The 72089-nt window shown below is 42.4% G+C and overlaps 2 long non-coding RNA genes across 2 annotated transcripts; both read right to left on the bottom strand.

Annotated features, from left to right (window-relative positions):
* Positions 1–22497: 22497 nt before the first annotated feature.
* On the bottom strand, positions 22498–25307 carry LOC310684946. The gene is made up of 3 exons (XR_014514995.1): positions 25185–25307; positions 23329–23475; positions 22498–22594 (listed from the first exon to the last, which is right to left on the bottom strand). It is a non-coding gene; the product is annotated as an uncharacterized lncRNA (long non-coding RNA).
* A 22026-nt stretch (positions 25308–47333) lies between these two features.
* Positions 47334–54096, bottom strand: LOC310684885. The gene is made up of 5 exons (XR_014514928.1): positions 53912–54096; positions 52047–52172; positions 50420–50512; positions 49059–49208; positions 47334–47678 (listed from the first exon to the last, which is right to left on the bottom strand). It is a non-coding gene; the product is annotated as an uncharacterized lncRNA (long non-coding RNA).
* Positions 54097–72089: the final 17993 nt, after the last annotated feature.

Here is a 72089-nt window from a genome sequence, read left to right as displayed (position 1 = left end):
CTCAGTGGCTACTAAACATGATGGCTATGTACTATATCCAATATCAAATGTAGCATATTTCCTCTATCAGTTGCTGGAATCCACAGTCAGCCAGAGTGTTGCTGCTGTGCTGAGGTCCTGATTTCATGCTTCCCATAGTCATTGTGTTGGCCAGTATGAGGACAGGATCCAGGACTACGGATGAACCAATCTATCAATTTCATTTGCTCTTAATTTCCATTTTTTCTAATTTAATTATTTATCTGCAGCCACTTCCTCCAAGAAGCTTAAGGTTGTATACATGGTTTCCCCCTCTCCATTTCATCCTTACAAGAATCCTGTGAGGTAGGTTAAGCAGAGGGATAATGCCTGGTCCAGTGAGCTTCATGGCTGAGTGGGAATTTGAACCCTGGTCCCTGGATCCTTGTCTGACAGTCAAATCACAACAGTCAAATCTCTTAAATTCAGCAACCGAGATTTCCACAACCAACAAGTATTAGAAGGGAATATGGAACATCACCAGAGGGTTTATGTGATTTGTTCCATGGCGTAGAATTGAAGGGGTCTTCCTTTGTAAAATGTATTTAATTTCTTCGTGCTATGGCCATACTTTGACTTCTTCCCTTCCCTTTCCTTTCCAGAGGAACTTTTACCCTCCATTCCAAAGCAATTATTACTCTATCCTGTTTTCTAAGACATATTTTCTCCCCCTCCCCTCTAAAGAAAATATTGTTCACCTTCTTAGCACTTTCACTGCACTTTGAAATCATGCCCAACATTTTCATCTGGCAATCTCTTGCCTTTGGAATCCTCCCTCCCTCCCCATTTCCACATCTACCAGTCTCTGTGTGTTTGTGTGCATGTGCATATATTTTACACCCACCCATATATCTATGAATATCTATATCTATAATTAATTTACGTATATTTATGTATGCATATCTATGACATCACAATAAATAAACTCATGACTTGACTCTCCTCTATTTCCTCTTGGTAACCCAGCAGTCCTTGCTCTCTATGATGTTGATCTAAACTCCTAACTCCCCTTCCCTCCCAAGAAGCAAGTTCTCTTCAGTGTCCTCTAAAGATTATTGAATGTTCCCCATCTTACCTGGAGAAAGCAGAGACAAGAGGAGGCATGCATTCAGGAGTGCCTTCAGCATTCTAGAAAGATTAGGAGACTCAGAGCACAGCTGGATCAACAAGGGGGACTTCCGGGTTAGCGCCTCCAGGCAATGGCAGATTTCCTCTAATCTAGAGGAATCCGCTCTGCGAAAACTAGGGTCTGACCACCACAGCGAGGCGGAGACCCATTAAAAACCACGGGCGGGAGAAGCCTGTGGACTTGGGATTCGGCTGGCACCTTTTGCGCCTCCCCTACTCGTGGGGAAACCCAGTTTCGGGTATCCGGAGCAACGTGGGGTGAGCGGCGCGGTGCTTCGAATCGATCGCTTTTCTCGTGGAGCGAAGCCACATTGCTGTTGCTGGAGAGCGCTGACTTTTTCCTGTGGACAATTGGACTTTAAACAACTACTTGTAAGTAGAAGGAAAATTGGATTTTTAAACATTGTAATTCGGCACTGAAACGGGAAGGTTCTAAACAGGAAGTCCGCCTTCCGTTTTGTAAATAGATCAAAGCAAAGACGTCGCAAGCTAAAGTCTGGGAAAAGCTTCTTGTAAAGGATTAAATTTTCACCATTTAAAATATTAAACCCCCCTTGGAAGCAGGAGAAGAGGGGGAATTCTTTTTGGACTGTTTAAGCCTGCAGGAGAGAGAGTGAGGAGAGAGAAATTTCCACCGTTTTGAACCTGGGACTGGGCTGTCAGTAAGTCTGGGAAAACTCATTGACTGCGAATAGAACATATGCTGATAGATAGCTAAATAAGAGATATACATTGTTTCCACTGCTTTCCTCTGCATTTATAAAGGAGAAAAAAGTAACTGAAAATTGAAAATTAACTTTGTCTAAAAGGACAGATACAAATAGAAATTGTTTCCTCTAGAGGGAGCCTTTGAAACTGTTGCATAAGTGAAGGAATTTTCCATAGAAGCAAGGACTGTGAGAAATTAAAGTGACCTTGGATAAGAATGTCAAAATAAGAAGCCCTAGTGAACGCATTTTGCAAGATAAGCGCCCTATTGGAACAACTTCATGAGAAGACGGATATGATGGCTAATAAAATTGACAATTTGGGACAAAAAACAACTGATTTTGGACAAAAAGTGAACATTTATACAGAAAATATTCGGGTATTGACTCAGGAACCCATTTCGAAATGGCAAGCTGTGGAGAAGACGATGGAAAAAACTGCTTCTGAATCTCAAGTAATACAAGTGGAGGTCTTGTCTTCACAGAGACAATTTGATGGATATAAGCTGATGCCATGCATGATTGATTTTGAAAGCCAGATCTGGAGAGACGATGCCCTGCTTGGATCGGAGAAGGAAAGTTGGACAGACTCCCTTATGAAGGGATGTTCTGGACTTTGTGATTCGGATCTGGGCCAGGGGGAGATTGGAGTTGTGGAGGCCTTTAGCCTCGAAGGGACTTTGGAGCATGCCCTGAAACATCTTTGGGACTTTAGTTTTGACTATGGAGTATGGGCTGACTTGCCGACAAGGAATAAAGGAACTGTCAAGATGGAAGTAAAGTGTAAGCATAAATTTGAAGAAGACCTGCAGATGGGACATGGAGAAGAGTTAAGAGCCTCGGATAGAAGATCACCAGGCTGATGGGCTATGTAGAACTGGTAGAAAGGACTGACAGAATCCGAGACCAGGGAGAAGAGACGGTGGAAGAAGATTGGGGGGGGGAATTAAAAATCTATTTAGAGAAATATTGTAAAATTAATGAATGTTGGGAAATGTTGGAATGAAATTACATGACTTTAGTAGAAATATTATAAGGAGTTAAGTATAAATAAATTTTAAGGTTTTCATGATAAAAGAAGGTAAAAATAAATTAAGATAACGAAAAGATAGAAAGCAGTGAAAGACGGAAAGGATTTGCTGATATAATTAGCAACTGGAATACAAAAATGGGAGGTGTGAGGAGGTCGAGGAAATAAGAATGAAAGACAAGGATTTTGATGTATTGTGTTTTTTTTTTTTTTTTGATGTATTGGTTTTTGTGTGTGTCTGTTTTGATGTATTGTGTTTTTTTGCTTTTTTTCTATGTAATTTTTTATTCTTTTTTTTCTCTTCTCTTTTCTCTTTTTTTTCCTCTTTGTGTAACTTTTAAACTTCTAATAAATATTTTTATTTTTATTTTTAAAAAAGAGATTGATTAAAAAGGGAATTGATGCAGATTGAGGCTTCCCTGGAGGGATTGAAAGGCAATGGGCTTATATCGGAGGAAACACTTGGGAACAAATAGTTCAGGGAGGTCTGGGAATGGGAGTTGTTCGTTCACCAGAAAAATAAAGAGGGACATACTGAAATTCAAAGCTTGCTGTTGGAATTGTCTGTATTATTTCTCTAAGGTCTCATCAGTTGTTGATAGACACTTCTTAGATTTCTTCCTCATAATAATAATAATAATAATAATAATAATAATAATAATAATTTTTTTTTTTTTTTGCCCCACCCATCTGACTCGGTCACCCTGGCTACTCTGGGTAGGTTCAAGCATATACAGAAACATAATCAAATATCAAACATTAAAAACCTCCCTATGCACGGCTGCCTTCAGTTGTATTCTCTGAACCAGTCGAGTGGCAGGCACCAGGCCTTATGCAAAGGCTGCTTGAGGAAGAGACATTGTAGTTTCAGCTCCAAATTACTCCCCAAAGCTGTTAGTGCATCCACACAGAAAAAGAATGGGGGCATTGAATCAATCCCTTCAGGTGCAGGCAAGTAAGACTGAATGAAGGATATTCTGTTTGTCAGTGGCTTTTTAATTGTTGCTCCAGAGGAAAGAAGTAAGAACAAAGCTGATAAGAATGTGAGCTACAAAAAGTAGACAGAAATTGGCCCCACTGGCTTCAGCTGCATCTAGGCAGGTGACAAGGCTGGGGAGAAAAAGATTAGGCATTCTGTGGCATTCTTGGGTTAAGGGCACACTTCAGGCATTTGCCAATCCTTAATTCCTTGCAGGGGATGCTGACCTGCTATGAAAATGTTGGGTAAACATTGGGCAGTGGGAACTAGGGGTGCATGTTGGGTTGATACCCAAAGGGATGCAGGTGGTGCTGTGGCCTAAACCACTGAGCATCAATGGTGTGCTGATCACAAAGTCTGTGGTTCAAATCCACACTACGGGTGAGCTTCTGTTGCTCTGTCCCAGATCCTCCAAACCTAGAAGTTTGAAAACATACAAGTGTGAGTAGATAAATAGGCACCACTGCTGCGGGAAGGTAAACAGCATTTCCGTGCACTCAGGCACTCGTCACGGTCCTCTATGCACCAGAAGCAATTTAGTCATGATGGCCACGTGGCCCATAAAGCTGTCTGCAGGCAAACACCGACTCCCTGGACTTGAAAGTGGAGATTACCACACCCCAAAGTCAAATTCAGCTGGAGAGAACCATCCAGGGGTAATTTACCTTTACCATCACCTTCACCTTATACCCAAATCTCACCTAACAAGAAGTGAGTCCTTTTCTCGCGATCCTTTCTCAGGAAGCCCCATTTTGAGGTTATAGTATGCAACACACTGTCTTGGGGAGGGCTGCTTCCATACAAGAGTTAGACAAAATCGTCACCTGCCCACATTTTCTGAATTTGAATAAATTTGGTTTCCAGTTCCTCAGAGGATCAACTTAGCCTTCCTCCCTCCTTGCCCAGAAAATATTGGAGCCGATGATAAATTTTTTCAAGCTTGACTGGTGTCATGTACCACCTATAAATCATTTTCATTAGGTTTTCTTTTAGGGCATTACATGCCGTAAGTTTCATACCTGTGGTCCATAACTGTTCCCAGTCAGCCATCATTATGTTATGTCCAACATCTTGTGCCCATTTAATCATAGCTGATTTCACCATTTCATCCTGAGCGTTCCATTTCAACAGCAAATTATACAATCTTGACAAATTCTTAGTCTTTGGATCTAACAATTCTGTTTCCAATTTTGATTTTTCCACCTGGAAACCAACTTTTTTATCCAAATTGTATGCCTCCATTATTTGGTAATAATGGAGCCAATCTCGCACTTTGTTTTTCAATTTTTCAAAGCTCTGCAATTTTATTCTGTCTCCATCCTGTTCCAGAATTTCCCAATATTTCAGCCATTTGGCCTCCATATTGAGTTTTTCTGAGCCTTCGCTTCCATTGGTGACAACCATCTTGGGGTTTTCTTTTCTAGTAAATCATTATATCCTGTCCAAACATTAAACAATGCTTTTCTAACAATATGATTTTTAAACACTTTATGTGCTTTTACCTTATCATACCACAAATATGCATGCCAACCAAATACATTGTTAAAACCTTCTAAGTCCAACACTTCAGTGTTTTCAAGAAGCAGCCATTCTCTCAGGCAGCAAAAAGCAGCTGATTCATAGTAAAGTTTAAGGTCTGGCAGGGCAAATCCACCTCTTTCTTTAGCATCGGTTAATATCTTAAATTTTATTCGAGGCTTCTTGCCCTGCCAAACAAATCTGGAAATATCCTTCTGCCACTTCTTGAAAGTGGCTGCCATCTTATCCAAAATTTGCAATGTTTGAAATAAGAACTAAGAACTAAGAAATAAGAACATCCTTGGCAACACATTCATTTTTATCACAGCAATTCGGCCTAACAATGATAATTTCAAATTTGTCCATATTTCTAAATCCTTTTTCACTTCAATCCAACATTTTTCATAATTATCCTTAAATAAATTCACATTTCTAGCAGTCATGTTAACCCCTAAATATTTCACTTTCTTAACCAATGTTAGCCCTGTCTCCTCCTGAAACCTCTCCCTCTCATTCGGAGTTAAATTTCTCTCTAAAACCTTGGTTTTCATCTTATTCATCTTAAAACCTGTTACCTGTCCGAATTCTTGAATCAGATCCAATACCCTTTTGGTACTAGATTTTGGCTCCTGTAAAGTCAATACTAAATCATTAGCAAATGCTTTCAATTTCTACTGTTTAGCTCCCACTTGTATACCTTTAACTTCTTGGTCCTTTCTAACCATATTTAACAAAACTTCAAGGACCGATATGAAAAGCAGTGGAGAAATTGGGCAGCCTTGTCGTGTCCCTTTCTCAATCTTAAACTCTTCTGTCACTACATTGTTCACAATTAATTTTGCCTTTTGTTCTGAATAAATTGCACCTATACCATTTTCAAAACCTTGCCCTACCCCCATCCCCTGTAGGTGCTTCTTCATAAAACTCCAAGAAACGTTGTCAAAGGCTTTCTCTGCATCCACAAATATCAAAACTGCCTTAGTATTGATATTCACTTGTACTTTTTCTAGAATATTAATTGTATTCCTTGTATTGTCAGACAAATGTCTGCCCGGGAGAAAGCCCGCTTGGTCTTTATGAATTTCTTCTACTAACACCTTTTTTAATCTTTTGGCCAAAATATCTGCAAAAATTTTGTAATCCACATTAAGAAGCGAAATAGGGCGGTAGTTTTTAAGCTGTGTCTTTTCAATCTCTGTTTTCAGTATAAGTGTAATATAAGCTTCTTTCCACGACTCAGGTGCCTTTCTCCCTTCCAATATTTCATTGCAGACTTCCTTCAATGGTTGTATTAACCATTCTTTCAAAGATCTGTAATATCTTGAAGTCAGTCCATCTGGTCCTGGAGATTTGCCTAATTGCATGTTCTGAATGGCCCCTTCCACCTCCTGATCCGTTATTTTACCGTTCAAAATTAGCTGTTTTTCCTGAGAAATTTTATGTAATCCATTTATTTTCAAAAATCGATCACTATCCATTTCTTTCTGCTTCTCCTGTGTATAAAGTTTCTTGAAATACCTCTGAAAACACTTCCTTATCTCTACTGGGTTCTGTATATTCTTTCCTTCCACTTCCAAATTTGTAATAGTATTAAGTTTTTGTCTTTTTTTCATTTGCCAGCCAACAATTTTCCACACTTATTTGCCGATTCAAATGTCTTTTGCCTCATCTGTTTAATCTTCAATTCTATTTCCTGATTCATCAACTTCATATATTGTACTTGATATAACTTTATCTCTTTCAGAATCTCCTGTGACTTTGGATTTGTTCTCAGTTTCTTCTCTTCTTCCTTTATTTTCCCCAAGATTTTATCCTTCTTTTCATTCTGAGTTCTCTTCTTATTTGCATTTTGTTGTATTAGGAATCCTCTCATAACCGCTTTGCTTGCATCCCAAATTACTCTTTTTTCCACTGTAGTATGCATATTTATCTCAAAACAATCTCTTAGAGTTTTTTGGGCCTACTTAGTCACCTCTTCATTCCTAAACAAAGTGTCGTTCATCTAAAGGAACCAGTTGGCGTCAATTTCATTTCCATCTTCACAGCATTATGGTCAGAACAAGTTTTAGGGCAAATCTCTCTCTCTTTTTTTTTTTAAATAAATATTTTATTCGGTTTTACATAAAAAATGACAAAGCAAAACAAAAACAACAAACAATACACCAAAAACATACAAAATTACACAAACATCACATACTACAGACAACAGAAATAAAAAGAATCTTATCTTCATATTGATCTTGCCTTAACTTGTTTCTCTGACTTCCCCAAGTCTCCCTTCCCTGTATTCCAATTCATACATTTAAACAACAAATCCCTTCCCTCTGTCATAATTAACCTCCTTTCTTAATTTGAATGTTTTAATATAGCTTATTCAATACTTAAAACTTAAGATGTTGGATCTTCTAGTCTTTAAAGTTTTACTCCAGTACCCTTATACATTCAATCTGATGTTATTTTAACATTTATTAATCTTGTAGTGTTTCTGTAGATAGTCTTTAAATTTCTTCCAATCTACAATCTACAGTGGAAGTAGAACATAGGCATTGTGGGAAAACATGCCCTCTCTGAATTTATCTAATCCTCTTTTTAAGTCATCTGAGTTGGTGACCATCACTGCAGCCTATTAGAGTTGCCATATCTTGAAGAGCAAAACGAGCACAGCCAGAGCTGCTGTTAGCCTTCCAGACAGCCAAAGAGGCATAAGGGCCCAGGTTCATGGGGCCGCTACTGCCACCCACACAGTGGAAATGAAGAATGGGATTTGAAGCAGGTATAAACAACTAGCTGGGTTCTATTCAAGACAATGTGGCTAAGGACAGTCATCAGCAAACAGATGAGCTGAGTCAAAGTATTCCACCCCCCACCCCCCCAATGATCTGACACAATTAGAACAAGGAGGGGCAAAGTTCCATAATATGATTTAATTAGTTCTCAGTAATTATCTTGGAGTCATTCAGTGCATAGCAGTGTGTCCCTGCCACCTTTCAACAGTCCTGAGCTATGCCAGCTGAGAAGTCACCTGAGCTGTACCTTGAGGCTTTTATTGCACTTTGATCAGTATTTTGCTCCTTCCAACTCAGTAAGACCCCCACTTCAAGTAAGAGCAAAGACTGAGGAACAGGCTCAGAATATACTTTTATCCATCAAGGAGCCATCAACTTCTCATAGACCTTGGATGTGATAGTATTAGCAGTTTGTGCACATGGCTGTAGCAAATGAGGGCTACAATCAGGCACTGAAGAATATGGTTGGCGGTCACAGCCATTGCGGGAAGATATTTTAAAATATTATCACAAGCACTTAGTGTTTGCAGCAGAACAACCAAAGAAACAAATTACAGTATTTGTTCTGCTTTAATGATGGACATAGTTATATGGCCTCAACGGACTTTTCAGCCTCCTTACAACATGTTGCTCGCTTGGAGCTGTCCATTTTCCTGCAGTATCCCTACCAGGGGGAATTGACACCTTCCCTGCTGCCCTGCACCAATACATATGGCAGCGGCCTCTTTTGCTAAGAGACAATGGCCTGTATTCTCACTATCCACAACCTTTTAGGATTCTTTAAGGAGTTTCTGCTTTAAAATTGCTATATAGATACAGGTTTATAAAACTGAGTGGCATGCTGTTAAAATAATAATAATTTTAGGATCCAGATTACTAAAAAAATTTAAAAAATGAAGAGGTGTAGTTGCCTGACTGCATAAAACAACAATGTCTCAGAGGAGCAGATTGTAGGACAGAGAAATAATTGTGTATGGTACAAGTGGATTTTATAGAGTCCAGAGGTGCATGTGAGAGAGGTGGCTGCTCTCCCTGTGCAAAGGTCAGAGGGGGCAGGGTTTCTGCTGAGTCAAGTGATTAGCTGTGGGAGGAGATTATCAGAGCTTGCAGGCAGCAGCTGAAGAAGGAGTAAAAAGGGTTTTCTTGTGCGTGTGTTTCTTTGTGGCTGATTAGCTGCTCTCCCTGTGCAAAGGTCAGAGGGGGCAGGGTTTCTGTTGAGTCAGGTGATTAGCTGTGGGAGGAGCTTATCAGAGCTTGCAGGGCGGTGGCACGCGCAGTTTGATCCATCTTTTAGATTTAGGGGAGCTAGTCTCAAACATTTTTGGGGGGAGACTTAGGTTTCTTTGGGGAGTATTTGTCCTGTCTTCACGCTTTTTAAGATGGAGGACCACTGTAGCCACCCCCAACGACACGTTCTCAAGATGGAGGGTGAGGGAACAGCTGCAGTCGTCTGCGGTTCCTGCGCAATGTTTGCCATCTTGCCAAAAGGTTGCAGGCAGCTTTACCTGCAGCAATTGTATGTTGATTGCCCTCTTAGAAGACAAAGTCCAGCAACTGGAGGAACGTGTAGCTACGCTCCAAAGAATTAGAGAGCTGGAGCTCTTCATGGAAGCAACAGAGAACACCATCTCCACCAAGGAGGAGACAGGGGACACCCCTGAGAAGGAGGCTAGTTCACCAACACAGATGCCAGATATATGGAGAAACGTGACTCAAAGAAGTAGGAGGCCCAGGGTTCGCTCTGATTGTTTAGAAATACACAATCGCTTTGAAGTCCTCTCCCCTAGCATGGAAGACAAAAAACAGAATCCATTTGAAGGTCTCTCCCTCATTACAGTCGATCAGGTATATGAAGACGAGCAGCAAAGTCAGTCCTCAGGGAATGTGCAGGCGACCTTGGAATGGACAGCTCACGGAAGAACCCTGACGAAACCTAAGAGGAGGCGTGTAGTGGTGATAGGGTATTCCCTACTGAGGGGAACAGAAGCAGTGATCTGTGGGCCTGACAAGATGTCTCGGGAGATGTGCTGTCTCCCCGGGGCTAAGATCCAAGATGCAATTGAACGACTGCAAGGAATCATAAAACCCACTGACAAATACCCCTTCCTCTTGGTTCATGTGGGAACCAATGACACTGCAAACAATAGCCTCCAGAAGATCAAAAGAGACTATGAGGCTCTGGGCAGGAAATTGAAGCAATTAAATGCACAAATTGTCATCTCATCTGTCCTCCCAGTTGAACGACGTGGCCCAGGGAGAGAGGGAAAAATAGTGGAAGTGAACAGCTGGCTTCGCAAATGGTGTAAACAGGAACGGTTTGGATTCTTAGATCACGGACTGCAGTTTCTTGAAGATGGACTTCTGGCAAGCGATGGGCTGCACCTCACAACGGTTGGGAGGAATGTTTTTGCCAAAAATCTCAGAAACCTCATCAGGAGGGCTTTAAACTGACTAATGTGGGGGAGGGAGACAGTGCTCCTGAAGGTAGGAGTCTATCAATTGATGAAGATGATCATCCAAATGTCATAGACCAAATGGAGCAAACAGCACGCAGACCTAGTGGTGGGAGGAAAAAATCCTTAAATAAGAGACACGGGGGAATGATTAATGGACTTCAATGTCTGTACACTAATGTGCAAGGCATGGGAAATAAACCAGATGAGCTTGAGCTCTTGGTACAGCAAACTAAATATGACATAATAGGCATCACTGAAACCTGATGGGATAAGTCCCACGATTGGAATGTAATAATGGAGGGATACAATCTATTTCAGAGAAACAGACCAGACAAGAAAGGAGGAGGAGTGGCGTTATATGTCAGGGATGTGTATACCTGTGAAGACATCCAAGATTTAGAACCTCAAAGCCAAAGTGAGAGCATTTGGGTCAAAATTAAGGGAGAGAAGAATAACAGAGACCTCATTGTGGGAGTTTACTATAGATCCCCAAGCCAAACGGAGGACATAGATGATGCCTTCCTGGAACAGATGGCCAAGCATGCAAAAGGAAGGGAGATAGTAGTAATGGGGGACTTCAATTACCCGGATATTTGTTGGATGTCAAACTCAGCCAAGAGCATAAGGTCAAACAGATTCCTCACTGGCCTTGCAGACAACTTCATTGTCCAGAAAGTGGGAGAAGCAACAAGAGGAACAGCCATTTTAGATCTGGTCCTAACCAATGTTGATGACCTGGTTAGTGGGGTAGAAGTGGAAGGATCATTAGGCACAAGTGATCATGCTCTTCTGAAGTTTACTATACAGCGGAAAGAAGCAGCCAAGCATACTAGGACTCAATTTCTTGACTTTAAGAAAGCCGACTTCATAAAACTTAGGGAAGTGCTGGGTGAGAACCCATGGACAGTAATACTAAAAGGAAAGGGAGTTCATGATGGCTGGGAGTTTGTTAAGAGGGAGTTAGTAAAAGCACAACTTCAGGCAATACCAATGAGACGGAAACATGGAAGGTGCCTAAAGAAGCCAGGGTGGCTATCTAAAGAACTTTTAACTAAGTTAAGATTTAAAAAGGATGTGTACAAAAAATGGAAAAGGGGGGAAACCACCAAAGAGGAATTCAAACAAATAGCCAGCACGTGTAGACACAAAGTCAGAAAAGCTAAAGCACAGAATGAACTCAGGCTTGCTAGAGAGGTTAAAAGCAACAAAAAAGGCTTTTATGGGTATGTCCGTAGCAAAAGGAAGAACAAAGAAACAGTGGGGTCACTCAGAGGAGAAGATGGTGAAATGCAAACAGGGGACACAGAAAGGGCTGAACTCCTCAATGCCTTCTTTGCCTCAGTCTTCTCCGATAAAGAAAACAATGCCCGACCTGAAGAATTTGGAGAAAATGATTCAGCAGAGGAAACACAGCCCAGAATAACTAAGGAGATAGTACAAGAATACTTGGCTAGTTTAAATGTATTCAAGTCTCCAGGGCCAGATGAACTGCATCCAAGACTATTAAAAGAACTGGCAGATGTGTTCTCAGAACCACTGGCAGTCATCTTTGAGAATTCCTGGAGAACAGGCGAAGTCCCAGCAGACTGGAGGAGGGCAAATGTTGTCCCTATTTTCAAAAAGGGGAAAAGAGAGGACCCAAATAATTACCGCCCAGTCAGTCTGACATCAATACCAGGGAAGATTCTGGAGCAGATCATTAAGCAAACAATCTGTGAGCACCTAGAAAGGAATGCTGTGATCACCAATAGTCAGCATGGATTTCTGAAAAATAAGTCATGTCAGACGAACCTGATCTCGTTTTTTGACAGAATTACAAGCCTGGTAGATGAAGGGAAGGCAGTGGATGTAGCCTATCTTGATTTCAGCAAGGCATTTGACAAGGTGCCCCATGATATTCTTGTAAAGAGGCTGGTAAAATGCGGTCTTGACTATGCTACCACTCAGTGGATTTGTAACTGGCTGACTGACCGGACCCAAAGGGTGCTCATCAATGGTTCCTCTTCATCCTGGAGAAGAGTGACTAGTGGGGTGCCACAGGGATCTGTCTTGGGCCTGGTCTTATTCAACATCTTTATCAACGACTTGGATGATGGACTCAAGGGCATCCTGATCAAATTTGCAGATGACACCAAACTGGGAGGGGTGGCTAACACCCCAGAGGACAGGATCACACTTCAAAACGACCTTGACAGATTAGAGAACTGCGCCAAAACAAACAAGATGAATTTTAACAGGGAGAAATGTAAAGTATTGCACTTGGGCAAAAAAAATGAGAGGCACAAATACAAGATGGGTGACACCTGGCTTGAGAGCAGTACATGTGAAAAGGATCTAGGAGTCTTGGTTGACCACAAACTTGACATGAGCCAACAGTGTGACGCGGCAGCTAAAAAAGCCAATGCAATTCTGGGCTGCATCAATAGAAGTATAGCATCTAGATCAAGGGAAGTAATAGTACCACTGTATTCTGCTCTGGTCAGACCTCACCTGGAGTACTGTGTCCAGTTCTGGGCACCACAGGTCAAGAAGGACACTGACAAACTGGAACGTGTCCAGAAGAGGGCAACCAAAATGGTCAAAGGCCTGGAAACGATGCCTTATGAGGAACAGCTAAGGGAGCTGAGCATGTTTAGCCTGGAGAAGAGGAGGTTAAGGGGTGATATGATAGCCATGTTCAAATATATAAAAGGATGTCACATAGAGGAGGGAGAAAGGTTGTTTTCTTCTGCTGCAGAGAAGCGGACACGGAGCAATGGATCCAAACTACAAGAAAGAAGATTCCATCTAAACATTAGGAAGAACTTCCTGACAGTAAGAGCTGTTCGACAGTGGAATTTGCTGCCAAGGAGTGTGGTGGAGTCTCCTTCTTTGGAGGTCTTTAAGCAGAGGCTTGACAACCATATGTCAGGAGTGCTCTGATGGTGTTTCCTGCTTGGCAGGGGGTTGGACTCGATGGCCCTTGTGGTCTCTTCCAACTCTATGATTCTATGATTCTACATCCTAGGTCGATGGGAAGTTGCTTGGTCCTTGATGGATAAAGGTATATTCTGAGCCCGTTCCTCTGTCTTTCCTATTACTTGATGTGGGGTCTTACTAAATTGGAAGGAGTGATATACTTTTTTTGTTCTTTCAGGCCACTAATCAAAGTGCAATGAGAGCCTCAAGGTACTGCTCAGGTGACTTCTCAGCTGGCAAAGCTAGACATAACTCAAGATTCTTGAAAGGTGCCAGGGACACACTGGTATGCACTGAATACAATCTAATGACTCCAAGATCATCACTGAGAGCTAATTAGATCATTTTATGGAAATTTGTCCCTCCTTATTCTAATTGTGTCTGATTGCTGGGACAGGGAGTGATACTTTGACTCAGCTGATCTGTTTGGTGATGACTGTCCTTAGCCACATTGTCTTGAACTGAACCCAGCTCGTTGTTTATACCTGCTTCAAATCCCATCCTCCATTTTCAAAAGATAAGAAGAACCCTGAAATACTATAGCAGCCTTCTTGGAGCAGCTGATCAGATGTTCAAGGGTACAGGACTATCATGTGAGGAGGGCAGTAGCTCACTCCCATTGTGGCCTCATGCCTCTTTCCCCAGTTGACAGGTTAGAAGCGGCTCTGCCTGTTCTCTCTTTTTGCCTACCTTCTTCTTCTCTTTCCATTGCTTTGAATGCAGAGCAATACCCTCATTTCCTGCTCATACCACAACTCAAGACATTTTTTAGCCACACAGTACAAAAGTCACAGAGGACATTCATCACTAAGCTGTCTATCTTGGGGTGTCCTTCTCTTCTCTTCACTTCATTGTTTATATTAGGCCTACTGAGAATGCAACTCCTTCCTTGATCTCTCACCAATAAATATATTTGGCTGGAAGGATTGTCCTGGAGAAGATAGTCTAAATTATCTTATTTATTTTGCTTGAGTCTAATAAAGTTAAAGAAGACAGAAAAGTATTCTATTTAATTACTCCATAATTTCATAAATATTTTCCTGAGATAGTTGAAAGGAGGGGTAAAACCATGCTTAGTACAGTTCAGAAGCTGTATAATATTTTATGCAGTTCATAGTTCAATCATGGAACTCACTTCCATAGGAGGCAGTGATGGCCACCAGCTTAGATAACTTAAAAAGAAGATTAGACAGACTCTGGCAGGGCAAACCCACAATGTCTATGTTCTACCTGCACTTTCAAAGGACGTTTGGTTACTTCCTTGATAGCGAAAGATGCTTCTCATGTTTCTACCCCATCCCTCATCAATGAATAAATTTGGCTGGAAGGATTGGAGGCAGTGTACGGATTTCAGCACACTCCTAAGCACTGTTGGTGGACGTAGTAACCATTTATTTTTATACCTGTCTACCCAGATGTAAGTGCCACTGATTTCAATGGGTTCTATGCCCAGATCACTGTGTATAGTTTTGTCTTGTGACTTCTTCAAAGTATTGTTAGGAGTTTTGGTTTCTCTGGCGCTTCCCTCTATCTCCCCTGCCTCACACTCTTTAATCCTACAAATACAGCCACTGTTTAAGAATCTTCTCTCACTTACACAATCACACACAAAGTTTCCTGTGGAATAAAATTATATTTGCAATCTATTTTGTCCTCACTTGGATTTTAAACTCAACCCAAGAAACCAACCTTCACTGAGTTGGTGTGGCATTTCCTCTCCCAACAGTTTCATGTAAATGTTGACTAGCACTGAGGGCAGGACAGAATCCTGAGATTAATTGTCATAGTCCAATGGCTAAGGCTTTGTAAAGGAGTCCTCTCAGTTGCCGCCTTTCCAGGCTAAGTATACCCAACTCCCTCATCCATTCCGCATAAGGCTTGGTTTCCAGATCCTAAATCAAGTACTCACAGCACCATAAGGAAGGCCTATATGTGGCCTATCTAAATCTTAAGGCTGCTTTTGATTCAGACAATAGGGGGCTGTTATGGTCCAACTGGAGTCATTGGGCCTAAATCCTAGGTTACTTTACCTGATTAAAACGCTTTACTCAAATAATACCTGTCGTATAAGAATAACCCCAGGGGATGAGGTGCAGACCCTGTTGTTATAAATCAAGGTGTGAAACAGGGCTGTGTTCTTGCTCCATCTCTTTTTAAGCTCTTCTTAAATGACCTTGCCCCATTACTAAAATTGGTGGATGCTAACCGCCAAAAACTCAATGCATCAAAATTCCCCATTCTCCTATATGCAGATGATATGATTCTGCTCTCATGGACAAGAATTGGCTTAAATCATTTGCTAAATGCCTGTATCGACTATTTTTGGTTGGGAAAACATCCAGCAGATACTCAAATTCAACTATTTGGGGATCACTTTCCATCACAGGCTCCGGTGGTGTTCGCACTACGCAGGGGCGGTAAATGCCAGCAAGCTGTCTATGCAGGTCATAATACGCTTCTTTGCAACAAGAGGTAACCAACACATCCCTTCTGCCCTTAAAGTTTTTAATGCCAAAGTTAGAGCTCAACTGCTCTATGGAATTTCAATCTGAATGTCAGGGTTTACCCAGTCAGTGGAATGAGTGCAGGCAGCCTTTCTATTTAAGACTTTCGCTGTCCCACGCTGTGTACCTTACGCAGCCCTATGTCTAGAGGGAGGCCAACATAAGCTAAAGACAGTCGCCTGGACGAATTTTCTTTTATGCTGGCTAAACATTTGTTTTTCAGCAGACAAAGATACTTTACTCAGCGAAGTTCTGTCAGACTCCTTCCCTTCCACAGGGCTACAACTGTTTTGCACAAAGATATGGCAACTTGGGCTTTCAGAGGATCTCCTGGGTGCTGTGGCTTTTCCAATCGCCAAGGCCATGTTAAAAACTAGGCTGTGGGACATAGATTGCCAGGAATTAATTTCCGCTGCGAAAAAAAACATGTTTCCCTCTTTATTTTCGACCCTCTTGGGTGCAGGAATTTAACTTCAATTATCTACAATTTTTGTTTCACCTGCAAGAAAGAAGGGCTTTTTTGCTGGCTAGGTTCAATTCTAATCCTTCCAACCTCCTTTGGTGTAGGTTTGCAGGTATGGCATAAGGAGATAGGATCTGCCCATGTGATGCTCACCTGGTGGAAACACTAGCTCACATGGTCCTTAAATGTAAAATGTATGATGATATCCACCAACATTTCTTAGACCAACAATGTATCCCAATATGGAAACCAGAGACAGAGGTCATATGCTTCTTATTACAGGGAAGAGGCCAGGAGCGCACCAATACAGTAGGTAAGTTCCTCTATTTGATTTTTTGCCACCAAAGTACGCTACAGGACCCTGCCCTTGCTGGAGACCCACAGAGGTGTAATAGATTGCTCACCTCTTCTTCCCTTTGGCAAATGACTGTACTGTTGAAATGGCGATGAGATCGCACAGGCCTATTTATTCTGAATGTTTGTAAGTGATGCCAATAAAGGTTTGATGATGATGATGATGATGATGATGATGATGATGAGTGACTGGAAAACTGAACCTGAATCCTGATACTGAAGTTTCACCATGATTGCCGCAAGGGTCCTGTAACTTTCAGGCTTCCTGTCTGCTTTATATGCTTCCACATTCTGAAGTATGCATCTGAAGGAAGGCTTCGTAATGCAAAAAAACTAAAACTTAATGTTTTGATTTCTGCCAATAGGCTTAAAAACACAAGTGGCAACTTGAGGAGCACCTCACTGATCAGGTGAAATCCTTTAATTATCTAGGTTTATGCTTTTCAATTGGAATTAGCACTTTGTAAATACCATGCATTGTATTTACAGTGAACTCTCTGTCAAGGTTCTGTTGGAGTAAAGGGGATAGACAGATTTCCCCAGCCCTCAAAACTTATGAACTCAAACTCATCCCATAAATCTATTATGGTGCACAAATATGGGGATACCCTAAAAAACTGAATCTGTAAATACCATGGAATAAATATGTTTGCACTATATTTGAGCTGCTCAAAGCTTCTCCTTTTGGAAGTTGGCAGTAGTGCCCCCTTGAATAAAATATGGGGTGCTGAAGGTAAGCCCGGCCCTGCATAATCAATCATAGAATGCAGTGCATGCATACCATGTTAATGGCAATGCCCATCAACTTTGGGAGGGACCAGCTCCCTCAGACATTTTATGGGGGGGGGGTGAAGGACCCTTGCCCCCAGGAGTTACCTCCTATGTAAATTGGTGTTTGTTCAGTGAAGGCCAGAGTGCATATCCTTTCCCTTAGGTATTGGCTAAATTTTAAAGGGGGGTGGAAGTTTCAAGGAGATGCTGACTTTTAACAATAGAGAGCCTCCATCATGGGATAAAGAAATGCTATGCATTATTGATGATTAGGATATTTCTTGGGACATTCTGTGTGAGTTAGCTATTGAGGTGGCACCTTGTCATATGAAATCTCATATGTTAAAGCATGATTTGTGTGCCATGATGAGGCCTCCATGGGGCTGTCCCTGAATAAGTCTGGCCCAACCCATAGCCGCGGACATGCCTTGGACCTGGTGTTTACCTCTATGGATGTTGGTGATCTGACACTAAGTAAAAGTAAACGCGAAATGAAAGAAGTGCCATGGTCGGATCACTTCCTGGTGCAACTGGACTTCTCCGCGACCCACCCCCTCTGCAGGGAGGTGGGACCAATTCGGATGGTCCGCCCCCGCCACTTAATGGATCCAAATGGATTCCAGAGAGCGGTAGGGGATGCTTTATCCCATGTTGATGGCCTTTCAGCTGATTCCGTGGTGGCCCGCTGGAATGTGGAGTTAACCAGGGCTATTGACTGTTTGGTTCCGAAGCGCCCTCTCTGATTGCATGGAGCCCGGACAGCCCCGTGGTTTTCCACAGATCTGAGGGCAATGAAACAATCGTTGAGACAGCTAGAGCGCCGGTGGCGGATAACTCATTCCGAATCTGACCGGACACAGGTTAGAGCTCAATGTCGAGCCTACCAAGTGGCGATAGCGACGGCAAAGAAGAATTTCTTCACCGGCTCTATTGCATCTGCAGAAAACAGCAGCAGGAGACTTTTTCAGGTGGTTCACAATTTAGCGGAACCACCTGCAGCATCGGGGCCCAGTACGGGCCACATGTTCTCCTGGAATGATTTTGCAAAGTTTTTTGCAGATAAAATCGCTCAGATTCGGGAAGAAGTAGACTCCACCGTGGGAGCAGGGCCGGGGCGGGAGAGTGCTAGAGTTTTGTCTAGTCAAGCTGAGTGGGATCAATTGCAATCTGTTACCTCCGAGGATGTGGACAGGCTGCTTGGACGAGTGAAACCAACCACCTGTCTCCTGGATACTTGCCAATCCTGGCTTAGAAAAGCTAGCCGGGAAGGACTGGGCGATGGGCTTTGTGGGGTGGTGAATGCTTCCCTCTGTGACGGAGCCTTCCCAGACCCGCTGAAAGAGGCGGTTATTAAACTGCTTCTTAAAAAACCATCTTTAGATGCGGTCACAATGGCCAACTATCACCCAGTCTCAAATCTTCCATTCTTGGGCAAGGTGATTGAGCGAGCGGTTGCTGAACAACTCCAGGCACGCCTGGAAGAAGCGGACCATTTGGATCCCTTCCAGTCGGGATTCAGGCCTCATCATGGGACTGAAACAGCCTTGGTCGCACTGGTTGATGATCTCCGATGGGCTAGGGACAAAGGTGAGAGTTGTTTCCTAGTTCTGCTGGATCTCTCAGCGGCGTTTGATACCATCGACCATAACATCCTTCTGGACCGTCTTGAGGGGCTGGGAGCTGGGGGCACTGTCATACAGTGGTTCTGCTCCTTCCTCCTGGGCCGTGTTCAGAAAGTGGTGGGGGGGGGATGAGTGTTCAGACCCCTGGGCTCTCACTTGTGGGGTGCCTCAGGGTTCTGTCCTCTCCCCCATGCTTTTCAACATTTACATGCAGCCGCTGGGAGAGATCATCAGGAGGTTTGGGCTGGGTGTTCATCAGTATGCGGATGATACCCAGCTCTACCTCTCTTTTAAATCAGAACCAGTGAAGGCGGTGAAGGTCCTGCGTGAGTGTCTGGAGGCGTTTGGAGGATGGATGGTGGCTAACAGATTGAGGTTGAATCCTGACAAGACAGAAGTACTGTTTTTGGGGGACAGGAGGTGGGCAGGTGTGGAGGATTCCCTGGTCCTGAATGGGGTAACTGTGCCCCTGAAGGACCAGGTGTGCAGCCTAGGAGTCATTTTGGACTCACAGCTGTCCATGGAGGCACAGGTCAAATCTGTGTCCAGGGCAGCTGTTTACCAGATCCATCTGGTACGTAGGCTGAGACCCTATCTGCCTGCGGACTGTCTCGCCAGAGTGGTGCATGCTCTAGTTATCTCCCGCTTGGACTACTGCAATGCACTCTACGTGGAGCTACCTTTGAAGGTGACCCGGAAACTGCAACTAATCCAGAATGCGGCAGCTAGACTGGTGACTGGGGGCGGCCGCCGAGACCATATAACACCGGTCTTGTAAGACCTACATTGGCTCCCAGTACGTTTCCGAGCACAATTCAAAGTGTTGGTGCTGACCTTTAAAGCCCTAAACGGCCTTGGTCCAGTATACCTGAAGGAGCGTCTCCACCCCCATCGCTCTGCCCGGATGCTGAGGTCCAGCTCCGAGGGCCTTCTGGCGGTTCCCTCATTGCGAGAAGCAAAGCTACAGGGAACCAGGCAGAGGGCCTTCTTGGTAGAACGCCCTTCCAGCAGATGTCAAACCGATAAACAACTACCTGACATTCAGAAGACATCTCAAGGCAGCCCTGTTCAGGGAAGTTTTTAACGTGTGATATTTTACTGTATTTTTGGTTTCTATGGAAGCCGCCCAGAGTGGCTGGGGAGGCCCAGCCAGATGGGCGGGGTATAAATAATAAATTGTTGTTGTTGTTGTTGTTGTTGTTGTTGTTGTTGTTGTTATTATTATTATTATTATTATCATCATCATCATCATCATCATACTTCTGTCTGTCTGGTGAAATGTGCTCCTTGGCAAGGCTGCCTCCCCATTCCAGGGAATAAGCGGTGAGTGAAAATTGAAATCAGGAACAATGCGAGGAGTGAGGAATAAAGATCTCCACAGGAAACAGGGATGGAAGGAGACTAGCACCACCTCCTATTGCCTAAGAGGTCACTTAAGAGGTGACCTGATTAATGTGGGAGGGGCAAATCTGGTCTCTGAGGAATTCAGTGCAGCTGTCTGCCACTGTGGCAGCGGCAGTGGGCAAGGAATTCCTTGGAGGCCGGATCTTCTGCTCTCATGGATCCAGTGGCCTATGATGGTCACCACACATTTCCGCATGGATGGGACCATCCTGCACCTTGGTATGCCAAACGTCCCTTTCAGCCCCCTGACCCTCACTACTTAACCAACATCACAAATACCAAATGGGATTGAAGTTTTACAGCTCTGTGACTCCAGTGTATGAACTCTGTCATAGTTGAAGGATGCTATCACCGGATCCCCTACATAGAAAATGTTTCCTTATGTGGAGGTAAGATGCCTGCATATTTACCCAACTACTTACTGGTTTGTCCCATCTATGAGGACCTAAGAGAAGCTTTGTTCAAATATTTAAATCTCCCAATTGAGAGATGGATTGGTTTATGATTAACTTTTTATTAAGGGACAAGTCCCCTTATACCTCTGAAAAAGTGGTCTATTCTGCCCTTACAGTGACAATTATAAGGAGAAACATTTTTGGGGATCAGTGCTATTTTTCTAGATTTACCTGTGCCAGAGCTTCTCCATTGTTCACTTAGAATGGCAATGGAACCCACCTGAGAGATGATGGAGCTGAGCTCCAGTGAACTCTGGCTGAAAAAAATGCCCTAAGTTAAATTCTTCAGAGGAGAAACTTCGCATCTAACAAAGCATCTGATTTTAATAATGATTTTTACTGTTCAATGTGTTTTGTTTTGTTTTCATCCTGTTTGATGTATTTCATAATCACTTCTGCTAAACAAACAAATAATAATTGCATTTGTGTGTGAAAGAAACAGATCTGAGAACCAACATTTTATTTCCCATAACCATTTATTTTCTATTGTAATGAACATAATAGAATGCAACCATTTTAAAATGATACACTACCAGGTTCTTTGTAGTTAGAATCCACAATCCCCACATTCCTGTCATGGAAATTCTATTCAGTATTAATCCAGAGCAGATCCCAACGTATAGTTAGCAGAGTAAAAACTTAAGCACATTTCAGGATTACCAAAAAATAGACCACAGGCAGTTAACATTTTATCCAGCAGAGCTTTGCGGCTACTGAAGGCAAATGAGCATAATTGTCACAAATCCAATACATTCAGGATTGGCATGGTCCATAAGAAATCCATTTGCAGCAGACTTAACTTAAACTTACAAGAACTTATAATAAGTCTAAACCTTAACACTATATACGGAACACTATATAAGGAAGATAGATAGAAAGAGAAAGTGAAACCTAGACTCCTTCAGGCCTCATACTATAGTCAGTATGACCTTGAAGAAGAGATAACAAAACCAGTTTAACCCAGCTGTACTAAGCTTCTCTGAAGGAACCTTCTGCTTGTTTCTTTCACACAAAGAAGCTTCCAGAGCCCTCTTCAATTTATCAGAATAGGAAAGATGTCACCAGATCAATATTTTCTACATCAAGAAATGCAAACTGGCAATTTTAATCCCTTTTTCTGTGCCACTTGCCTTCCTTTTCCACCACCAAAATGAAAAAAGTAAGAACCAGAGATCCTGAGTCCTGGATTTCACCGCTAGGACTCCACTTCCCTCTCATTGCTATGGATTTTGTAATAAACAAGGAGAAGGTCTACACTGTCCTATTCACCCTTCATGTTCAAGCTGGTGTGAGATTCGTGAAGCATTATAACAGTTTATTTGCTTAACAAGAAGGATAAAGTTCCCAATTCTGATTATTCTTCTTTCATTTCTCTGGATGGCACAAAAATCTGTTGTTCCACAACCTTGGAAAGTGAAATCATGGTGCTGCAGAAAGAGAGCTGGGGGGAGGGGAAAAAATGTTGACATTAGTCCTTTATCCAGGAATTGGAGATTGTGCTTGTGATGGTAAATGAGAATTTTAATAAGTTAGTTTAAACTGTATATATTTAAGAAATCAGAAAAATTTCATAATTTCATCAGAATATGAATATACAAAATTTTCAACATCAGAAGTTCAGGTAAAAAAATATCTCGGATGTAAATCAACATTGCCATCATACCCAAAGGAGTCTCGAGACACAAAGATTATTAATAAACAGGTTATATTTATAAAATATAATGAAATTAGTGGATCAGAGAATAGGCCTAATTAACTAGATTAAGCAAATCAAATTCTTGAGGGGAAGTGAGTTGCAATAAAATGGGAGGAATTCTATCACTGCAATCTCCTGGACATGTTTAAAGCCACATGCTGTGGCCACACAGCAAGATTTGGAAACAACACTCAGTGTGATGCAGCCTCAAAAGAATGCTAGTGGTGTGGAAGACAAGGTGCAGTCAGAAGAGAGCAGAAATTCTGATGCACAACTATATATCCTTGCAGTTATGGTCTGAGTTATTCTAACAAAACACTGAGGAAGGATGCAGAGTGGGGCCATTGAGAGATATGATTCCTATCACTTTTCCAGCAACATGAAAGGGAAAGGAAGAGGATGTAAGGGAGAGCAGGAGGGAATCTGCATGACCTAGCCAATGAGTCGGCCTTTCTCCCCTGTCTGAGTAGCAACGTTACCGAAATTAAGAGTTCCTTGAAAATCAACACACTGGGTCTCATTCTCAAGACAGTTGATGGTCTTCTCACTTTCACACTTTTCCTCTCCTTTGGAGAAGCAGGATGGGCATTGCAGACCATTTTCAGCCAGCATGTTGCGATCAGGAACTGCCAAAATCCAAAGTATAGTGAGCATGTTAATCACTTTGTTTTTGTATCTGTATGTTATATTTTTGAAAAGAACCCTAGGGCCTTACAGTTTTGGTTGCGTAGCTGCAAGTACTCTTGAATAAAATATGATCAAGACACAATCTGCATTCAGGGCTGACCATAGGACAAAGTCACCACTGGTGTCTGAGATGAATGACCTTTACCAAATTTGAGGTGGGGCACTGTGAACTTTCTTTTCCTTCTCAATCTCCCTGAAGGTTTTCATGTCATCTATTATGGTGTAACCTCTCTGAAAATATAGGCTCTTAGTCCCCTTTTCTTGTACGGAGATTCTCACTCTCTCCTGCTCTTTAACAATGAGCTATCCATGAGTTTCTGTGAACCATCCTGAGACCCCCAGGTATAGGGTGGTATATAAAGACAATAAATAAAACAAATAAATTTAAGAGAACACTGTAAGATAGGGACTTATCTTATGCACACTCATAACTCCAAGCTTAAATAGTGCTTATTTTCCCAATTAAAAAATTGACCAGAACCAGCTCAAGGGTGATTTAGGAGGACACCTGAATAAAATAGGTGGATTGTAAGGTTCATTTTTGGAATATTCAATTGAAAGTTAACTTGAAGGGACCATAAATTAATTATGAGCTGTTAATGACCTTAGATATCCAATTATATTGGTTGAAATAGATTGTTCACAGGCTAATTGTGCATAGGAAGTGTTATAAAGGTGTCTTGAAATTTGTATTCTTCGACCAGATTTGTTGTTATTGTTGTTGCTTTTACTCATCCACTGGGTTAAATAATCTGGGCAAAATTCTTAAATTGTGTCTCTTTAGACACCTCTTAATCCTAGGAAATTAACATGACTTATCTCTGAACCAATCTACTTCTGAGGTGACCATTTGGGGAAAGTGGGTCATTAAAATAACAGATTAACACAGCAACACATCAAAGGAATGGAGGCTTCTCCATATGTAGTAATATGACCAGAATTAGATTAGCAAATCTAGAACAAGTGGAATGTGACCGTTCTCAAGAAAAGAAAGTTGCCAAGGTGAAGATGCTACTGTGCCTATGAGAGGGACAGGACATCTTCTGGTGGATGTCTTCATTTTAAGCCTCATGCTGTATATATTTATATATAACCCATAAATCATAAAGACATCACAGTGTCTGTTGTGCATTATGGTCCCACAGGAAACACATAACCTGGGTTAAAGCACACCAGGTACCTCTGGAATCTCAAATCACTTGGATATATGGACAGTGTGTAACAATATCTTAACATCCAGCAAAAACGTGACTGGGACAAGGGGCACTGGCACTGTGCAGGATCAGATCCTCCCACCTATCAGGAGGAGGATCTGATCCTACATGGTGCTGTTTTGAGGGCCAGGAAGAAGGAGAGGCCTAGTTGGAGAGGCAACCCATCCCTTCTCAGGCAGAGTGATCTAGCTGCCCAGTAGGTCCCTCTTTTCCACAGTTGTTCCTCATGCTTTCCTCTCCGTCTCCACCCCTTGAGAGGCCCTAATAGTCCTGCACTGCTCAACCCAACCTGTAGCCATCTGGGGCTGTCTCAACCCATTTGAGTAAGGCACAGTGCCTCTGAGTACTGCTAATTGACTAAGAATACTAGCCTTGTCCAAATCCAGTGCACAACCCTGACATGCTAAGGATTCTAAAATGATGCAGAAACTTACGGCTGAGAGTTGCATTGTTGCACAGGTCAGTGTTGCAGCAGTCCTTCTTTGTCTGAAAGAATTTACCATTCCCTGCAGTGAAGCTGTAATCACCTGAGAAGCAATAGCGGGATGACGAGCATCTATTTGAAAGTTGCACTTGGGATTTCCCTATGAAAAAGAATGTGAAAGAAATATCTAGATCTGGAAGAAATATGCAGATCCATTGCTCCTAAGGCTCATTAATTGTAATGGTTCCAATTTTCTTTGATGCCTGAATCAGGACCTTTTCCAACTAACAATATGGAAAGTATTATTCAGTTTGGCTTTCTAAAGTTAGGTGCTGTTTATATCATGGCTATATCATAAAAGGGAAAATATCAAAATATTTTCCAGTAATAATTCATAAAAGATAAAATAAAAACCGTATTAAATATAAATTATTGTATTATTATTATTATTATTATTATTATTATTATTATTATTATTATTATTTTCTATCCCACCCTTCTGGCTGGGTTTCCCCAGCCACTCTGTGTGGCTTCCAACAGAACATGAAAAACAGAATAAAACTTCAAAGATTAAAAACTTCCATGAATTGGACTGCCTTCAGATGTCTTCTAAAATAAATAAATACCAATTAACCGATGTGGAAAGATGTGTTCCTAATGATCTGCATAGCCCTGGTGGAACAGAAAAGTTTTCTGCAGGCATTTAAGAATTCTGCCCCTTTCCACAAGCAAAGGTCTCCTGCCTCCTTCATCCAAATGACCAGCCTCTGTTTTTATGGTTCTGCAGTGACAAAATATAAATTGACTGCAGGGGTAAATTAATACTTTTAAATATCAGCGCTGGAATTGGATTTTTCATTTTTTAAACTTTACAATTAATTTGTAAATTGCATTAAATTTGGAATGTATGCAGAACTGCATTTCAGGTCAAACTTGTAGCACAAAGGCTCATGCCTTCTCCTATACATCTGACAAGACATCTGACAAACACTGCACTCTCTCTGCTAATCGATCATAACAGTTTGCAGGTTGGGGAAAATGCTTCCTTGAACTCCTGTGTGCCCAACACAATACACTTGACAAGAAACTTGCACTGCACCAACCTCACTGCCCCCTTGCCCTTCTCCCTCCAAAAATGTAGCAGTGATGTTGGGACATATGGTCAAGTGAGCACCACCATCCCACCCAGGATTGCCTCAAGGCATTTTGGTGCTTGAGGCGAACTACAAAATGGGGCCCACTCTGAATCAAGCTGGGTAATGGAAATCCTTTTTAAGAGGTAACCTACAGGAATACTTCCTTTATATTGGTTCCTTCCTCATCATTTCATCACTGATAATTTTTTCAAAATTATTGGATTGGGAGCCATCAAAGTGTGAAGTACCTTCATCTCCCATCGTGACCTGATTGCTCAGCTTTTGATTATTTTAAAATAAATCTGTGAAAGGAATCTCAATTATAATGTCCTTTATCGCAAAGGGGATATTCAGGTTATATTCCAGTTTTATTGTTCTAGTTTGATAACCAAAACTAAACTGGAGTTCATTGATTTGGATCAGCAGGGATTACTGGTTAATGCAAATCAAGTTCTCCAAGCTTGGAGATCAGTACCCAAATTCAGCCACTGGTTGTGATCAGGGAATGTTAGATTCCCCATTTTCATATGTCAGCCAGGATTGGGAAGCTGTGATCCTCCAGATGTTGTTGGACTACATCTCCCATCATCCTTGATTGGTGGCCAGGCTAGCTGAGGCTGATGGGAGTTCTAATTCATCTACAGCTGAAGAACCACAGCTTCCTCACCTCAATCTCTTCAAAGGTGAGTTGCCCCACCATAAACTTCTATATACCAGTAGAGCCCTTAAAGTTCAACTATCTTAACCTGGATCTAATCCAACAGCAAAAGACAAAAAGTCAAGTAAATCATACCTATATTTGTTCGCAGAGCACTGGCAACACAGGAATCTTGAAAAGACTCACAAGTTGTTTCAGCATAGCCCTTATGTGTCAGTCCCGTCCTGTTCAATCTATATCTGCATTTCAGAGGTAATGCTGATGACAAGAGCAAAATATTACTTCATGGGTTATTATTATTATTAACATTATTATTATTTGGTCTTGCTTAAGGAGACACAGAGGAGGATGTGTGAGTGAATTAAAACTTTTAAATTATAAGGGGTTTGATATAATCAGCATTTTAATTGAATGAAATAAAATAAACAAAACACTAAGTAATTGAAACTCTTGAAGCTATTTCCAAGAGGTTGGGAGGTTAACCTCTCTTACTTATTTCCAAGAGGTTGGGTTGGCCAGTGTGAGGACAGGTTCCTAGACTAGAGATGAATAGATCTATCAATTTCTCTTGCTCTCAATTTCTAATTTTTCAAATTTATTTATTTATCTGCAGCCATTTTCTCCAAGAAGCTCAAGGCTGTGTACATGGTTCTCCCCTCCCAATTTTATCCCCAGAAGATTCCTGTGAGGTAGGTTATTTATTTTTTTTATTTAAAAAATTATTAAGTTTTCCACAATTATGCCACATAACAGAACAAATAGCACAAAAAGAAAGAAAGAAAGAAAGAAAAAAGAAATAGAAAATGCATCAAAAAAAGAAAACAATGCATCTTATCCACTACCATAAAAGAAATAGACAATAAGAGAATAGTTGATTACGCTCCTACCCCTTTTTGGAGCTGAAGGTAAAATTTCCTGGAATATCCGGCCACATTGAACCATGTACATTTATTTATTTATTGGAGTTAAGATTAGGACTGGGATAAATTGTGTTCACTGAGCCCGTATTTTATACAGTCTATATATGATGTTTGTATGTTAATGTGCGGTGTGCTATGCCTAATAAAGGATTTTGAATTGAATTAAACAATAAGAGCAAACTTAATCCTTTAAAGATCCATACTTATTTACATATTGGTTGACTTCCTCCATTCCCTCCCTTCTGAATTTCCATGTATCTATATGTAACAGCTTCCCAATATCATTCTTAAACCAAAATATTTCCAATTTTTAATCTAACTTATTCATTTTTCTTACTTTCTGAACCCCATTTATTTAATAAATCCTAATTTAATCCTAGGCCTATTTGGTACTTTCAAGTGATTTCTATTTTTTTATGTTACAATATTTATTCAAATAGTCTTTAAATTTATTCCAATCTTTTTGGTATTCCTCTTCTTTTTGGTCATGGATTCTTCCAGTAAGGTCAGCTAGCTCTAAGAAATCCATCATCTTCATCTGCCAATCTTCCACAGTTGGTAATTCTTGTATTTTCCAGTTCTTAGCTAGTAAAATTCGAGCAGCCCTCGTGGCATATAAAAATAATTTAACATCTTTCTTGGGCAATTCCAGACCTGTTATCCCAAGAAGAAAGGCCTCTGGTTTCTTAATAAATGTATATCTCAACGTTTTTCCCCAATTCATTATAAATCTTCTCCCAGAAGTCTTTCACCTTGGGGCAGGTCCACCACATATGGAAAAAGATACCTTCTTTTTCTTTACAGTTCCAGCAGAGATTATCACTGTTATGATAAATCTTTGCTATTTTTACTAGGGTTAAGTACCACCTATACATGATTTTAATAATATTTTCTTTTAACATCATACATGCAGTAAACTTAACCCCTTTCTTCCATAACCTCTCCCAATCCTCCAACATTATATTATGTCCTACATCTCTTGCCCAGTCAATCATTACTGATTTAACTTGTTCATCCTTTGGATGGATGATTGGTAAACCTTGGAATAAAAACAGCATCTTTGGCAATACATTCATCTTAACCACCGAAATTCAGCCCATCAATGAAAGTTACAAATTTGACCATATCTCAAGATCTCTCTTAATTTCATTCCATAATTTTTCATAATTATCTTTATATAAAATCAAAATTTTCACTGATAAATTCACACACAGATACTTAACTTTTTTCACAAAAGCAAGGCCTATCTTTTCTTTTCTTCTTTTTTTAATATTAAATTTTTATTGATTTTCAACCAGAATTCAATTATGTACATTTGTTGTACAAATAGATCTCATATACAACCTTTAATTCTGCTGAACTTCGGACTTCCTTTTCCCCCCCTTCAGTAAGTATCTTATAGTTTCATTACATCTCGTATTTTATTCGTTTATCTAATTAACCATATGCTGTTGAAGTTAATCAAACCCTGCCAGTGTCTTTAAAGATTTACAATTATCTCTTATATACACCAAATATTTACTCCAATTTTCAGAAAACTTCTGATCTTTCTGATCTCGTATTCTCCCTGATAATCTAGCCAGTTCCGCATAATTTATCAATTTAACCTGCCAGTCTGAAATAGTTGGTATTACATTTGTCTCCCAATTCTGGGCCAACATAATCCTTGCTGCCGTCGTGGCATACAAAAATAAATTCTTATCCTTCTTTTTAACCTCCTTTCCCGCTAATCCCAAAAGAAAGGCTTCAGGGTTTTTTTTAAAGGTATACTTAAAGATAATTTTTAAGCTCATTGTAAATTAAATCCCAAAAGCCCTTCACCTTTCCACATTTCCACCACATGTGGTAGAGATCTCCATCTACCTTTCCACATTTCTAACATTTCTTATTTTTCATTCTGTACATCTTTGCCAGTTTTACCGGCGTAAGATGCCACCTAAAAATCATTTCCCATAAATTCTCTTGTCGTGCCGTGCACGTCGTAAATTTTAAATTCTCACTCCATAATTCCTGCCACGCTTCCAATTCAATATTGTAACCAAAATCTATGGCCCATTTGATCATGGCTTCCTTTACCTCCTCATCCTTAGTGTACCAATTCAGTAATAGGTCTTTTTTTTTTTACAGCAATTTGTCTTTCCCATCTATAATATCTATATGGAATTTTGATTTATTGTCCTCAAATCCCAACCTCTTTTTGTCTTCCTTCAGTATCTCATTAAGTTGATGATATTGCAGCCACCCAGTCAGTAAATTCTCCACTTCTTCATACTTCTTTAATTTTAGACCCTGGTCCGTTTTTCTAAGAAACTCTTCATATGTGGCTCTCCTTCCTTCCATATTGGGTTTTTTATGATTAATACCTCTGTTGGAGATATCCACCAAGGGGTTTTCCTGTCTAGCAAACTCTTATTTCTCTCCCATACTTCATATAATGGTCCCCTGATTATATGATTCAAAAAACCCCTGTGGACTCTCTCTTTATCATACCACAGGTACGAGTGCCACCCGTACCTGTTGTCATATCCTTCTAAATCCAGGAGATCTGTGTTTTCCAATTTTATCCAGTCCCTTATCCATGTTAAGCATGATGCTTCAAAATATATCTTTATGTCTGGGAGAGCAAAGCCCCCTCTTTCTTTTTTATCAACCAGGAATCTTCATTTTTATTCTTGGCCTCTTGCCCTGCCAGACAAATCTTGCTAGTGTCTTCTGCCAATCCTTAAATTGTTTTAATCCTTTTATCACTGGGATTGATTGGAACAAGAATAACATTCTGGGTAGGACATTCATTTTAATTACTGATGAAGAATATCAGTAAGAAAGGCCTTTTCTAAGAGAATTTTTATTTCCTCATTATCTAATTTCCCCTCCAAAACTTTGGTTTTGCTCTTATTTAGTTTGAATCCTGCTACCTGCCCGAACTCCTGTATCAATTCCAGTGTTTTTATTGCACCGGTTTCTGGGTCCTGTAAAGTTAACACCAAGTCATCAGCAAAGGCTTTTAATTTATATTGCTTGGATCCTACCATTAGTTTCTGTTTGCTACTGAGCAGCTGATGGAGTCACAGGACTATGTTTACATTCCAGAGACAGTCCAGGCTATTGGAAGTCTCATGGGAGACAGGATGTGATGTTAGTGGTTTCCTGTTTCCTTTGTTTCTTTGTTCTATTGCTCTCTGCTCTCATAGATAGGATTTTTTTTGCTGTCTGCGTAGCTTAGAAATAAAGCATAGCATATAGCCATAAATCTCATCACTTCCCTGTGCTGGATTCTCTGCTGAATGGAAAGTGCCTGGAAGCCTCATCAAAGGCTCAGGTCATTAATTATTTGTTGGGAGGGCGATTCCGAAGGACTCAGAGGAAGATGAGCTTTATCAGCTTGGCTGAACGGAGATCCCGACACCTACTACAATGCCTTATATCTCCTCCTCTTTCCTTAACATATTTAGCAGAACCTCCAGAACTGAAATAAATAGCAGAGGGGAAAGTGGGCACCCTTGCCTGGTTTCTTTCTCAATTCTTATTTCTTCTGATACCACATTATTAACTATAATTTTTGCTTTTTGTTCAAAATAGATCGCATTAATACCGTTTAAAAATTCCTGTCCAACCTCTATTCTTTCCAGACTTTTTTTTCATAAATAACCAGGAAACATTGTCAAAGGCCTTTTCAGCATCTATATTAACATTACCATTAACATTGCTTTACAATTTCTTTTCACTTCCAACCTTTCTAATACATCAATTATATTCCTAATATTATCTTTCATATGTCTCCCTGGCAAGAAACCTGCCTTGTCCTTATGAATATAACCTGTTAGAACCTTTTTCAATCTGTTGGCCAATATATTTGCAAAAATTTTATTGTCCACATTAAGTAATGAGATCGGTCTGTAATTTTTTACATCGGATCTATCTTGATCTGGTTTTGGAATCAGGGTTATAAAAGCATCTTTCCAGGTTTTGGGTGCTTTGTCCCCTCTTAAAATTTTATTGCACACATCTGCTAATGGCTGAATTAACCAATCTTTCAAAATTTTATAATATTTTGCAGAAAGACCATCTGGTCCTGGGGCTTTACCTAGCTGTATCTCATTTATTGCTATCTCAACCTCCTGTCTTGTAATCATAGCATTAAATAGGAACCTTTTATGCTTGGGAATTTTTTGCATTTCATTTGCTTTAAGAAATTGCTCAATTTTATCTTTATCTTCCTTACTTTTTTATTAAGAAAACTCCATGGACAAAGACAACAGGCATATAAAAGATATAACGCTGGATGATGAGCCCCTCAGGTCGGAAGGCGTCCAACATGCTACTGGGGAAGAGTGGAGGACAAGTACAAGTAGATCCAGAGCTGATGAAGTGGCTGGGCCAAAGCCGAAAGGACGCTCAGTTGCGGATATGCATGGAAGTGAAAGGAAAGTCCAATGCTGTAAAGAAAAATATTGCATAGGAACCTGGAATGTAAGAACCCTGAACCTGGGTAAGTTGGATGTGGTCAAAAATGAGATGGCAAGAATAAATATTGACATCCTGGGCATCAGTGAACTAAAATGGACGGGAATGGGCGAATTCAGTTCGGATGACCATCATATCTACTACTGTGGGCAAGAAACCCGCAAAAGAAATGGAGTGGCCCTCATAGTCAACAAAAGAGTGGCGAAAGCTGTACTGGGATGCAGTCTCAAAAATGATGGAATGATCTCGATACGAATCCAAGGCAGACCTTTTAACATAACAATAATCCAAGTTTATGCACCAACTACTGGTGCTGAAGAAACTGAAATTGACCAATTCTATGAAGACTTACAACACCTTATAGAAGTGACACCAAAGAAGGATGTTCTTCTCATTATAGGGGATTGGAATGCTAAAGTAGGGAATCAATAGATAAAAGGAACAACTGGCAAATTTGGTCTTGGAATTCAAAACGAAGCAGGGCAAAGGCTAATAGAGTTATGTCAAGAGAACAAGCTGGTCATCACAAACACTCTTTTTCAACAACACAAGAGACGACTCTACACATGGACATCACCAGATGGGCAGCATCGAAATCAGATTGATTATATTCTCTGCAGCCAAAGATGGAGAAGCTCTATACAGTCAGCAAAAACAAGACCTGGAGCTGACTGTGGCTCAGATCATCAGCTTCTTATAGCAAAATTCAAGCTTAAACTGAAGAAAGTAGGAAAAACCACTGGGCCGGTAAGATACAATCTAAACCAAATCCCTTATGAATACACAGTGGAAGTGAGGAACAGGTTCAAGGATTTAGAATTGCTGGACAGAGTGCCTGAAGAACTATGGATGCAGGCTCGAAACATTATACAGGAGGCAGCAACGAAAACCATCCCAATGAAAAGGAAATGCAAGAAAGCAAAGTGGCTGTCCAATGAGGCCTTACAAATAGCGGGGGAGAGAAGGCAAGCAAAATGTGAGGGAGATAGAGAAAGATACAGGAAATTGAATGCAGAATTCCCAAAAATAGCAAGGAGAGACAAGAAGGCCTTCTTAAATGAGCAATGCAAAGAAATAGAGGAAAACAACAGAATGGGAAGAACCAGAGATCTGTTCAAGAAAATTGGAGATATGAGGACTTCCGGAGGCGGCGCGAAACCGTGATGGCGGACCTCTTCGAGCTCTGAAGAGGGGCACCGCAGAAAAGGGTTGTTTCGCTACGGCGCAGCGGCAACCCATCAAGAAAAACCACGGACAGAGAGAGTCCGTGGCCGTGGGACTCGGCGGGCACCTGGAGCGACCCCAAATTCGCGGAAGGGACCCCGTAAGGGGCTCCGGAGTGAAGGAGGGGGAGCGGTGCTGTGAGTTCATCGCTCTTTCTGCGGAGGCGAAGCCGCGCGGCTGTCACGGATGAGCGCTGACCTTTCTTCCAAAAAATACTACTCTGAAACAGCAAACCCGTGAGTAAGGACTTAAGATTTGTTACAATAACTTGAAGAAATTTGGCTGAAACCGGGAGACGAGAAAGAGGAAGTCCGTCTTCCGGCACTGCTTATAAGATCAAAGCAGACTGTTTAAAGAGCGGAAAGCGCTGTGAACAGGGAAGCTTTAAGGCTTTAAAGTGGGACTTTCGTGCACACTTGAAATTCTATTCTTAAAGGAAGAAAAAATACAGTTTAAATTGGACTTGGAGCGGTCCCCCATGGGGCGAGGGAAGACTCTAACCCCAAATCTTCGGGTGGCCGGGTGAAGTTGCTTGACTGCGGAACTGTTACAAACTTCCAGATACTTTTGTAACTGAAGTGCAACTTTTGGGCTTATTTAGTTTGAGTGGATACAATTGCAGGCACCTTGTTGGAACATTGTTAAACGTTTTAAAGTGCTCTGCAGGACTTTTTTCTTAGTGTTTTGGAACTAACTTGCTTTTAAAATTGTTTTTGAAAACGGAAACTTTAATGGCGGAAAAGTTACCTTCTTCTTACTAACTTTTGGTGGCACTCCCCCTAGAGGACATTGGATAACAAAGGCCTGGGAAAAGTTTTTTTGCTTACTTTCTTTCTCCAGACTGTTTATAAATTTGGACTTGTCTTTCCCATGGGATTACAACATCTGACCTTGAACATTGACTGATGAGTGGTACAGGAAAGACAAGAGCAGCCAAAGCTAAGGAAGCTAAGGAAAAAGAAAAAGCCAAAAAGCAGGCACAGCTTTTGCAAACAACTTTAACTCAGGGACGTAGACTATCAGTGCCTGCTGTGCTTGCAACACAAAAAGTAGAAAGTGAAAAGCCTGAAAAATCTGAAGAGGAAGATATGGCATCAGGAGGAGCAGAGGCAGCACTGAAACAAGTTTTGGAACAATTGTCAACATTAAATCAAAAAATTGATAACCAATCAACAAAAATTGACCAAGCTACATCCTCGATCCAGAAATTGACAGATCAGGTTTCCCAACACACCCAAGCAATTGAAAAATTGCAAGGAGCAACGGAAGAGAACCGTAAATTGGCAGGGGAAGCCGTTGAAATTGCAACATCAGCTAAAAAAGAGGTTGAGGAAGTTAAAGCAGAAGTCAAGCCTCTGCATAAACAGATAGGGGACCAACAAACCTATCTCTCTTTGGTGGAACTGAAAAACCGGGAGACTAATCTTAGGCTTAGGGCGGTCCCAGAAATCGAACAAGAAGATTTGATTGGATTTTTGACAACAGAATTTTCAAAGTTCTGGGGCTTAAAAGAAGAAAGTGATTTTAAAATAGTATCGGCTTTTCGACTGGGAAGATTGGTAAGAAAAGATAGATCTAGAGACTGTCTAATAGCTTTGAGATCAAGAGAGGAGAGAGACAAAATATTAGGCCTACACTTCAAAAACTCAATTGAGATACAAGAGAAAAGGGTGGAAATCTACCGAGATATTCCTAAACAGCTATTGGATCTGAGAGCCACCTATTCAGAATTGGCTAAGTTGTTGAGACTTAACTCAATCCCTTATAGGTGGGAGTTCCCACAAGGACTATCATTTACTTACAAACAGAAGAAGGTTAAAATAAGATTACCAGAGGATCTACAAAAGTTCCAGCACGACCACGGAGAAGATCTCCAAAAAGAAGCAGCAGCCCTTTGGCCTATACTTAAACCAGGACCCACTCTGCCAGCAGGCGGAGGGACGCCTAAACCCTCGGAATTAGAGGAAAAAGAAGATACACCGCTCTAGGTGTAACAGAATAGTTCAGGATGTCTCTGCAGCTACTCAGTTGGAATATAAATGGCGGAAATTCCCCGGAGAAAAGAAGGAAACTGTTTCATATATTGAAGAAAGAACAATTGGATATTATTTGTTTACAAGAAACCCATGTGACCAGGCTCCACAGGAAAGTTTTGGTCAACAAAAGACTAGGCCAAGAGTTTATTTCCTCAGACAAGGTAAAGAAAAGAGGAGTGGTGATTTATGCTAAGGAGAGCCTGATACCTAAATTTTTATTCAAAGATGAATATGGAAGAATTCTGGCAATTGAAATCCAGACCCAAGGAGAAAAAATATTGATACTAGGAATTTATGCTCCAAACGACGGGAAATCAGAATTTTTCAAGAAGCTGCATGAGACGCTGCTGGACTATCTGGACTATGCTAACATCATAATGATGGGAGACATGAATGGAGTGGTGTCTACACATATGGATAAGTCTTATAACCAAAATCTAACATCAGACGGCAGACTGCCTAAAACTTTTTTTGAAATGACTGACAATCTGGATTTGATTGATATATGGAGGACAAAGAACCCCCTAGGTAAAGAAGGAACTTTCTTCTCTGAGGCCCACCTGTCCTGGTCAAGGATCGACCAAATCTGGACCTCCAGGGGGCTGGCACCCAAGACTAAAAAGGTGGAAATCTGCCCAAAAACATGCTCCGACCACAACGCTCTGAAATTAGATCTCAGACTTACTCAAACCGGTTCCTTCAGATGGAGAATGAATGACACTCTTTTAAGAGATCAAGAGATTGTGAAAAAGGCCCAAAAAACATTAAAGGACTATTTTGAGATAAATTTGAATACTACAGTAGAAAAAAGAACGATCTGGGACGCAAGCAAAGCTGTCATGAGGGGGTTTCTGATACAACAGAATACAATTAAGAAGAAGCTCTGGAATGGAAAGAAAGATAAAATACTGGAGAAAATACATCAAGGAGAGAAAAAATTGAGAACTAAACCAAAGTCAAAGGATCTGTTGAGAGAAATTAAATTCCATCAAGCAGAATATTCAAAATTGATTAATCAGGAGATTGAATGGAAAATAAAACAGATGAAGCAAAGATCCTTTGAATCAGCAAATAAATGTGGAAAGCTGCTAGCTTGGCAGCTGAAAAAAAGACAAAAGTTGAATACAGTTACAAATCTAGAGATTGAAGGAAGAACGGTGCAGAAACCAGAGGAAATTAGGAAGTGCTTCCACAGATATTTTAAAGAACTTTATGTACAGGGGCCTCAGAAAGAATCAGAGATAGATCATTTTTTAAAGACAAATGGACTATCAAAAATAACTCAAGATAAAAGATCAATCTTGAACTCTACAATAACCACCCAGGAAATTGAAAGTGCCATTCAGAACATGCAACTAGGCAAATCTCCAGGCCCGGATGGGCTTACCTCCAAATATTACAAGACTTTGAAAGACTATTTAACACAACCCTTGTTGGAGGTATGCAACCAGATCATGGATGGGAAGAGGGCACCAGAAACGTGGAAAGAAGCGTTCATCACATTGATACCTAAGATAGAATCTGAAAAGACTCAACTCAAGAACTACCGCCCCATCTCACTCCTGAATGTGGATTACAAAATATTTGCAGACATTTTGGCAAGTAGACTTAAAAAAGTTTTAATTGAAGTAATTCACAAAGACCAAGCAGGCTTTCTCCCTGGTAGACATTTATATGAGAATACCAGAAACATCATCGATATTTTGGAACTTTTACAAACTAACAGGAACACAAGGGCGGTGTTAATTTTTGTTGATGCGGAGAAAGCATTTGACAATATATCTTGGATGTTCATGAAGAAAAACTTGGAAGGGATGGGAGTGGGGCGGGGGTTTGAAAATGGGTTACGAGCAATTTATTCAGAGCAAAAGGCCAAATTAATAGTGAACAATGTGGTGACGGAGGAGTTCAAAATTGAAAAAGGGACACGACAAGGGTGCCCTCTATCCCCTCTTTTATTCATTTCAGTCCTGGAGGTGCTATTGAACATGATAAGGGAGGACCGGCTGGTACAAGGGATAGAGGTCGGAGTGAAACAATATAAACTTAAAGCTTTTGCAGATGACCTAGTTTTGACATTGCAGGAGCCAGAATCCAGTACAAAAAGAGTTCTTGAACTTATATCTGAGTTTGGTCAGGTGGCGGGGTTTAAGTTGAACAAACAAAAAACCAAGGTTTTGACCAAGAATTTGACACTTACAGAAACAGAGGGGTTTCAGAGAGAAACAGAATTAAATGTGGTAAAGAAAGTGAAATACCTAGGGATCTATTTGTCTTCCAAAAATTTGAATTTATTTAAGGACAATTATGAAAAATGCTGGTTGGAAGTAAAGAAGGATTTAGAAATTTGGTCAAGATTGAAACTTTCCTTGTTGGGAAGGATTGCAGCAATTAAAATGAATGTATTGCCGAAAATGTTATTCTTGTTTCAAACCCTACAGATCGTGGACAGAGAGGAATGTTTTGGAAAATGGCAGAAGGATATATCTAAGTTTGTCTGGCAGGGCAAAAAGCCCCGAATAAAGTATAAAATATTAACTGATTCAAAAGAAAGAGGGGGGTTTGCCCTGCCGGATTTGAGGTTGTACTATGAAGCTGCAGCCTTCTGCTGGCTGAAAGATTGGTTTTTGCTAGAAAACACCGACGTCCTAGATCTGGAAGGTTTTGATAATGCATTTGGTTGGCATGCATATCTATGGTATGACAAGGTTAAAGTTCACAAATTGTTTAAAAGCCATATTGTCAGAAAAGCGATTTTTGCAGTCTGGATGAAATATAAAGACTTATTAGAGAGTAAAACACCGAGGTGGCTATCACCGGTGGAGGCCAAAGCTCGAAAAAGACCCAATATGGAGGCCTATTGGCCGAAATATTGGGAATTAATTGAAAAAATTGGAGACGGTTGGAAGTTGCAGAGCCAGGACAAATTAAAAAACAAGGTGCGAGATTGGTTACATTATGCTCAAATTCAAGAGGTTTTTAAAATGGATAAAAAGGTTGGTTTCCAGGAGGGGAAATCGAAACTAGAGACAGAATTGTTAGAACCAAAGACCAAGATTTTATCTAGAATGTATAACTTGCTGCTTATGTGGAACACACAGGATGAGACAGTTAAATCTGCTATGATAAAATGGGCACAGGATGTTGGACATAATATTATGTTTGAAGACTGGGAAAGGTTATGGAACACCGGAATGAAATTCACGGCATCTAGTGCCTTGAAGGAAAACATTATGAAAATGATATACCGGTGGTACATGACCCCAGTCAGGCTAGCCAAGATGCATCACCTGTCTGACAACAAATGTTGGAAGTGTAAGGAAGCAGAGGGGACTTTCTTCCATCTCTGGTGGACCTGCCCAAAAGTGAAGGCCTTCTGGGAAATGATTTATAATGAATTGAAAAAGGTATTTAGGTATACCTTCCCTAAGAAACCAGAGGCCTTCCTGTTGGGCATGGTGGACCAGAAAATGTCAAAGAAAGATAGAACTTTGTTTATGTACGCTAGCACAGCAGCAAGAATACTCATTGCAAAGAGTTGGAAGACACAAGATTTGCCCACGCTGGAGGACTGGCAGACGCAGTTGATGGACTACATGGAGATAGCTGAACTGACCGGCAGAATCCGAGATTTGGATAAAGAAACAATTGAGGAGGACTGGGGAAAATTTAAAGATTATCTGAAAAAATATTATAAGCTGTATGAATCCTAAGAAAGTGCATGATTAGGAAACGTTAAGCTTCTGCGAATATGATTAAGTAAATGGTAAAATTAGTGACAAAAGAGAAAAGGAGACAATTTAAATTGAATATGTTATGTTTATTTTAAAGGTATTGAAATTGAGATATAATATATTGTATTTGGATACATAACATTCGAAAGTTACAACAAGGTATGAAATAAGGTAACAAAATGCTGACATTGTTAATGCAAAGAACGCAGAATCGGAAGGGGTGGGGAAGTCCAAGTTTTATTTTGTTTTTGTTGTTAAAAAAGAGAAAATTTGTTTCTTGTAACTACTTTATTTGTTTATAAACCTATAAAATTATGGAAAGAAACGCAATAAAAAAAATTTATAAGAAAATTGGAGATATGAAAGGAACATTTCGTTCAAAGATTACCATAATAAAGGACAAAAGTGGTAAGGACCTAACAGAAGCAGAAGACATCAAGAAAAGGTGGCAAGAATACACAGAGGAATTATACCAGAAAGATATGGATGTCTCGTACACCCCAGGTAGTGTGGTTGCTGACCTTGAGCCAGACATCCTGGAGAGTGAAGTCAAATGGGCCTTAGAAAGCATTGCAAATAACAAGGTCAGTGGAAGTGATGGTATTCCAGCTGAACTATTTAAAATTTTAAAAGATGATGCTGTTAAGGTGCTACACTCAATATGCCAGCAAGTTTGGAAAACTCAGCAGTGGCCAGAGGATTGGAGAAGGTCAGTCTACATCCCAATCCCAAAGAAGGGCAGTGCTAAAGAATGCTCCAACTACCGCACAATTGCACTCATTTCACACGCTAGCAAGGTTATGCTTAAAATTCTTCAAGGAAGGCTCAAGCAGTATGTGGACCAAGAACTCCCAGAAGTGCAAGCTGGATTTAGAAGAGGCAGAGGAACTACAGACCAAATTGCAAACATGCGCTGGATTATGGAGAAAGCTAGAGAGTTCCAGAAAGAAATCTACTTCTGCTTCATTGACTATGCAAAAGCCTTTGACTGTGTCGATCACAGCAAACTATGGCAAGTTCTTAAAGAAATGGGAGTGCCTGATCACCTCATCTGTCTCCTGAGAAATCTCTATGTGGGACAAGAAGCTACAGTTAGAACTGGATATGGAACAACTGATTGGTTCAAAATTGGGAAAGGAGTACGACAAGGCTGTATATTGTCCCCCTGCTTATTTAACTTATATGCAGAATTCATCATGCGAAAGGCTGGGCTGGATGAATCCCTAGCCGGAATTAAGATTGCTGGAAGAAATATCAACAACCTCAGATATGCAGATGACACAACCTTGATGGCAGAAAGTGAGGAGGAATTAAAAAACCTTTTATTGAGGGTGAAAGAGGAGAGCGCAAAATATGGTCTGAAGCTCAACATCAAAAAAACGAAGATCATGGCCACTGGTCCCATCACCTCCTGGCAAATAGAAGGGGAGGAAATGGAGGCAGTGAGAGATTTTACTTTCTTGGGCTCCATGATCACTGCAGGTGGTGACAGCAGCCACGAAATTAAGAGACGCCTGCTTCTTGGGAGGAAAGCAATGGCAAACCTAGACAGCATTTTAAAAAGTAGAGACATCACCTTGCCAACAAAGGTCCGTATACTAAAAGCTACGGTTTTCCCAGTAGTGATGTATGGAAGTGAGAGCTGGACCATAAAGAAGGCTGATCGCCGAAGAATTGATGCTTTTGAATTATGGTGCTGGAGGAGACTCTTGAGAGTCCCATGGACTGCAAGAAGATCAAACGCATCCATTCTTAAGGAAATCAGCCCTGAGTGCTCACTGGAAGGACAGATCGTGAAGCTGAGGCTCCAATACTTTGGCCACCTCATGAGAAGAGAAGACTCACTGGAAAAGACCCTGATGTTGGGAAAGATGGAGGACACAAGGAGAAGGGGACGACAGAGGACGAGATGGTTAGACAGTGTTCTCGAAGCTACAAACATGAATCTGACCAAACTGCGGGTAGCATTAGAAGACAGGAGTGACTGGCGTGCTCTGGTCCATGGGGTCATGAAGAGTCGGACACGACTGAACGACTAAACAACAACATCAGCTTTTTTATACAGCTGTTTGAAATATTTCTGAAAACATTTTCTTATATCTGCAGGGTTTTTCACAGATTTTCCATCAGATACAATATTTGTAATAGTACGTTGTTTCTGTCTCTTTTTTAATTGCCAAACTGTGTGTCTGTGTGGACATACATACCCATATCTATAAACACGCACACACACACACACACACACACAACACAACACAACACTCAATACACACACACACACAGGGAGGGAGAGAGAGAGAGAGAGGGAGAGAGAGATCCACTATTTTGTGTGTATTGTTGAAATGCAGCTTCCATGTTAGAATGGGATATTTCATTCTATATCTGTATGGCATCATTTATATGTATGACATCACAAGAAATACTCTTGACTTAATTCTCCCCTACTTTCTCTTGGTAACCCACCAGTCCTTGCTTTCTATGGTGTTGATGTGTTCCCCTAACTTCCCTCCCCTCCCAAGCAGCAAGTTCCCTTCAATGTCCTCTAAATATTATTAAATGTTCCGCACCTTACCTGGATAAAGCAGGGCCAAGAGGAGGCATGCACTCAGGGGTGCCTTCATCATGCTAGAAAGATTAGGAGACTCAGAGCAGAGGTGGATCAACAAGGGAATTGATGCAGGTAGAGGCTTACCTGGAGGAATTTATAGGCCATCAACTCATGTCGCAGGCAACACGTGGGAACAAATGGTTCAGTGAGGTCCGGGAATGGGTGTTATTTGTTCACCACAAAGATAAGGAAGGACATACTGAAATTCAAAGCTCACGGTTGGAATTGTCTATGATTTTATCAGTTGATAGACATTTCTCAGATTTGTTTTTCAATATAGATCATTTACAATTTAAATAGTGAAGACACTCAAGAAAGCAATTGAGAGCCAAATAGGCAAGGGCAAAGCCCAGAAGCCAGCTACAAAATGAGATCCTAATACTAATAATATTTTTATTATTTTTACCCCACCCATCTGACTGGGTTACCCTAGCCACTCTGAGCACCTTCAAGCATATACAGAAACATAATAAAACATCAGACATTAGAAACCTCCCTATACAGGGCTGCCTTCAGACGTTTTCTAAAGGTCTGATAGTTACTTATCTTCATGACATCTGAGGGGAGGTCATTCCACAATGTGGGCACCAGTACCAAGAAGGCCCTCTGCCTAGCTCCCTCTAACCTCACTTCTCAGAGAAGTGAGGATTCCCTTAGAGCTAGATCTCAGTGTCTGGACTGAATGATGGGGGTGGAGATGCTACTTCAGTAAAACACGGGATACTAGATCCATTGAAGTATGCTCGAAAGAATGAAATGGGCTATGTGGATGCAATGGAGGTTTTAAACAGTATAACGATCCTGCTGTCTCAGCTATGGTTTCCAAAGCATAAAAGGGACAAAGTGAGACCTCAAGAGTTGAATGTGCCAGTAACTGAGAGATATGGCAAGAGAGATATGCCAAGATATGGCAACTCAAATAGACTGCAGTGTGGCCAGCAACTCAGATGACTTAAAAAGAGGATTAGATGAATTCAGAGCGGGCATGTTTTCCCACAATGGCTACGTTCTACTCCCACTGTCAAAAGAATTTCTGCTTCTGAATAATTGGTGCTGGGGATTTTTGATGGACAGAATATTGTCGCAGTCTTGTCCAGCTTGCAGGCTTTCCACAGGGATCGGTTGGGATGCTGGACTAGATGGGTGATTGTCCTGATCCAGCATGTTCACCTTGTGTTTAAATGGGCGAGGGACAGCTTTTTGCCTATTTCCTTCTTCTCTTTGCACTGCTCTTGGACACAGAGCAATATCCTCATTTCCCGCTATACCACCAACCAAGGTATTTTAAACCATACACAGCACGGAAGGCACAGAGGACATTCATCACTAAGCTGTCTATCTTGGGGTGTCCTCCTCTTCGCTTCATTATTTATGTTAGGTCTTCTGAGCAATGCAACTCCTTCCTTGATAGCCAAATGTGCTTCTCAAGTTTCCACTCCATCCCTCACCAATACATATATTTGGCTGGAAGGTTTGGGGGCAGTATATGGATTTCAGCAAAGTCCTATGCCCTATTGGTGGAAGTTGTAACCATTTATTTCAAAGGGATTACAATGCAATTCTATATCTGTCTTCCTTGATGTAAGTGTCACTGATTTCAATGGGTCTGACTCCCAAATAAGTCTGTCTGGTTTTGTATTGCAACTTCTTCAAAGTATATTTTGGAGTTTTGGTTCATCTGACACTTCCCTTTATCTCCCCTGCCTCAAACTCTTTCCCAATTGAAATAAGTATTATAATGCTTCACATATCTCACACCAACCTCACATTGATGGGTAATTATGATTCAGCATAAATCTCCTTCTTGTGAATTCAAGAATTCACAGCATTGGGGTGCACAGGGAGTTGGAAACCTAATGGTGAGAGTCAGGCCTCAGGATCCGTGCCTCTTCCTTTTTTGCTGTTGATGGAGGGAAATGGGATGCAAGACACAGAGAAAAGAGTGCTGTATTATAGTGTGTCATTATGCTTATTATGATAAACATAAAGGATTGTGTGAAATAAAAAGTTGGTTCTAAAATGTGTATCTTTCAAATCAATAGTTTGGAATGGGGGAGTATGGTATATCCTGACAGAAAGCATCAGAGTTTTGTTTTTAATGTAAAACAGAAGGCAAGCAGAGGTTTGACAGTTTTTGAATTCATAGTTATATCGTCTAACCCCAATATAAGAGGACACATCTCTCAACCAAGTGAAATGATAAAAGAGTTAGAACAGGTGGTAGAAGAGACAGCCTGGGCCTAACAATTTTTGTATGTTCATGTATCTTAGCCTTTTTAAAACAGCAACATACAAAAAGTCATATTTAAAAGGCAATGGACTTTTTTGCCAATCCTATGGCCTCCAACTATGACCATTTTGAGTTGTAAATGTTCTAATATTCTCCCTACAGCTGAAGAGTACATTCACCTTGGAGGCAAAGTGATTTTCAAACTGATTTAAATGCATACCCCTCAACAGTCCCGATTTGGCCAGGATGGCCACAGAATTCAGTAAGATGTCATTGGCAGTGCCTTGATTCCAGGGTGTCCTGTTTTCTCCCTGCCAGCAGAGAAGGGTCATGAAAGCAGCTCCCGGGGAATGAGGGCTCCTTCTCAAAGCCTAGTTACTGTTTCCCAGGCTTTGGGAAGAATACTGTTGGACTGTAGGACAATGTCAGAGTCCTCCTGTCGGAAGCTGTACAAGCTGCTACATTAATTCCAGAAAGAAGGGGGTTTCCCAATCATTGCACTGCTCCCACAGCTCTGTATTGTTCAGCCTGGGCACTAGTCGAAACCAACTGTGAAAAGAGGCATATCTCCAGGGAGGCCCTCATAATGCCAGAGGGATCAAAAGCCAAGCAGGTAATCTATGGAAGAAGACGCTGACTTGGAGGGATTTATGGGCCTGGGATAGGTGCCCAAGGATTCCAGTTGGGAAGGACTGGTCCAGTGAGGAGCAGGAAATTATGGAAATGGACAGTGCATGCTTTCCCAGAAATCCTATATTTTTATATTGTAACACGAAGCACTTTTTAAAAATTGGATGCAATCTTTTTAATGAACTCTGTCGGAATCAGCCAGATGCCTCTTCCAGTCTAACCACACCTGCACTGTCAGTAAACAAGTACTTTAAATAAATGTGTTCCTCCCTTGGGCTTTATGATAAAACTGAGCTGGAAACAACCTAAGCCTAATGAGACACAAAGTAATCAACAATTAGCATGTCACACACATGCTCTTCCCAGAATCAGAAATCAGGTGAACCTGGAACCTGCTCGCAACCATGGGGCCATTCAGGTTTGCACTGTCAGTTTTGTAGCTTTTCAGTATTTTTCTTTTTAAATGTAGTCATGATAGCTAACTTCCCTCCAGCATGAGAGCCATTAAGCCTCTTAATACCAGTTGTTGCACATCAGAGTAGAAGATGTGACCCACAAGGGATGTGCACGCACTGATGGCTGCCACATCTCTTTGAGGTTCAGAAAGTGGTGTTAAAATATACTAGGTTAGACTACATCAGATTTGTTGATTTCTGTGTACATATTTCCCCAAATGTTCCCAAATTCTTAAGTGACCTTCTTCTAATATTTTTTTCTTCCTATTTGGTAAGTGGATTCTTACTGCACTATTGTCTTATTCATCTTAAATAAATATGTATTCTGTATTTTTGTAGATATTTGGATACAGCCTTGATCCAAACCAGTACCTCAGAGCCTTTTGGGAATCCTGGGTTTTATGTTCTGCTGGAGACATCAGGCAAAAGCTTTTGCTTACTTGAATCACCCAGTGGTTTCCTGGACCATAAGCAAGAGTGGTGACATTCTGTTATTCTGGGAATTTGGCATTACTACAATACATATCTCAAACACATGATATGAAAGCATTGGTCTGAGTTTAAAAAATAAAATAAAAGGCTTAATGTGCTGTCAAGTGGGGGGGGGGGACTCAACCGGCTGCCAGTTACCAGGTGGAGAGTGGGGAAGTGGACATCTCCCAGGGTGAGAGGCTGGGTGAGAAAAGGAAAGGTGAAAATGGAGAGGGGCTGTCTTTGGGGGTTGGGGAGGGTGCTTGTGACTTGTCAATGCTGTGACTTGTTTGCATTTTGAGGATGAAATTGCTTGCACCCACTGGAAACTTGACTCCTCTGTTACAGAAGATGAATCTCAAGGGATGTCCAGGGCACGGTCTACCCTGTTGTGTTGGATGAGTTTCAGTAGGTAAGAATCAAGGACATTGCCCCTTGCCCCTCTGGTCTGAGGAAAATTAGCAGGAAGGGGAAAGCTGACTGGGTCAGGAAGGTGATTAATGCCTCCTTAGAAGAGGGGGTGGTCCCTGCCTACCTGAAGGCAGCAGTGGTGAGCCATCAACACAGATAGAAGGGTTATGTGGACCCCCCCAAGTTATTTCATGGTGGCCCTTGGAGGTGGGACTTCTGGAATGGGACCTTTTAGGTAGAGTGTCATATGACATCTTCAATCAAACTCTAGAGGGGTGGGGCATAACCAATTGACAGGAGGTAGTATTCTAATACTACTGATGCCTGTTGTATGCAAGACCAATGTATCTTGCAAGGCTGCTCAGACAGTGGATTTGAGGGGGAGGGAGTGTCTATGGCACCCTGCCTGAAGGCAACTAGGAGAGACAGATAGACCAGTTGCCATGCCCATTAAGTTTGGAAGGGACCAGCTCCCTCAGACATTTTATTGGGGGTGGGGGAGTAAAGACCCCTAATAGCTTTATACTACTGATACCTATTGTTTGCATGACGCTCAGTCAGTAGAATTTTTTTGCGGGGGTGGAGGGCACTTTTTATGGCACCCTGTCTGAAGGCAACGAGGAGAGACATACAGACCAGTTGTCATACCCATGGCCTGTAGCTCAGTGTCAGGAGAGTGATGAGATGGCTGAATCCAGGAAAGATAAACCATGGACTGCAAAACTGAACTTGAATCCTGATAGTGACGCTCCACCATGACTGCCACAAGGGTTTGGTAACTTTTAAGCTTTCTGTCTGCTATATATGCTTCCCCATTCTGAAATATTCATCTGAAAGAAGACTTGGTAATGCAAGAAAAACTAAAACTTACCGTAATTATAAAAAGACAGGACGATTGGGGGGGGGGGGTTGTAGGGATCAGTGCTGTTTTTCTAGATTTACAAATGCCAGAGCTCACCATGAATAGCACCTACCCAAAAGTTAAATTCTTCAGGAGAAAACTCTTATCTAAGAAAACCTCTGAATTTAATAATGATTTCCCCCCCCCCCCCTGTGCAATGTATATTATTTTGTTTTCATCCCGTTTTATGTATTTTATATTTAGTAATGTCCTTGGCCAAATCAATAAATAATAAGTGCATTTGTATCTGAAAGAAACAGTTCCAAGAAACAGCATTTTATTTAGAATCCACAATCCCCACATTCTGACCCCCTTTTCTCTGCTCTTGTTTTCCTTTACCAAAGCAAGAAAGAAACAGAGATCGTGAATCCTGGATTTCACCACCAGGCCTCCAATTTCCCTTCATTGCCATAGATTTTGGAATACACAAGGAGGAGGTCTACACTGTCCCATTTACCGTTCCTGTTCAGGCTGGTGTGAGATTCGTGAAGCACTATAACAGCTTTCTTCGATAACTGTAAGAACAAATCTCCCAGTGGCAATAAGAAATCTTCCATTTTTGCGGATGGTACAAAGATTTGTTGTTGAACAACCTTTGAAAGTGAAAAAGGTGATAAAGAAGGTATCTGGAAAAAAGAAAACAAATATCGACTTTAGACCTTTTCCCAGGGAATAGGAGATGGGGCCTGTGATGGTGAATGAGAATTTTAATATGTTAGTTTTAAAAAGTGTATATTTAAGAAATCTGAGAAATAACATAATTTCATCATAACATGAATGTACAAAATTTTCAACATTAGGAATTCAGGTAAAAAAAATACTCAGGTGTAAATCAAAATTGGCATCATACTCAAAGGAGTCTCAAGACATGAAGTTTATTAATAAACAGGTTCTATTTATAAAATATTATGAAATTAGAGGTTTTATAAACTGCCCTAATTAGTATGTTAACAAAATCAAATTCTTGTGGTCAGGTGATTTGCATTAAAATGCAAGGAATTCTATCCCTGCCATCTCCTGGCCCTGTTAAAAGGCACATGCTGTGGCCACACAACAATATTGGAGAACAACACTCCCTCCCTCGTTTGTGAGCCTTGAGTGTGTGGTCCTGGCATGAGTCAACAGTGTGATGCAGCCGCATAAAAAGCTGGAGTTGCACTCCATTGTCTCTCAGGATGGTTGGATGCCAACTGAGGCTCCCTCATTGTCCCAAACTGTGACCTAAGCAACCAGAGAATCCTCGTTTTATTTTACCATATATATTTTCATGTTAAACACATCTAACATGAACTGGTGGAAAAGGGGGTTTCCAAAAGCCGATCAGGAACTCCTGTCCAAATTCTTACATCGCCCTCAAAAGTGAAACTACCAAAGCCCAGGCTGTAAAGGTCAGGATAAGGATGAGGAGGGGAAATGTAGGGCAGAGGCAGCTCAAATCCCCTGTTCATTCCTGATCCCCTATTATTTTCAGGAAGTAAGTGTGTGGTAAATTTGGTCCCTTTCCAAACAGCATTATTCCTCAAAAACACTGTTGATCGGGAGTAGCTTTTAGGAGGATACAGAGCACCTAGCTAGATACTGTCATTGTCACAGTATTTAAGGAAATTTAGTTACATTTCTTTACATAATAAATATGCTTTTTGAGAAAGAGGCACACATTTTGTCCTGAACTGCACGCCAGTGGTAGAAAGATCAAGAGCAACTGGGGTGGAGCAATGAATGCACTTTCCCCTTTTGTCCAGAAGGGTATTTAATATAAACATCCCGATCTGAATCCTGCTTCTAGACAAGCAAGTGGCATTATGAAAGTTGAAGGGCAAAGTCCAGGCAGGCAAAACACTAAGGAAGAGTGCAGAGTGGAGCTAGTAAGAGATATGATGCTTCTCACTTTCCAGCAACATGCAATGGAAAAAGAGAGGAAGGAAGGGAGAGCAGGAGATCAGGACAGAGTCTGCGTGACCCAGGCGATGACTAGGCCTTTTCCCCTGATGAAATAGCAATGTTACCTTTATGAAGAGCTCCTCTAAAATCAACACATTGGGTCTCATTCTCAAGGCAGTTGACGGTCTTCTCACTTTTACACTTTTTCTTCTTTCCTTTGGAGAAGCAGGATGGGCACTGCAGACCATTTTCAGCCAGCACGTTGCGATCAGGAACTTTCAATATCAAATGTAAAGTGAACATGTTCATGTCTTTGTCTGTTTTTATATCTCTGTGTTATGTAAATGGAATCTAGCCTAGGAACTTACAGTTTTGCTGGGGCAGCTGCAAGTGTTCTTGGATGAAAACATGATCTAGAAACAATCTGGGTTCAGGGCTAAGCATGGGACAAAGTCACCATTGGTCTCTGAGATAAATGACCTTTACCCAAAGTGGGGTGGGAGAGTGTGAACTTTATTTTCCTTTTAATCTCTTGGAATGTATTCATGCCATCGATTATGCTGTAGCCTCTCTGAAAATATAGGCTCTTAGTCCCCCATTTTTGTACAGAGATCCTGTCTTTCTTCTGCTCTTAACAATGAGCTATCCTAGAGTATCTGTGAACCGCCCAAAGAAACCCAGGTATAGAGTGGTTCCTAAATTCAATAAATTCAATAAATAAATGTCAGAGCATGCTGTAAGGTAGGGTCTTATATTTGCACAATTATAACTGATGGGTTAGATAAAAAGGTAACGGAACCCCTGACCATTAGGTCCAGTCGGGGCTGACTCATCTCGCTTTTTTTGTCGAGGGAGCCAGCGTACAGCTTCCGGGTCATGTGGCCAGCATGACTAAGCCATTTCTGGAGAACCAGAGCAGCGGACGGAAACGCCGTTTATCTTCCCGCCGGAGCAGTACCTATTTATCTACTTGCACTTTGACGTGCTTTCGAACTGCTAGGTTGGCAGGAGCAGGGACCAAGCAATGGGAGCTCACCCCATTGCAGGGATTCAAACCACCGACCTCCTGATCAGCAAGTCCTAGGCTCTGTGGTTTAACCCACAGCGCCACCCCCGTCCCTTCTGGGTTAGGTAGTACTTGTCAGTTAAAGGACAGAGAAGAACTAGCTCAAGGGTGATTCAGGAGGACACTTGGATAAGATAGGTTGCTTGTAAGGTCGATATTTGAAACATCCAATTGAAAGTGAACTTGAAGGGACCATAAGCTATTTATGAGCTGTTCAGGAGCTTAGGTATCCAATTTTATATCTGATCCTTCATGGTGCTGCTTCAAGGGACAGGAAGAAGGAGAGGCCTGGCTGGAAAGGTAACCCATCCCTTTTCAGGCAGAGACAAAGCTGCCTAGAAGGTCCCTCTGAGTACTGTTGATTGACTAAGGATCCAAGCCCTAACATGTTAATGATTCTACAATGATCCAGACACTTACGGCTGAGAGTTTCATTGTTACACAGGTCAGTGTTGCAGCATTGCATCTTCATCTCAAAGAATTTACCATCTGCTGCAGTGAAGCTGTAATCGCCTGAGAAACAATATCTGGATGGCAAACAAGTATTCTCAATTTGCACTTCAGCTTTATCTGTGAAAAAGAATTTGAAAGAACTATCAGGATCTGGGGGGAAATGCGGTCTATTGCTCCTAAAGCACATTCATTATAATGCTTCCAATTTTCTGTGTTGTCGGAATCAGGACCTTTTCAAAGTAACAATATGGAAAGTATTATTCAATTTGGCAATCTAAAGTAAGGTTCTGTTTATTTTTTTAAATTTGTGCAGACTGCTATATCGTAAAAGGAAAGAGATATCAAATGTTTTTCAGTTGTAATACATAAAAGATGCAATATTAAAAGTAAATAGATAGATTTCAATAAACTAGTGTATTCTCAATGGTCTGGTGGAAAAGAAAGGTTTTCTGCAGGCACTTAAGAGTTCAGCTCTCAACCACAAGTAGTAGTCTCTTGCCTCCATAATCCATAGAACCAGCCTCTCTTTTTATGTTAACAATTAATTTGCAAAATGCATTAAATTTGAAATTTATTCAGAATTTCATTTTAGGTCAAATTTGTTCGGGGCATGCTTCCCTGAGCTCCTGTTGCCCAACACAAGACACTTGGCAAGACACTTGCATTACACCAACCTTACTACCCCCTTGCCCCTCTCCCTCCAAGAATGTAGCAGTGATGTTGGAACAGATGGCATCCCACCCAGGATTGCCCCAAGGCATTTTGGCACTGAGATGAACCACAAAATGGCACCCACTCCCTCCTGGGTACAAGGGGTGGGTGAATCAGGAACAAGCAAAGGGATCAAATCAACCTGAACCAATGGTTGAAGTAGGAACCAAAGACCATCAAGGTGGAGGGACCCACTTTGAATCAAGCTGGGTAACTAAAACCCTTTATAAGAGGTGAACTACAGGAATACTTCCTTCATGTTGGTTGCTTCCTCATCATTTCACCACTGAGAATTCTTTCAAAATTACTTGAGGGGGGATAAGGAGCCATGAATTTGTGAAGCATCTTCATCTCCCATTCTGGTTGCTCAGCTTTTGACTAGTTTTTATACATCTGTGAAAGGATTGTCAATTGTAATGTCATTTACGGCAAAGGGGATATTCAGCTTATTTTGCAGGCTTCTTGTCCTAGTTTGATAACCAAAACTAAATGAACCTAAACTGGAATTCATTGGTTTGGCTCAATAGGGATTTCTGGTTGATGCAAATCAAGTTCTCCAAGCTTGGCGATCAACACCCAAATTCAGCCACTGCTTGTGATCAGGTGATGTTAGATTCCCCATTTTCATATGCAAGCCATTCATTCCTTACTTCCAATGTTGCTGCATCTCCCATCATCCTTGACTGGTGGCCAGGCTAGCTAAGGCTGATGGGAGTTCTAATTCATCTACAGCTGAAGTGTCACAGCTTCCTCACCTCACTTTTTTTCATAGGTGAGTTGTTCCAGCATAGACTTCTATATGCTAGTAGAACCCTTAAAGTTCACCTATATCTTAACCTGCGTCAAATCCAACAGAAAAGACAAAAAGACAGGCAAATCTTACCTATATTTGTACGCAGAACACTGGCAGAACAGGTATATATAACATTATTATTACAAGATATTTCTGCACTGCCTTTAGATGTTATTCCAGTCCCGTTAAACTTATATCTGCACTCCAGAAATACTGCTGAGGACAGGAGGAAAAGAATCAGCAGAAATACTGCTGAGGACAGGAGGAAAAGAAGAGGTGATCATGAATTAAATCTTTTAAATTAAAAAGTGTTCAATTTAATAAGCATTTTAATAGAAGAGAATGAAATGAAATGAATAAAACACTCATTAATTAAAACTCTTGTAGCCACGCTGGGTGAATTATTTCCAAGAAGTGGAGAGGTGTACCCTCCTTTTCTCACAGCCAACTTTTCCTCCCATCCAGACTCTCACTTAAATACATTTTATTCCCACTGTTTGGTCACTAGCTTAGATCTGAGCACAATTGAACTATGGAATTTTCTACAAGAGGCATTGAATGCCACCAATTTCAATGACTTTTAAAGAGGATTCGATAAATTGATGGAGAATAAGACTACTAAGGCTACTAAGCATGATGACTATGTATTACCTCCAATATCAAAAGTAGCATATTTCAAATAACAGTTGCTGGAAGCCACAGTAAGCCAGAGTGTTGCTGTGGTGTGGTCCTGATTGTGTACTTCCCATAATCATTGAGTTGGCAAGTGTTAGGACAGGATCCTAGACTAGGGATGAACCAATTTATCAATTTCACTTGCTGTCAAGTTCTTATTTTCCTAATTCATTTATTTATCTGCAGCCACTTCCTCTAAGAAGCTCAAGGTAGTGTACATGGTTTTCCCCTCCCCATTTTATCCTCAGAAGATTCCTGTGAGGTAGGTTAAGCTGAGGTAAAGTGCCTGGTCTAGGATCCCCCAGTGAGCTTTGTGGCTGAGTGAAGATTCAAACCCTAGCCTTCTGGATCCTTGTCTGGCACTCAAATCACATTCAGCGCCCCACATTTCCACAATCAATGAGTACAGTCATACCTTGGGATAAATGTGCTTCAAGTTAAGTATTTTGGCTTGCACTCTGTGGCGACCTGGAAGTAACGGTGTGTGTTACTTCCAGGTTTCGCCGCGCACACAGGCGCAGGGGGTCAAAATGACGATACGCGCATACACGAAAGTGGAAAAATACACGTATGCACAGACGCATGGACGCGTATTGCATTCACTTCAGGATGCAAACGGGGCTCCGGAACAGATCCTGTTCACATCCCAAGGTACCACTGTAGTAGTTGTGGATCTGGATCCTTACTAGTGGGTTGATGTGCTCTGTTCCAAGGAGTAGATTTGAAGGTGTCTTTCTTTGTAAAATGTATTTAATTTCTTCCTGCTATGGCCATACATTGTCTTCTTCCCTTCCCTTCCCTAAGCAACTTTTTCTCTCCATTCCAATGGAATTATTATTCTATCCTATTTTTAAGGCATATTTTCTCTACCTCTCCCAGTAAAGAAAAGCTTATTCACCTTCTTAGCACTTTCCCTCCACTATGAAATCATGCCCAACATTTTCATCTGGCAATCTCTTGCCTATGCAAATCCCCCCCCCCTGTGTCCCTACCCCCCCCACCACACAGACACACAGAGAGTGATCCACATTTTGTGTGTATTGCTGAAATGCAGCTTTCATGTTAGAGTGGGATATTTCATTATTTTTCTACATGACATTGTTTATCTGTATAACATCACAAGAAATAATCTCTTGACTTTACTCTCCCCGACTTTCTCTTGGTAACCCAGCCGTGATTGCTCTCTATGGTGTTGATCTACACACCTAACTCCCCTTCCCTCTCAAGAAGCAAGTTCTCTTCAGTGTCCTCTAAAGATCATCAGATGTTCCCCATCTTACCTGCAGAAAGTGGGGCCAAGAGGAGGCATGCTCTTAGGAGTGCCTTCAGCATTCTAGAAAGAATAGGAGACTCAGAGCAGAGAAGGATCATCAAATGAATTGATGCAGGTAGAGGCTTGCCTGGAGAGATTTAATGGCCATGGATTCATGTTGCAAGTAACACTTGGGAACAAATAGTTCAGGGAGGTCTGTGAATTGGAGTTGTTTGTTCATTAGAAAGATGAAGAGGGACATACGAAAAATAAAAGCTCACTCTTGGAATTGTCTGAATTATTTCTCTAACATCTCATTAGTTGTTGATAGAAGCTTCTCAGATTTCTTCCTCTTAATAATAATAATAATAATTGTCAGGGGTTCAGGAGCAGAGGCACAGGAGAGGGAGGAAATGGAGAGCGAAGGGGAGGAGTCAGAAGGAAGTGTCAGCGATGACAGCAATCCGAGGTCTCTGAGTCTTTCCAGTGACTCGGAGGATTCACAGAAAGGGGCGCCCATGGTCAGGGCAAGGGGAGTACCCAGGGGGGCACTTCAGGGAGAAGGGGCCAGAGGGGACTCAGAGAGCAGCAGCTGGAAATCTGGACCAGCGTCCCCCCCAGAGTGCAGTAGGGGGGAGGAGTCCCAGGCATCGGGATCAGGTGGCGCGCGGGCAGCGGGAGAACATGAGGCAGGAGTGACCACGCCTCCATCAGGGAGCGAGGAAACGGTTAAGAGGAAGGTTAAACGCGCGCGCGCGCCAAGTTCAAATGTACAGGAAGGCGGCACAGTGGGCAGCCCGGGTAGGGAGCCAAGTCCTAAAGCCCGCCGAAGAGAGAGAGAGGAGTCAGGAGGGTCAACGTCGGCGTCAGAGGAGTCCAGGAGGGAGGAGACCCCGGGGGGCAGCAGGACCCAGAGGAGAAAGGAGAGAAGGGAGAGGTGGAGTAAGATTAGAGTCTTAAACTGGTGCACAGGGGGCGGAGATTCAGACGGAGCTTCGCCGGTCTAAACTCCAGACGTAGAGCTGGGGCGCTGAGGCTTGGAAATGGAAACTATTCTTCAATAAAGACTTTGATACTTTACTACCGGCTAGCGTTGGTCCTTTGTGAGCTGGGACCAGGAGCCAGCTCTGACAGTAATAATTTTAAAAACCTCCCTATGCAGGGCTGCCTTCAGATGTCACCTGAAGGTTTTATAGTTACTTATCCACTTGACTTTTGATGGAAGATCTTTGCAAAATGTCGGCACCACTACCAAGAAGGCCCTCTGCCTACTTCCCTCAGAGCTCACTTCTCAAAGTGAGAGAACCACCAGAAGGCCCTGAGAGCTGGATCTCAGTGTCTGGACTTAATGACAGGGGTGGAGATGCTCCGTCAGGAAAAGCCTGGATAATAGATCCATATGGAAAGGGCTGTGGGTGCACATGGATGCAATAGAGGCTTTAAGCAGTAAAACTGATCCGGCTGTCTTGGCCGTGGTTTCCAAAAGATAAAAGGGATGAAGTGAGACTTCAGGAGTTGAATGTGCCAATGACTGAGAGAGTGCCAGGTATGAATTAGTCACCCACACAATGATGAGGAAGGTCTTGCTTGGAGCCATCAGTGGCCATGGAGCTTCCTGCATTAGGGAGCTACACAAACATGGCCATTCTCTGAACCAGTCGAGTGGGAGGTACCAGGCCATAGGCAAAGGCCACTTGAGGAAGAGACATTGTTGGTTCAGCTCCAAATTACCCCCAAAAGCTGTTAGTGCATCCACACAGAAGAAGAGTGGGGGTGGTGAATCAATCTCTTCATGTGAAGACAAGTAAGACAGAATGTAAGGATATTTATCTGGAAGTAAAGGAAATTCTGTTTGCGGGAGGCTTTTTTATCTTTTCCCCAGAGGAAATACATAAGAACAAAGCTGATGAGATGGAGAGCTACTGAAAAAAGAAAGTAGACAGAAATTGGTCTAATTGGCTTCTTCTGCATTTTGGCAGGTGATGAGGTTGGGGTGAAAAACATTCGTCATTCTATGGCTTTTATGGGGTTAAAGGCACACTTCAGACATCTGCCAATCCTTAATTCCTTGCGGGGGATTCTGACCTGCCACGAAAATGTTGGGAAAACATGGAGCAGTGGGACCTAGGTGTACATGTTGGGTTAATACCCAAAGGGATGCAGGTGGTGCTGAGGCCTAAACCAATGAACCTCAATGGCTTACTGATCAGAAGGTCTGCGGTTCGAATCAGTACTACGGGTGAGCTCCTCTTGCTCTGTCCCAAATCCTCCAAATGAGCAGTTCAAAAGCATACCAGTGCAAGTAGATAAATAGATATCCCAGCTGAGGTAAGGTAAACGGTGTTTATGTGCGCTTAGGCACTCGTCACAGTCCTCTATGCACCAGAAGCGATTTAGTCATGCTGGCGACATGGGCCATAAAGCTGTCTGCAAGCAAACACCAACTCCCTCGGCCTGAAAGTGGAGATGAGTGCCGCACCCCAAAGTCAAATTCAACTGGAGTTAACCGTTCAGGGGTCATTTTCCTTTACCACCACTTTCACCTTATACCCAAAGTTCACCTAGCAAATAGTGAGTCCTTTTCTCACTGTCTTTTCTCAGGAAGTCACAGTTGGAGGCTATAGTATACAGCTGGCAGTCTTGGGGAGGGCTGCTTCCATACAAGAGTTAGACAAAATCCTGTCCTGCCCGCATTTTCTGAATTTGCCTAAATTTGGGTTTCAGTTCCTCCAGAGGATTAACTTAGCCTTCCTCCCTGCAGGGTAGACTTCCCAGAAAGCATGGAAACCTAACTGATTATTTGAATACTGTGTGCATGTGGTCAGAGTTTTTCAGTAATTATTAGTAAAGTGGCTAAAGTTGAATCTGATGCAGTACATTGAATCTAATACAGCGCTTCTCTGAGACTTTGTTGTTTTATGCAGCCAGGCTACTACAACTCTTCAATTTTTCTTTAGTAATCAAAATTTTAAAGCTTTTATTATTTTAAAAGCATACAATTCAGTTTTATGAGGTTGTATCTATTGTTGTACAATTGTACAATTCTAAAGCAGAAACTTCTTAAAGAATCCTGAAAGGTTTTGGATAGTGAGAGTACAGAAGATTATCTGTCAGCGGATGAGGCAGCTGTCCCATGAATTGGTGCAGGGCAGCAGGGAAGGTGTCAACTCCCCCTGGTAGGGATACTGCAGGACTACGGACAGCTCCAAATGAGCAACTTGTTCAAAGAAGGCTACCAAGTCAGTTGAGGTCATCTGACTATGCCCATCATTAAAGCAGAACAACTAACAGCAATGGCTAAGACAGCCAACCATATTCTTCAGTGCCTACCTCTAGCCCTCATTTGCTACAGACATGTGCACAAACTGTTAATAGTATCACATCCAAGGTCTATGGGAAGTTGCTGGGTCCTTCATGGATAAAGGTCTTTTCCGAGCCAGTGCCTCTGCCTTTCCTCTTGCTTGATATGAAGTCTTACTGAGTTGGAAGGAGCAAAATACTTTTTCTAATCTTTCAGGCCACTAATCAAAGTGCAATGAAAGTCTCAAAGTACTGCTCAGGTGACTGCTCAGCTGGCAAAGCTAGACATAGCTCAAGACTGTTGAAAGGTACCAGGGACACACTGGTAGGCACTGAATGGAATACAATGGCTCCAAGATCATCACTGAGAGCTAATTAAATCAATTTATGGAACTTTGTCCCTCCTTATTCTAATTGTGTCAGATTGTTGGGACAGGGAGTGATACTTTGACTCAACTGATCTGTTTAGTGATGACTGTTCTTAGTCACATTGTCGTGAATTGAACCCAGTTAGTTGTTTATACCTGCTTCAAATCACATCTTCCATTTTCAAAAGATAAGAAGAACTGTGAAATACTACAGCATCCTTCTTGGAGCAGCTGATCAGATAATAATAATAATAATAATAATAATAATAATAATAATAATAATAATAATAATTTGTATCCCGCTGTCCCCACCCAAAGCCAGGCTCCGAGCGGCTAATATCATATAAATAAGACAATATGCATCATACAATATACAATATGCAAATAAAATAACATTCAACATTCATTAAAATAATATAGAATAATATTAAATATCAGCATCTCAAAATTAAACAGAAATCCACTCAATCAGTTACAATAAGTAATTTCTAAAATCCAATCAATAAAACAACAGCAAACCACAGTGCACAACATAATACAATACAAAATGAGAAGCAGAGACTGGAGGGTGGGGCAAGGCAGGTGGAAGGAGGCCCTGACTGATGAAGTCTCTCCCCTCACAGTTCTTCCTCCAGGCACAGCTTCCTTATGAGGAGACCCAGGGCCAGAGGGTGGGGCAAGGCAGGTGGAAGGAGGCCTTGCCTGATGGAATCTCTCCCCTCCTGTGCAAGGGTACAGGACTATCATGACAGGAGGGCAGTACCTCACTCCCATTGTAGCCTCATGCCTCTCTCCCCAGTTGACACATTAGAAACTGCTCTGGCTGTGCTCTCTTTTTGCCTGTCTTCTTCTTCTTTTTCCATTGCTTTGGATGCAGAGCAATTTCTTGTTCATACCACCACTCAAGACATTTTTTAGCCACACAGTACAAAAGTCACAGAGGACATTCTGCACTAAGCTGTCTATCTTAGGGTGTTTTTCTTTGCTTCATGTTAGACCTACTTAGCAATGCAACTCCTTCCTTGATAGCCAAAAGTGCTTCTCAAGTGTCGCCTCCCAACCATCCCAATAAATATATTTGGCTGGAAGGATTGTCCTGGAGAAGATAATCTAATTGATCTTATTTATTGGCAGGAGTGTGTTCAGGAGCCAGGGCCTGTGACCGGTAGGGCTTCTCAGGACTGGGGCTTTCCTAAGTTTTTTCTGAAGAGGCAAGGCAATTGGTAACTCACAGCAGCTGGTGGCAAGAGCCAGGAAGGCATATTAGTTCAGCATTTCCCTTTGCCCCTTTGCCACAGCAACACACTTCCTGCCTTGCTGCATTTGGCTTCTTGACTACTGGCTTCTGGACCCCTGGACCCTTGGCTTCATGACTCCTGGTTCTCTGACCCTTGGACTCTTGACTTCCAGACTCCTAGCTTCTGGACTCTCATTCCTGCACCTACCCAGCCGTCTTGCCCCTGGTCCTGACATCCTCAGCCGGGACATCAACCGCCTGTAAACTGGACCGGGACATTCATTTTGCTTGTGTTTAATAAAGTTAAAGAGGACAGAAAAGTATTCTACTTTTTAATTACTCCATAATTTCATAAATATTTTACCTGAGATAGATGAAAGGAGGGGAAAAACCATGCTTAGTGCAGTTCAGAAGCTATGCAGTTCATAGTTCAATCATGGAACTCACTTCCACAAGAGGCAGTGATGGCCAGCAGCTTAGACTACTTGAAAAGAGGATTTGACAAATTCAGGCAGGGCAAAATAACCCACAATGTCTATGTTCTACCTCCACTTTCAAAGGAAGTTTGGTTATTTCCTTGAAAGCGAAATATGCTTCTCATGTTTCCACCCCATCGCTCACCAATGAATAAATTTGGCTGGAAAGATTGGAGGCAGTGTAGGTATTTCAGGACACTCCTATGCACTGTTGGTGGAAGTAGTAACCATTTATTTCAACGGAATTACAATGCAATTCTATACCTGTCTTCCTAGATGTAAGTTTCACTGTTTTCAATGGGTTCTACACCCAGATAACTGTGTACAGTCATACCTTGGATTAAATATGCTACGAGTTGAGCCCTTTCGAGTTGTATTCCTCGGCAACCCGGAAGTAACGGAGCGCGTTACTTCCGGGTTTAGCCGCTTGCGCATGCGCAGGCGCTCAAAATGATGTCATGCACATGCGCAGAAGCGGCAAAAAGTGATGTGTGCGCAGTCGTGCCGTCGCTAGATACGTTTACCTCTAGATGTGAACGGGGCTCCGGAACGGATCCCATTTGTATCTAGATGTACCACTGTATAGTTCTGTCTTGTGACTTCTTCAAGGTGTTGTTAGGAGTTTTGGTTTCTCTGGCGCTTCCCTCTATCTCCCCTGCCTCACACTCTTTAATCCTACAAATACAGCCACTGTTTAAGAATCTTCTCTCACTTACACAATCACACACAAAGTTTCCTGTGGAATAAAATTATATTTGCAATCTATTTTGTCCTCACTTGGATTTTAAACTCAATCCAAGAAACCAACCTTCACTGAGTTGGTGTGGCATTTCCTCTCCCAACAGTTTCATGTAAATGTTGAATAGCACTGAGGGCAGGACAGAATCCTGAGGTTAATTGTCACAGTCCAATGGCTAACGCATTGAAAAGGAGACCTCTCAGTTGTCGCCTTTCCAGGCTCAGTATACCCAACTTCCTCATCCATTTCACATAAGGCTTGGTTTCCAGATCCTAAATCAATTTTGTAGTCCTTCTTTGCACATGTTCCAGTTCCTAAATATCTCTTTAGATTGCAGCATCCAAAACTGACAGAGACAGTAATTCTGGTAAGGCCAGAGGTGGAGGAATCTGTATTTATATTCACGGTGGGTGGTGTGTCAATAGCAGAGGAGTTTATACATAATGCTCCTCAGATGTGGAATTGGTGGCAGTTACATATAGGCCATTTTATCTGCCTAGAGAAGTAACTGCGACAATTATCATAGCCATTTACATTCCACCTGATGCTAATATCAGGGCGGCACTTTCTAAGTTATATGACGTCATTTCTAGGCAGCAGCAAATCCATCCAGAGGGTGCTATTGTTGTGGCAGGGGACTTTAATCAGGCCTGCCTGAAGGCAGTCTTTCCTAAGTTTGAACAGTATGTGAAATTCCCCACTAGAGGGAAGAATATTTTCGATCGTGTGTATTCTAATCTGAAACAGGCATTCAGGGCAATCTCCCTTCTCCACTTAGGTTCATCAGACCATTCCTCAATTTTTCTATGTCCGAAGTACATTACCCTAAGGAGAAGAACTCAGTCAGCTATAAAAACAGTCAGCTCCAGGACTGTTTTGAAAGCACTGTTTGGAGTGTAATTGAACAACAAGATCTGCACAGATACACAGACGCTGTACTTTCCTATATCAAAGTGTGCACAGATAATGTAACTACGGAGGGGTGCATTAGAGTTTATGGGAACAGTAATCCCTGGATGACTGCTAAAGGAAGTTTACTCTTGAAAGTTTGGGATAATGCATTCAAGGCAGGGAGCATTGACATATACAGAGAGGCAAGAAAAAAGCTCAGGAAAGGAATAAAGTGGCAAAACAACAATAGAAGCTTAAAGTGGAGAATTGCTTAGCCGATAAGAAAACGAGACAAGTGTGGCAGGGACTGCAGCACCTAACCAACTACAAGGGCAATAAAAGGAACACGGTTCAGGCTGATGATGTGTTAGCAGAGGAGCTGAACATTTTTGTCCGCTATGAAGTAGAAAGATCAAATATCACGGCTCCTGCCTGCCAGCCTACAAACTCTCAGCCACTTATTCTATATGACCATCAAATGAACGCTGCATTGCAGGCAGTGAATCCCAATAAAGTTGCTGGTCCTGATGGGGTGATGAGGATAGTGGTAAATAAAAACTGTGCTGATCATCTAGCAGGGGTTCTGACAAGGATTTTAAACATCTCCCTGCAGACTGATTGTGTTCCATCATGTTTGAAAGCGGCCACCATTATCCCAGTCCCAAAGAAAACAGCAATTAACTGCCTAAATGACTACAGACCCATTGCATTAACATCTGTAATGATGAAATGCTTTGAGAGATTGGTCCTTCAACAACTTAGGACATGTTTTCCACCAGATTTTGATGAACACCAGTTTGCTTACAGGAGAAATAGGTCAACAGACGATGCCATAGCCACAGCTTTTCACCTTGCAGTGAGTTATCTGGAGAAACCATGGAATTATGTCAGAATGCTCTTTATTGATTATAGCTCAGCTTTTAATACCATCCTTGCAGACATTGTTTTTAAAAAGCTGAGGGACCTGGACCTTTCTTCTACCATCTGTGATTGGATTAAAGACTTTCTGAGGATCACACACAAATAGTGAGGATTGGGCCTGTTACATCTACCTCTCTGAAGCTCGGCATTGGCACCCCACAGGGATGAGTGCTGAATCCCTACCTGTACTCGTTGTATACATATGACTGTATCTCATCCGATCCATCTACTGTGATTATTAAGTTTGCAGGGGATACCACCATAATGGGTCTAATTACAGGTGGAGATGAATCAGCGTATAGGGAGAAGGTTCAAAAAGTCTTGACATGGTGCCTAGAGAACAACTTGTACCTAGATATCAGTAAGACAAAGGAGATGGTATTGGACTTTCGGAGGAAAAGAGGGGAACTAGCCTCGTTGTAGATCAGGGGGCGCTGTTTGGAGAGAGTCTCTTCCTTTAAATTCCTGGGAGTCTACCTTAGTGAAGACCTCACTTGGAAAATCAATACAACCCAGGAGGTTAGGAAGGCCCAACAGAGACTCTGTCTCCTCAGGGTCCTGCGAAAGAACAATGTCAAAAAAACTCTGAAGATCTCCTTCTACCGGTCCACAATAGAAAGTGTCCTTTCATACTGTATTACAGTGTGGTAAGCTGGTTTGACAGCCACAGACAGGAAGTCCCTACAGAGGGTGGTGAATACAGCACATGATATCATGGGCTGTTCCCTGAGTTCACTAAATGACATCACGGGAGACTGCTGCCTCAGGAGAGCGAGAAAAATTCTTAGGGATGACTCACAACCCGGCCAGCACCTCTTTAATCTCCTACCTTTGGGCAGGAGATACAGAAGTATAGTCAGTCGCACCAACAGGTTAAAGAAAAGTTTTTATCCATAGGCTGTTGGGCTGCTGAATGGGAAAAAAATAGTGGTGCAATTGGCTTCTGACAAGCACACAGAGTGTGAACAAGACTGAGTGTATGCCCCCCCCCGGCTCATTTAATTTCACTGCACATAGGTGGTGTAGTGACAATAAAGTTTATTATTATTATTATTATTATTATTATTATTAATGTTTATTTATTATTATTCACCTTAGAGGCAAAGTTATTTTAACAGTCCCAATTTGGCCAGAATGGCCACAGAATTCATTAAGCTGTCATGGGTTGTGCCTTGGTTCCAGGTGTCATGATTTCTCCCTGCCACCAGAGAAGGGCCACGGAAGCAGCTCCTGGGGTGGCAGTGGCATTGGGAAAGAGACATGACGGCTCCTTCCCAAAGCCTAGTTTGTGCTTACTAGGCTTTGAAAGAAGGCTTTGGAAGAAGGCCGTTTCACACTAGGAACCTGTCCTCACACCTCCAGCCAGGAGACCTCCTTTTGCTGCTTCTTTCAGACCAGAAAGAAGGGGCTTGCCCAACCATTGCACTGCTCCCATACCTCTATATTGCTTAGCCTGGGCAGTAGTCGAAAGCAACTGTATAAAGAAGAAGCATATACTCAAGAAGGCCCTCATAATGACAGAGTGATCAAAAGCCAAGGAGAAACGAACCAGCAGGTGACCTTTGGAAGAAGAAGCTGACTTGGAGGAATTTATGGAACAAAGAAAGGTGCTCAAGGATTCCAACTGGGAAGAACTGGTCCCGTGAGGAGCAGGAAATTATGGAAATAGAGAGTGCATGCTTCCCCAGAAATGCTATATTTTTTATATTGTAACACAAAGCTCTTTTTTCATGTTGGATGCAATCTTTTTAAGGAACACTTTAAGGATTCAGCCTCTGTGGTGTTGTCAGTTATGGATAACATCCTCACAACCTTCTCAACCCAACCAACACTCTGTCGGTTCCAGCAGCAGAAGACTTCGTAGAAAAACTGTCAGCAATCCAGGAAGATTCACCCCGTCTTCCACAGATCTGTCTTGTCACTGGTTGTACCTGCACAGCCTTACCAGGCACCTAGACAAGCACCTCCACCTCCTGTCATGGTAGAAGGAGAGGAAGAGTATGAATTAGAACAAATTCTAGACTCTAGGATGTGAAGAAAGAAGTTGCAATACCTGATTGCATGGAAGGGGTATTGACCAGAAGAAAGATCATGGGAGTACACAGAACACGTCCATGCACCAGATTTGCAAAGGGCGTTTCATACACACTACCCCAATGTACCAAAACCACTAGGGTGGGTGGAGGAGGACTGTGGAAAGGGGGGTGATTTCAGGGACTGAGCAGAGGAGTAATGGTGGAGACCATCTCCCCAACATGACCCTTCCAGAGAAGAAGACAACGGTTCAGAATTACAACAGAGATTTAAAAATTGGAAAAGTGGTATTATACCAACAAAAACAGATTGACTTGCCAAATTATTGGAGTATTACAATATATCCAAAACAATGGGAGAAATTGGAAGGATCTCAAAAGAGAAGATAGACAAGGACTGGAAGGTCTTTAAAGGATACTTGCAAAACCATATTGAAAAATCAGAGCTCCTATTAGAATAAGCAAGTTCCGTTTTAAATACTGAAATACTAAATAAGATGGATAACAATGTGTAATAGAAAAAGAAGCAGAAAACTGGTTTAAAAGTGTGTGAAAGAAAGTAATAGAAGTGGAAAGAAATTGCAGTTGAGTAGACTGGAAGTCTAACACAAGGGTGGGGTGAGGGGTGAGGGATGGTGACGGGAAAAGGAAGAAAACAAAACAAAAGAAAAAGAAATACAACAGAGATTTGAGAGGAGGCCACAGCTCAGAGGAAGATGAGGGGAGGAGCTGGGAAACAATGGGAGAAGAGGAAGAGGCAGAGCTGGCTGATACGTTATCACTAGAAAGCATTCGAGTCCCACCATCTCCCAGAACCCAGCGAACCTGCAAAGTAGGAGAGCAAAGAGCTCAAAGACAGATGGCCCTAAGTGACCTTCTTCTATTATCTCTTATTCCTATATGATAACAGGGTTCTAGCTACACCATTATTTTATTTTTCTTAAATAAATATGTATTCTTTACTTTTTGTGGATATTTGGATACACTCTTGATCCAAACCAGTACCTCAGAACTCTTTGGGCATCCTGGGTGATATATTTTGCTGGAGACATCGGGCAACAGAGAGTGATCATTTAGCTCCTGGCGTGTCTCTTGTATTTGCTTATACTAACAGAATATCAGTATCTCTAAATCTCAGAATTTAAGATATCTCAACCACATGATGATATGAAACATTGGTCAGAGCTTTAAAAGTAAAATGCTTAACATGCTGCAAGTGGTGGTGGTGGGAAATTTCAAACTGGTGCCAGTAACCAGGTTGAGAGGTGAAGTGGACACCTCCTAGGGTGAGAGGCTGGGTGAGAAAAGAAAGCTCCAAGGTGAAAATGGGGAGGCCCTCTCATTGGGAGTTGGGGAATGTGCTTGTGACTTGTCAATGCTGTGACCTGTTTGCAAAGCATTTTGAGGATGAAATTGCTTGCATCCACTGGGAATTTGACTCTGCTGTTACAGCAGATGAATATCACGGGGTGTCCAGAGCACTGTCTAGCCCTCTCATGTTGGAAGCGTTTTAGTTGGTAAGATTGAAGGACATTGCCCCTTGCCCCTCTTGGCTGAGGAAAACCAGCAGGGAGGGGAAAGCTGACTGGGTCAGAAAGGTAATTAGTTCCTCCTTGCAGATGGGTTACGTGGTCCCCTCCCCCCAAGTCATTTCATGGTGGCCCTTGAAGCTGGCACTTCTGGGATTGACGTTTTGGGGTGGTGTGTCATATGACATCATCAACCAAAGTCAGAAGGAGCAGGACATAAGCAATTGACAGGAAATAGTATCCTTCTCTATCTGTAGTAACTGTAGTAAACCACAGACAGAGTAAACGATCAGAAAGTCGGCGGTTTGAATCCCTGCGATGGGGTGAGCTCCCATTGTTAGGTCCCTGCTCCTGCCAACCTAGAAGTTCAAAAGCACATAAAAGTGCAGGTAGATAAATAGGTACCACTCTGGTGGGAAGGTAAGTGGCATTTCCATGCGCTGCTCTGGTTCGCCAGAAGCGGCCTAGTCTGGATGGCCACATGACCCGGAAGCTGTCTGTGGACAAACACCGGCTCCCTTGGCCAGTAAAGCGAGATGAGCACCACAATCCCAGAGTTGTCCATGACTGCACTTAACGGTCAGGGGTCCTTTTAGTATCCCTCTACTACTGATGCCTGTTGCATGCATGACCAATGTATCCTGCCAGACTGCTCAGTCAGTAGAATGGGGGGGGGGGCTCTGTCTATTCCACCCTGTCTGAAGGCAACAAGGAGAGACCAATAGACGAGTTGCCATGCCACTGGCCTGCACTTCAATGTCAGGAGAGATGAGCTTGTTGTGTCGAGGAATGATACTCCACTGACTGAAAAACTGAACCTGAATCCTGATACTGAAGCTTCACCATGATTGCCCCAAGGGCAGGGGGGCCGTAGGGATACAGAGAGCCTCCAAAACTTCTGGAGCAGTTCCTCTTCCAGTGGTGGGGAAAGCCACACCTCCAGTGGAGAAGAGAGGGAAGGGGCCAGCCAAGAGAGGAAAGGGCTTGAGGATGCTGCTGAGAGCCCCAGCACCTCACCTTGCCAGGCTGGCTAGGAGGGACACACGCCACTTCCATCGCCCAACTTGTGCAGAGGGGTGAAACGCAAGGAGGAGGCTTCGGGTGCCGAAGTTCTTATGTTGGGGGAGAAGCCGGAAGGGGGCATTCCCGGATTCTGCAAGTGACTAAGACAGACATGAACTTTGTAGATCTGCACTGTAAATAGTTTGCACAATAAAACCTGTAAAAGACAGGTCGGAGTCCTGCCTGGTTACTCACAAGCAACCACCATTAGCATCTGACAGCAATCCTGGAGTCTTTGCGGTTGCTCGCGTGTAGCAGTGAAGAGCGGCATGATGAGTCAAGAGAATAAAGGGAGGCCAGAGGAGCAAAGAGCTGCAGGCAGAGGTGCTGAGGAAGATGCGGTGCGGAACATACCGGCTCTGGTGCAGAAGAACGTGGAGCTGGAAGTGCACATTGCTGACCTCGCAGCGAGGCTGGTGGAGCGCAGATTGCAGGAGCAGCAAATCATGGCAACTCCAGTGGGGCGAAAGATGCCGCACTGGTGAGCAAATTTGGCAGGAACTCTCAAGAGTACCTTGCCTTTAGGACTGAGATTAAATACGCCCTGGACTTACAAAAGAAGGAATTTTCCAATGATGAGGAGAGGGTGGCATTCGTAGTTTCCCACTTAGAAAGTGAAGCCTGGGAATGGGTGAGACCCCTGATAGCGGTGGGAAACAATGCCCTCCAGGACATGTGGAAATTTTATGAGGCGATGGATGCAATGTTTATCAGCAAAATTCAGGGGGATGTCACGCAGCAGGAGACACTTTCTGTTTGGGGTGCAGCAGCAGATCCAGATGTGGACAGACCACAAGAACTTGGAATATTGGCACACTGCACGTGTGCTGTGTCAGAGGCAGATCCGATGGGCGGTGTTTTTTGCCCATTTTGACTTTAAGATCCAATACGTTCCTGGAGAGCAGAATGTGAGGGCAGACGCATTTTCCAGGAAGCCTGAGTACATGGAAGATGAAGGGTCCCCAGTGGCCAGACAAATGTTCCAGGAGGACAAATGGGCCTGTGGGTGAACACTGGCAGGGGAGGCAGGACTGGTTAGACTCACCAGAGATGATGATTTTGCTCAAAGGAAATTTAGGGAGCTCAAGGAGGGTCTGGGGGCTTTGAGAAGAAAGGGGGGCTGTTCTACAAAGGGACACTGTATGTACCGGGAGAGCCCTTGAGGGTCAGAGTCCTTGAGCAGTTCCATGACAACCCTACAGCTGGGCACTTTGGGCAACACAAGCCCATGTTGTTAGTTAAGTGGGATTTCTGGTGGCCCAAGGTAAGGGAGGCTGTGCGGGAATATGTCCGAGGGTGTGACATGTGTCAAAGAGCAAAGAGGGAAAGGGCGGCCCTGGCTGGGCTGCTTGAACCCTTAATAACACCGGGGAGACCATGGGAGATGGTGTCCATAGATTTCATGATGGACCTGCCCGAGGTAAGACGGCAGTCCTGGTGGTGGTGGACCTACTGACCAAGATGTGCCACTTTGTGGCATGCTCTCATGCTGTGTCAGCTGAGGAAGCTGCCAAATTTTTCCTGAATCACATCTTTTGGCTGCATGGGGTCCCTTCTAGGGTGATTCCTGCCGTGGAAGACAGCTCACCTTGTGTTTCTGGTGAAAGATCATGAGTTTGTTGCAGGTAAAGGTGAGCAAATGCCATTTTGCAGCAGTACTTGTGCTGCTACGTAAATCAGCGGCATAACGATAGGGTGGAGAAGCTAGCGCAGGCAGAGTTTGCATACAATAATGCTGAACACGTGACCACAACGATGAGTCCCTTTCCTGCCAATTACGGATGTCATCCCAGGGCCTTTCCAGAGTGTGAGGAGGAGGAATTCAGAGTACCAGCCGCAGAACAATTCACAGACAAGGTGGAGGCCATACACCAACAGCTCAAGAAGACTATGGAAAGAGCCAAGGAGGCGTACAAGAAGGCGGTGGACAAACATAGGAGACCGGGGGAGGTTATCCAAATGGGAGACAAGGTGTGGTTGTCATCTCAGGGTCTGCCTCTGGGGGGGGGGGGAGGTTGCAAGAAACTGCATCCTAGGAGGGTGGGCCCCTTTGAGGTGACACAGCAGGTTAACCCACTAGCTTTCAGGCTGAAGTTGCCGGATAACATGAGGATACATGCGGTGTTTCACAGGTCTCTTCCATTGCCTTACAGGGAGGGGCACAGTTTCTGGGGGAGGGAACAGGGGGCCCCACCGCACCTAGCGTAGAAGAAAGGGAACTTTATAATGAAGTGACGGAGATACTTGACTCCAGGTGGAACGGACATCGAGTACCTATTTGCCTGGGAGGGGGTTCCCAGTTCGGAAAACGCATGGATTCTGGTGGGGCGCGTGACTGAGGAGTATTTCATAGAGGAGTTCCACGCTCTCTTCTGGCACAAGACCAAACCTCCGAAGTTGTTTTTTGGGGAAGTGTTTGGACCCACAGTGGACGAGGGTGACTTTGAGGGATTCCGTGCTCAGGGGAGGGGGAGGGAATAGGGGACGAAGTTGCCGAGGTCTCTGATGAGGAGGAAATTTCCTGGGACCTCCCACCAGGGCAAGGATTGTCGGGGGGGGGGGAAAGCATTTTTTGATTCCACAGAGGATGATGGTGATTCCTTCATTGTTTTCCCCCCTCCTGCCAATGCCAGTGAGTGGGAAGCAGCTCTGGACCCCACCAATGGGGGGGTGAGGGGGAGTGGATGTCAGGGGACTGCTATCAGAACAGGGAAGGGAGGCAGGGGAGCTGTTGGGATACACGAGCAACCACCACTAGCATCTGACATTTTATTTTCCATAAGCATTTATTTTGCATTATAATGATCATAATGAAGGCTTAACTATTTTTTAATGATACACTACAGAGTTCTTTGTATTTAGAATCCACAATTCCTACATTCGGACCCCTTTTTCTCTGCTCTTGTTTCCCTTTACCTCCACCAAAAGCAAGAAAGAACAAAACAGAGATCGCGAGTCCTGGATTTCACCACTAGGCCTCCAATTCCCCCTCATTGCCATGGATTTTGGAATACACAAGGAGGAGGTGTACACTGTCCGATTTACTCTTCCTGTTCAGGCTGGTGTGAGATTCGTGAAGCATTATAACAGCTTTCTCTGTAAACTGAAATAACAAATTTCCCAGCTCCAAAAAAAAATTTTCCATTTTTCCGGACGGCACAGAAATTTGTTGTTGCACAACCTTTGAAAGAGAAATAGGTGACAAAGAAGAAAGCTGGAAAACAAAAAGAAGTTTTGACTTTAGTCCTTTTCCCAGGGAATAGGAGATGGTGCCTGTGATGGTGAATGAGAATTTTAACATGTTAGTTTTAATAAGGGTATATTTAAGAAATCTGAAAAATATAATTTCATCATAACATGAATGTACAAAATTTTCAGCATTAGGAATTCAGGTAAAAAAATTACTCAGATATAATCAAAAGGAGTCTCAAGACATGAAGTTTATTAATAAACAGGTTATATTTATAAAATATAATGAAATTAGAGGTTCTGAAAACTGCCCTAATTAATCATAACAAAATCAAATTCTTGTGGTCTGGTGATTTGCATTAAAATGACAGGAATTCTATCCCTGTATCTCCTGGGCCTGTTAAAAAGGCACATGCTGTGGCCACACAACGATATTTGAAAACAACCTGCCATGAGTCAACAAGGTGATCCAGCCGCATAAGAAGCTGGAGTTGCACTCCATTGTCTCTCAGGATGGTTGGATGCCAACTGAGGCTCCTGCACTGTCAAAAACTGTGACCTAGCCATCCAGAGAACCCTCCTTTTATTTTGCCATATCTATTTTCATGTTAAACACATCTAACATAAAGTGGGAGAAAAGGGGGTCCCAAAAGCCAATCAGGAACTCCTATCCGAATTCTTAATCAGCTCTCAAAAGTGAAACTAGCAAAGCCCAGGCTGCAAAAGGCAGGCAAAGGATGGGGGGGGGGGGATGTAGGGCAGAGGCAGCTCAAATGGCCTGGACTCTGCCTCTTCCTTCCTGGGGCAAATCAGCCCATATACCCCTTCCCTATTCATTTCCAATCCCGTCTTCTTTTCAGGAAGGAAGGGTGTGGTAAAATTGGTCCCTCTCCAAAGAGTATTATTCCTCAAAAACGCTGTTGAATGGGGTGGGGGGTGCATGTAAGGCTGGATCCAGGCACATGAATACAGTGATACAGTTAAATGATTCGGTTCAATGTGTTGTGAAATCCCAATGCAGAAAGATGGGACTCCACATCGCCGTCTGGTACCACAGTATTATAATGCATATAAAGCAATTTACCGTATTTTTCGCCCCATAGGGCGCACCAGCCCATAGGGCACATCTAGTTATTTTTGTTTGGGGGGAGGAATAAAGAAAACAATTTTTATTTCCCCCCCAGGCGCGGGGCTGGGGCGGAGGAAGCCCGAGCTTCCCCCGACCCCAGCCCCAGAACAGGCTGCTCTCCGCAAGCCGTGGGAGCCCTCCCACGGCTTGCGGAGAGCTACCCGAAGCCCAGGCGTGACTGCTCAGCGCACCCAGGATTCAGGGTACAGGCAGCTCTCTGCAAGCCGTGGGAGCCCGGTGGTGCACACCGACCCCTCTCGCTCTCCAGGCTTCAGCGAAAGCCTGCATTCGCCCCATAGGACGCACACACATTTCCCCTTCATTTTTAGAGGGGGGAAAGTGTGCCCTATAGGGCGAAAAATACAGTATCTTTTTACACATTTAGTTAAATTATGACAGCTAAATCTTTGGAGCAGCTTTTAGGAGGATACAGAGCACCTACAGGCAGAAGAGAGTGGAAATTCTGTTGCACAACTATAAATTCTTGCACTAATGGTCTGAGTTAGGGACGCGGGTGGCGCTGTGGGTAAAAGCCTCAGCGCCTAGGGCTTGCCGATCGAAAGGTCGGCGGTTCGAATCCCCGCGGCGGGGTGCGCTCCCGTTGTTCGGTCCCAGCGCCTGCCAACCTAGCAGTTCGAAAGCACTCCCAGCTGCAAGTAGATAAATAGGGTCCGCTTACTAGCGGGAAGGTAAACGGCGTTTCCGTGTGCGGCTCTGGCTCGCCAGAGCAGCAATGTCATGCTGGCCACCTGACCCGGACGTGTCTCCGGACAGCGCTGGCCCCCGGCCTCTGGAGTGAGATGGGTGCACAACCCTAGAGTCTGTCAAGACTGGCCCGTACGGGCAGGGGTACCTTTACCTTTACCTTAATGGTCTGAGTTAGCCAGATACTGCTCATTGTCATAGAATTTAAGGAAATTTAATTACATTTCTTTTACGTAAGAAATACGCTTTTACATTGCTTTTACATAAGAAATACATCCCGATCTGAATCCTGCTTCTAGACAAGCAAGTGGCATTATGAAAGTTAAAGGGCAAAGTCCAGGCAGGCAAAATACTAAGGAAGAGTGCAGACTGCAGCCAGTAAGAGATATGATCCCTATCACTTTTCCAACAATGTGCAATGGAAAAAGAGAGGAAGGAAGGGAGAGAAGGAGATCAGGACAGAGTCTGCGTGACCCAACCCATGTCTAGGCCATTCCCCCTGACTGAATAGCAATGTTACCTCTAGCAAAAGCTCCTCTAAAATCAATACATTGGGTCTCATTCTCAAGGCAGTTGACAGTCTTCTCACTTTCACACTTTTTCTTCTCTCCTTTGGAGAAGCAGGCT

Source organism: Podarcis tiliguerta (genome assembly GCF_965153285.1).
Source record: "Podarcis tiliguerta genome assembly, chromosome: 8".
Classification (NCBI taxonomy): Eukaryota; Metazoa; Chordata; class Lepidosauria; order Squamata; family Lacertidae; genus Podarcis; species Podarcis tiliguerta.
Note: the sequence above shows the minus strand (reverse complement) of the source record. Positions and strands in the feature narration are given on the sequence as shown.